Below are 69,668 nucleotides of genomic sequence, written 5' to 3' on the forward strand. Positions count from 1 at the left end.
CTCGGTCTTCCTCCCAGTCCCAAGTAAGGAAAGCTCAACTTCCCTCCCCCCCCGGAAGCCTCTGGAATCCTGCTCCTCCCCGACTGATTCCTTGCTGCCTGGAGGCCAAGCCTCTTGTGGGAATTGCCTGACAGATATCCATTCTGGGCTAGGATCAAAGTCCAGCAGGTCCTTTAAAGTTTTACAGTCAAGAATAAAGTCCTTGTTTGTGTTCAGAGTACCCTCCTCTAGAGCAGTTCTTCTAGGGCTGATTAAAAAGATACACACAAATGAGCACTGAGTGACTTGTACCATGTGCTGTCTTTGGATGCCAGCCCAAGTGCCTCCAGGGAAAAGGCTGCAAACTAATGGCTTAGATGAATTCAAGTCAGTCTATGAAGTTGAGTTTTTTGGTGCCAGCCCTGGAGTCCCCAGAGTCAGGCAGTAGAGCAAGTCTCTCCTCTACCCTGCCACACCCAGGTCTCTAGGGACTAACCCTGCATATGAGAAGTCCGTTCAATTTCCATGACATGTTGATCCTCTGAGACTACCACCCAATTGCTAATTAGCACCCACTGGGGGTGTCCATCTGTCTTCCCCCGTTTCCATTTGCATAGGCCCAGGCCTATTACACAGGTCCTCTCTTTCTCACAGCTCCCAAGTCAGGCATGGTGGGAGGACAGCGCTGGGTGCTTTCATTCCCCCACACCCAGGCCAGGGGAGGTAGATTGCCTGATATCGGAGCTCCCACATACACCCTTCTTGCTCTGGGGCTGGTGCAGGTGGAGCCCTGTAGGCACAGATCAGAGCTGCAGCCAGCCGCTAGTGCCCTCTCCTCCCCTCATAAATCAAGTACCTGGCAGAGGATGGGATGGCTGGGGCAGAAGTGCCCTTTTACTGTTCCCAGACTTTGAGTCAGGCCGTTCCCCTCCTCTCAGTGGGGCCAGTGACAGTGGCTGGCTGGGAGCCAGCCAGAGACTGTAGCTCTGTGGGGCTGCAGAGGCTCCCCAATGCCCCTAGTGTAGGCATTACGTGGCCAGCTCAGGGGGCACCGCTGGGGCTGGCTGTGAAACCCTGCCGTGAATGATTCCACAAGGTGCAAGACTAGAAAATCAGGGCCTGGGGCCAGATCTGGACAAGAAACTTGCAAATTCAAGGAACTTTCCATTTCCAAGACTAAGTGCAGGAATCAGAGTGAAAGTCTCTGGCTAGTGTGATACAGGAGGTCAGAAATGATCACAACGGACCCTTCTGGCCTTGGAATCTCTATAAGTAAAACACCACCATGGATCCCTTACCATCCCTCCCCACAACCTTGGGCAATGAGAGTCTGTAATCACTGGTTGTAATTAATACATACAACAGTCCTTTAATCAAAACTGCAACTTCAGTGAATAGGAGCTTGTGCATTTCTATAGCCCAAGGTTAGGTTAGTCTTTATGTGATTCTTTCCCCTAACCCACTGTGGTAGGTCAATTCAAAGCATCTGTGTGAAGCAATCTTTCTCACCATCCTAAACCTTTTAGGGTTGATATTAACAAGTGTGTTTCTGAAATCTGGCCCCAAATTTTACTTGAAAATAAGCTTTTACAAAACTGAAGCCAATTGGAAATGTTTCCATCTGTTTTCTCCCCTCCACATTCCAATGGAAATTGGCTTTTTTGTCTCTTAACCAGCAAAGATTCCCCCACAGAGTGTAGGCATGCCAAACATTGCGGCTTGTGTTAATGTACCAGAACCTGACAGCAGAATTGACTGTAAACCATAAGGAAACCAGTGTTGCCAACACATGTTTGTGGGAGGAGGGATAGCTCAGTGGTTTGAATATTGGCCTGCTAAACCCAGAGTCTCAAGATAGGGAGCAAGATTGGGGGTCTGGGTCCAGCTCCATATTCCCAATGGCAGGACAAAATGCCCAGCAGGTAGCAAGAGAGAAGCAGGGGCAGGCTGGAGCAGCTAAGCCCTTGCTGAGCCTTTCCACCTTTAAGACATGGAAATAGTTGTGTCCCATTTACCAAAGTACTTCCCTGTTCCTCAGGACTCAGTATCCGAACCCTGCACAGTCATGAATGGATTTGTCCTCACGCCAATGCTGAGAGGCAGGGCAGGGATCCCCGATTTACCAGTGGGGACCAGGGTTCTTCACTCCCATGGAAATCAATGGAAGTGAGGCACCTAAATAGCAAAGGGACTTGCTCAGCAGTTCAGCCATGAACTGAACCCAGGTTTCCTGAGTACAATTCCAGACCAATGAACCGTCCTTCCTCCCTCTACCCATTAGGTTTTGAAAAAGCCTCTCTCCCTTGCCCCCGTACATGGGGCCTAGCCTGAAACCAGCAGGAGAAAGAACCCTGCACAATAAGATCAACAGGGGTGGAACCAGACTGAAGATGGGGTGGAATCCAAATCTCTGGCGTCCGTCAGCTGTGATAAGGAGTCATGGGAAGGATATGTGAGAGCTCAGTAGAAACTAGGGAGGAGGCTGGGCTAGTTCAGTGGCTTGTAAGCCTTTTAGGCCCTGCTGTCTCCCATCCAACTGCATGTGATCTGATCTATAGTAACACTCTAGGTTACATTTTACAGCATATGAACATAGAATCATATTATTTAGTCTGCAGAAGAGAAGAGTGAGGGGGGATTTGATAGCTGCTTTCAACTACCTGAAAGGGAGTTCCAAAGAGGATGAATCTAGACTGTTCTCAGTGGTACCAGATGACAGAACAAGAAGTAACGGTCTCAAGTTGCAGTGGGGGAGGTTTAGGCTGGATATTAGGAAAAACTTTTTCACTAGGAGGGTGGTGAAGCACTGGAATGGGTTACCTAGGGAGGTGGTGGAATCTCCTTCCTTAGAGGTTTTTAAGGTCAGGCTTGACAAAGCCCTGGCTGGGATGATTTTGTTGGGGTTGGTCCTACTTTGAGCAGGGGGTTGGACTGGATAACCTCCCGAGGTCCCTTCCAACCCTGATATTCTACGCTTCTCTGACTGTAGTTTGGCTTCTTGGTAATTAGTGTGGTATTACAGAAGCTGTATTGTTACTTGGTTGGTGAATCTAATCATAGAATAAACGCCCCGTTTTGGGGACTGTCTTCCCTATTCTTTGCGGCCCTGAATGAGCTCTCTCAGTGTGGTCCTCCAGGCAGCACAGGCACACTGGCGACACCATCTCTGAGGGAACTGCAGTCATTACTTACCCAGAAGAGGAATGTAAGGAAGGTATTTTGTTGTTTTATGCACTTTCCTCCAGTCCCCGAGGGCAGCTCCTGTTTCCTTCACCTATTTAGCAGCTACTAGTGGAGGCAGCTAGTCTGGCCTTGCCTAGTTTTTATTTTTTACCAGGATTCAGGTTTGTCTTTGCAATGAAGTGCCTGGGCAACCCTAGGAGGGATAGCAAACAAGGAACCTGCCCCTTGTAACATGCCCATTCCTCACACATCACCAGCAAGTCAGGTACTGCCTCCAGCACTCCATAGGCTACAGGTTGAGAACTGCTGATCTGCCTAGTCCAGCTCCATCTGCCACTGCAGGATTGATTATTCTAGCCCATTTTCTAGTGCTTGGTCTGATCTCACATATTTCTGGCTTCCATCCCTTCCCCACTAGGAAACTCACACCCTCGTAACTCTGTCAGGAAGCTTTTGCTGATATTTAACCTCAATTTCCCCACTAGTTCTATGGGCCCATAGGCTAGAACCCAGCTTCCAAACCTGGCTTACGCATAGCTTGACCCAAACGGCATTTAAATCAAGCAACCAGAACAAAATCACATTTCAGACCAATTCAGTAAACCCAGCTCCAGCCCCTGGGAAGATAGACCCTAAGATCAGACCTTGCTGAAAATGTAAAGTGGAGATGTGACCAAGCATGAATTTTTTATGACTCCTACATGATTCTCAGTTTCCCTCTGTACTTTGCACTGTTACTCAGTGGAGTAAGAAGGGTTAAGCCTACACTTGAGGGCTGCGCAGGACCTGAGGTGGAAATGTCATCTTGTTGCCTGGACCAGTTAAGGAAGTGGCTGTGACCTACTGAAGGCAACTCTTATCACTGCAGAATCTAAAAGAGACAAGGGCAAACCTCAATCACCAGAACATTCACCTCTAGCAAACCACCCCCCACTGGAAGGCTTCCTCACCTCGCAGCAGGGAACTGAGCAGAGACACCAGCTCAAGGACAAAGGACAGAGACACGACCAGAAGGGGGGGAAAAGTGTGGTGGTGTGGTCTGGCTCTTCTCATTTGACTGTTCTCATCTGGGTTTGACTAGGGAGTCTGAGACAGAGCCTGAAACTGAGTTCACTGGAGCTTGGCTGATGAATTGTGTTGACCTGGCCAGAATGGATGTTTCACCTTCATTCCTCTGTGCTAACCTGAGGACTTCCTATGCTGTGGCCAGTGGATTTATAAAGCCAGCTCTGTTATGAAAATGTTGTTTGGTGTCTCTGCAAACACTAGCTGAGGTGCATTAGTTCCTGAAGAGTGTATAGGTCTCTCACCAGGAGTCTGGCTCAGTGAGACTTTCTGGGCAAAGCTTGTGCTGTGAAGCAGGACTAGATTCCAGAAGCTCTCTCAGAGGTGGTGAGGCCACATGGCCTGCCCTTGGGGGTCTGGCACACTGAAGGGGTTCCCTCCAAGACACTTTAAGAGTTGGGGTGTAGCACAGATCCCAGGGGACAATTTTGAGCTTTGCTCTTATTAGAGGCCTTCCAGAAGGCAGGAGCACCTCTCATTCATCTGAGCTCACAGGCTTATACTTGGATGGAGCCTGTCATCCCCTGTCCAGCCCTCCCCATCACCACGGTGATGAGGATCAACAAGCTCTCCCCTCAGAAGCATGCAAGCCTGTGAAGCACCGAACTACTCCACAAACACAGGTCAGAGATAACTGGTTACTAAATCTGTGAAGCTGCCACAGGTCAACAGGCAAATAAACAATCATTAGCTTAAGTAAATGGTGCATGTTTCTCTGCGATACAGGCTTTTGAAAAACAAATCGTTCAGACTTCATGGCCTGTCAACTGCACACTGGTTCTAAATCAGTCAGGAGACCACTTGTCCACCATAATCTGGACTGAATGTCCAATTCCACAAGAGCCAAAGAGACACCAGCCTGTAACTAATGTTATATACTTGAGCTGGGTTTTAACCAGTGACAGACAGGTGATCCCATTACCAAAGCTCTGAGCCATCCAAGTATTTCTGCTGACCACAGATTAGACACAACGTCCCTGGGAATGATATAAAACTAATGCACTAAACAAACTCCTTCGGTTGCCACCAAGATCTGAGGATAGCACTGGAAAGATTGAATTTCCTGCAGGGGAGATGTATCACCATCCGCTTTCTATGTCTCAGCTGCAAGTTAGAGACACATCCAGGGAGCCTGATGCCATGAGGACAAGTATGAGAGTCAGAGTCATACATATGAGAGACTAACATGGTTACCCCTCTGATACTTGAAGTATGAGTGTGAAGTCAGTTTGAGTGGTTTCTGATGCCAAAAGATAAATACAAACCCATAGATTCCAAGGCCAGAAGGGACCATTGTGATCCCCTCATCAGGCCTCCTGTATAACCCAGGCCATAAAACTTCCCCAGAACAATTCCTAGAGCAGATCTTTTAGAACAAAATCCAGTCAATTTAAAAATGACCAATGAAGGAGAATCCACCATGACACTTGGAACAAATTTACCAAGGGTCAATTACTCTGTTAAAAATGTACACCTTATTTCCAATCTGAATGTGTCTAGCTTAAACCTTCTGGCCATTGGATCACGCTATATCTTTTTCTCAACAGCCTTAGTTTTCTTGTTCTTCAATTGCAATGTAAAGGATAGCACAAGATAAGATTTTAACAAAAGTTGCATTTTTAAATCATATGCAATGTTTCAAATTATTTTTTTCCACTTTAAGAATGCACGTACCATGGTCTCTAGGAGAATGTACCAACAATGGTAGAACAGATCTTTCTAACACTGAGCCAATGATGACTGAGAATGGATGTTTATACAACGCCTAGAACAAGAGGTCTTTGTGCATGACTGGGCTTGTAGACATGACAATAATACAAATAATAAAAACTGCTCATTGCCCCAAATAAACCTGTTGGGCCACCTCATCTGTTTCCACAAGATCAGTCTCTGAAAAATAGTCCCTACAACATACTTCAAAGGTCAGCAAACTCTGGCTGTGCCCAACCAAGTTCCAGTATCATAGGCCTTCCACTACAAACACTGCTCCAGGCATAAACACTGGGGAGGTCAATCTCAGTGCTAGAGTACTTCTCAACAGCTGGGATGGAGAATGCAAGGAGAGGGGGTCACCAAGATGGAAGCCTTAAAAGGCTTTCTAGATCAAAGCCAACACTTTGAAGTGCACCTGGAAAAGAATCAGAAGTCCAGAGCACCCAGGTCTCTCACTCCTTGCATAAGAGTGAGGAGGCAGCCATGTTCTGCACTGCTTGGAGGTTTCCCATGGGTATTCAAGGATAGTCCCAGAGAGCACATGTTGAAATAATCCAACATGGCAGTTAGTGGAAGGTGTAGATCACTCATGGCAAGGTCTCCAGCCAATAGGTGCGGGTGCAATCTCCTTGCCAGGTGTACATGGAGTAAAGCACTCTTGGACACTTCTGTTTCCAGACTAGCCAAGGACCCTGCAAGACCCCTAGGCATGATCAGTATTCAGCACTTCAGTGGGATTTAGAGGTGGTCAGGCCATCAGATGGCAAATACCATTAAGGAAAGACAGTAGCTTCTTCATTCCTCTACCCAGATACTCCCAGCCTGCTGTTAGTCACAGCTTCACAGTGACATAATTCCCCCCCCCCACCACCACCACACACACACTGAAAATGGCTTTTATAGACATGATTCTCCAAATCTGTAATGAGTAAGGCTGTACGGGGCTGTAGATTAAAAACCCCAGAGCGAGCCAAATTCTTACAGCTGTTACAACACCAGTGTCAGTTGGTTGATTCTGGGGTAAACCCCACCCCCTGGCTATGCAAGTTGTTTTAGCACCCAAATCCAGGCCCATCGGACCTCACCTAATGCTCTCTTCCTGAGTATGCCCCCCCTGCAGCTCTGTGACCTAGGGTACTGCTCTCTGCTTTCCCCAAACACCGAAGATCTGAGATTCCTGTAACTGGTTACTGACCAGGCACCAAACTATGGTCTTTTTGTTTTGCCTTTTTAAAAAGGCAGTCAGCACCATATTCCTCCCAAATAGAAGAATGAGCTACCTCCATCCATAGTGAGCCCACCACCTTCCCCCTGGCTTTCAGCAGCCCTGAGCACAGGCCCCTCTCCTATGGCACAGGTCACATGGTCTAGTACATCCAGATCACTATCGTGCTGCTCTACTTTCTCAGCCACACATGGCCAGCTGAAGAGCATTGGCCACCAGTAACTGCTGGCTTCCATGGGCCTGGAGTGCTGCCAGCCACCTCTGTTGGGCTCTGGACATGCTTATTTTCTATAACAATATCATCTGCTCTTATCCACCCCTTTGTGGGCTGGGAGTATGGAGGATGTCCTAGGTTGTCCTTGACCCCTGATGTAATGGGCATGAAAAGACAAGTCTCTTTCCTCATGCTGCCACGTCTAAAAAATGAAGAGCTGTTTTGTTTCATATAAAAATAAGACTTACAGGACATGGCTAGTTTTGGTTTTTTAAGATGTCTGAGCAATAGATAGGGATGATTTTACAAAGCTCAGAATTTACTATCGAACAATGAAGATCTCAGACAACAACAACTGACTGAAGGATCTAATGACACAGACAGATATGCCCTCCTGGAAGTACACAGTGGGCTCAAATAAGCTCTATGCTGAAAAGACTGTAAGTGCTTGCATATAGCTGGCTCAGGAGACTTTTGGGCTATGTGCAGGAGTTGGGTAGGTCTCAATATACAGGACATCCACAACTAAGAAATGAAGAGTCACTACCAAGTTTCCCCACTGAGATTAGAATTTTATTAAAACAAGTCACATACTGTACAGGATGATCAGAAACAATCTCAGGGCCTCTATCAATACCAGCAGCAAGGTCCAGTTATTCCAAAGAAGGATAAAATCCAAAGACAATCACTGCAGGAGATTCTTACATGTACATTTCACAGAGAAGGAGCAGGGGGTTTATTATACTAAATAAAGGAGTTCTCGATTACAAAAAAGGCTAAGTGAAAAGGCTAACATTTTAGTCAGACAGGCGATATTCCCTGTGTCGTAACAAACCCGGATGCAAAATGAAGATGGATTTTAAAAGTCCAATCTGGACAAGATCTCACTTGAAATGCTGCCACTGCTGCTATAGGGAATTAAATGAAAATAGTCGTAATTAAGAACAGCAATCTAGCAAAGTGTCACAAGAGCTGTGAAATTACACGCAAGGTCACAACGTTTAAATGGCTTTGTCTGGGCAATATGCATTCTCTCCTGCCCTGTAACTGTCTGATTTTCGGACTAAGGGCCAAAACACAGTCAATAGCTCCGAAGTGGGGATTAGTCAGTATCGCAAGTTGATGTTTCAGCTTGTCACAGTGTCTCCAGAAGCTGCAGGATTCTAGTTGTTGGGTTCACACACATGGCAGAGCATCCAACAGTTGTAGGCACCCTGACTCCTACTTCTTCCTGCCTCCTCTTTCTTTGAGTGCCAAGTGAATCACAGAACCACTTATCACGTTGTAATAAGCCAGAGAATTGGAGTCCTTGATGAAAATGCCCTGCAAGAAACAACAGGAGGACTCAGTGCTCCCTCCAGAAAGATTCGACAATCTGGGCAATCAGGAAGTTTACTACCAAACTAGGAGAGACCCAGGGTGGTTTGGTGTACAGAGGAGAGATCTCCCAGAGAGAAAGATGATGTGGAGGAGCTGGGTAATAAGAGTTGGGTTTCAGTGCTGTCACAGGATTTCCACATTGCAGCCAGAGTGCAGAGACAAGTGTTTACTCTTTTTCAGGGGGGAAGTTTAACAGACTTAGGTTTTTCCCCAAAGTGAGTTCTTTGAAAGGTTAGAGCAGAAATATTACTGGAAGCTAGATATTGTGTGTGAGAGAGAATACATATCTGCCATTATAAAAGAAAGGAGTTTTTGTTTTATTTCCCCCTCTTTTTTAAATAGCTCTACAACCTTGGCAGGAAAGGCTGAAATTTGGCAGGGATATGTTCCTTTTGGTGTTCTAGTAAAAGTCTCTCTAGAGTTGGCTGGGTTACGATGGCTTTAAAATCCTACTGCATGCATGATTACACTTCGTAGTAGCAGTGTTGTTGTTGTTTTTTTTAAAGTGTCTGAATATTTTGATGTTCTGCACATACATGTGCAGGAGTTGTGGAATTTCATGGGCACACCCTGTAAATCAACATGTATATGGTCTTTGGAGTAAAGATTAGAAAGCAAAGGGACACAGTCTCATTCAGTGCACACAAGAATACACTCAAAGCAGCAGGGCTCTGAAGAAGCTACTTCAGTGGTACAGTGTTCAACCCCAACACACACGGAGGGCTCAAATCAGATGAGTTATACCAGTGTAAATTTACAGAAAGCCCATTGGCTTCAACAGATTTATACTGCAGTGGTGACAAGATAAGAGTGAATCCACAGAATCACTCTCATTCACTGTCTGCCATCCAGCCTGTGCACTGAATGGGGAAGGGCCTCTGCACAAAGTGGGTGTGATGTAATTAAAGACTGCCCTGCACTGCATGCACACAAGAGGCAGAGTGAGGCAGCTCTCAGGGCCTTGCAATTTTTTTAAACAATTTTTTTCTGTATGGAAGAGTGCAGGTAAGTGACAAGGCAGCATCTGAAGGGTTAACACTGTCACATACTCACCTCATACTGCAGCTTCTGTTTCCCTGCTGGCATCCCTGTGGCCTCGTGGATCTTAACCTTTATTACAGAGACCTAAAAACAAGCAGGAGAGAGCTCAGTCCCTCCAGCGTCCAGGGCAGGGCAGGGCAGGGCACGGCACAAGTAGCCAGCTCCACCCACTCCCATCCCCCGCAACTATACACAGTTGCAATGTGAGGAGAGTCCAGAGTTTACAGTCCCAGCCAGGCAGTTTAGATGCTGTCCTGCCAGCAATCACACAGCAATGGAATAGCAGGAGTTAAGGCCAGGTTAACAAGTCACATACCTGATCGGAGAGTGGAAGGGTGAACACCAGCACCTGGCCATTCAGTTTCCATTCAGTCTTGTCCTGCATGTTGGGAACCTGAACTTTAACTGTGACTGGACCCTAGGAAAAAAATTAAATGTAGTTACACACACAGATGGTCCTCAGTGCATACAGACAGATGTGGTGACAAGAGGCAACCACTTTGCTGTTCCTTTGGGTGCCGCCAACTTGCACCTTTCAATTCCCTGTTACTAGGGAGTCAACATGAATGTGTTTTATTTGCTTCATTACTCTTACTTGGCAAGTCATTTTGTCAAAAGTTAGTTAAGAGTTCTGGCTCCCACCCCTCTCCCAACTATTCCTTATTAACTTCTGGCTGTTCATTTGGTGGTTTGACTCTAGTGACATGGGGAACACTACCTTCTACAATCAGGATTAACTGTACTGTATGCATGCATACAGCATTTATCACAAAGGGCCCCTATTATGCTGTACAAGTACAGGACAATAATATTCACTACCCTGAAGAATTTACAACTCAGTTTCAGAGAAGATGCAGTGAGTGACAGACATGGGGAAGGAATTCTAACTCAGTTTAATATCCAAGTCACCCTTGATCTGGGGACACTTCCTTGTAGGGAAATGGACACACTTTAACAGGTCTTTACCGTGTGTGTTAACTGGAGAACTACTAAAAGCTACTCTGCATACTTAGCCTTTCCTTAAGACTGACTTCCCCATGCTGCCCTTCTCTCTGGGAGAGGAAGTCCTAAGTTTTTTTTATACAGTCATACAACTTTCCAGGTAAATTTAAATTAACTCAATTGCTCTAGGGAGAGTGACAGGAAGGAGCTACTTCAGAGATGCAGAGTCAATTTCTCATGGGGCACTTGTGCCTGGCCAGCTGCCCTCCTATATGTCCGTCCATTGATTCAGGTACCATTTCAGAGGAGATGGCCTCTTTTGGGGAGAGACTGAATACTTCAGTGTGGTCAGAGTTCCCAGCACTGCACAACACTGTTGGACTGTGATGCTACTCAAATTATATACCTTGTTTCTGCGCAGGAACTCCTCCTCTGGCATCAGGCTGTCCTCACTTTTTGGTTTCTTAGACACAGGTTCATCCTCCATGGGTGGTGGGGGGTGAGGAGGCATTGGTGCTGGGGCAGGGACTGGAGCCACAGGAGGGGCTGGGACAAATGCTGAAATAGGAGGGGCAAAACGGCTACATATACACCTACACATGACATTCAACAACAGTTCCCTTAATACATTTCTGCAGTAGGCTGGCTTGAAGCTACTAAAGGCCTTCCCATGTGGGGAAAGAGACAGGGGCAGCCAATAAACAGCACACAATTTTTGTGGCTCATGTGGTCACACACGTCAACAGGAGGACAGATCTCAATGTACAGTTGTTTGAAAGGTACTCTGGTATGTACTGCAGTAATTACAGTGTTGTAGCTGTGTCAGTCCAAGGATATGAGAGAGAGAGAAGGTGCGTAAGAGAATATCTTGTATTGGACCAACTTCAGTTGGTGAGAGAGACGAGTTTATACAGAGCTCTTTTTTCGGTCTGACCTAAAGAAGAGTCTGTGTAAGCTTGACAGCTCGTCTCTCTCACCAACAGAAGTTGGTCCAATATAAGATATGACCTCCCTCACCTTGCCTGCAGTAAGAGGCAGTTACAACAGCCATTATTCACTCAGCAATAGCTCACCCACAGGACTGGAAGTTAGAACTGATTTTAATGACAAGAAATGCAGGCCAGGACACTTGGGTCTATCTGACTCATTCAGAAAGTGCCAAAGAGCTTTAATTTTCACTGGGATGGCCCATTAGAGAGGGAGGGCAGGGATATTCATAAAGCATCTTCCAGGAGCAATTATGCTGAAAAATTATTCAACTCACTGACCTGTTGGTACTATCATGGGAGGCGGGCGAGGGGCCATCATGGGGGGACCAGATGGCGGCATCGGGACAACATTGATGCGTGGGGCATGTATTATTGGTGGCATGGGGGCTGCGATGACAGAGCCTGGGGGTATACGGACCACAGAAGTCATAGGGGGACGAGGCATGACAGGAACTGCAGAAACAACAGTGGTGCGAACAGGAGGCGGCATCTAGAAAGAAGACATTTATTACCAAGTGCAGCTGCAGCCACTCTGGGGCCATGGCTACACTTACAGTTCTGCAGCGCTGGTAGTTACAGCTGTGTTCGTACAGCTGTGTAGGGCCAGCGCTGCAGTGTGGCCACTGACAGATACCAGCGCTGCAGTGTGGCCACATTTGCAGCGCTGTTGGGAGTGGTGCATTGTGGGCAGCTATCCCAGCATTCAAGTGGCTGCAACGTGCTTTTCAAAAGAGGTGGGGTGGGGTGGAATGTGACAGGGAGCCTGGAGGAGACAGACAGACAATGGATTTTTGGAGTTGACACTGTTCTCAGCTCCCTGCCTTGCAAGTTCTAAGGACTTGAAGACACACAGTGCCTAGCTTCAATCATTTTAAAAGTTCTGACCCCCTTCCCCCACTCCTCTCTCATTCACTAAACGCAAATTATGTACTGCTAAATACCCATCAGACCAGATAAGCAACTGCTCAACACGGACTTCCCCCCCCCCCCCCCCTCCCCCCCCCCCCCATGTGAGAGTGCTGTTTCTCTCTTCAAGCAAACAGCTGTGAACATTCCAAAGTAATTCCCCTGCCGGCCTCCTCTAGTTCAGCAAACAGGAGCTGTGTTTGTTTTTTAAATAAGCAGTTTGGCTGAACTCCGAGCTCTCCCTTTCTTCCGGTTTGTTGTGGACAGGAATTCTGGGATACCTCCTTATACCCCGGAGGTCAATAAAAGCGCTGGTGGGGTCCACACTTGCTGACCAGCGCTGGATCACCAGCGCTGCAATCGCTACACCCGAGGCTCGACCGGGTGTACAGCCAGCGCGGCAACCAGGGAGTTGCAGCGCTGGCCGTGCTTTGCAAGTGTGGCCACATTCTAAGTTGCAGCGCTGTAACCCCCTCACCAGCGCTGCAACTCTCTAGTGTAGCCATGGCCTGGGATTCAGTCTCTTATATTGTTCAAAAGGGCTGATCAACAGCTGAAGAGGGTCACATTCTGAATCTTTTGGCTGGTCATATTTAGGAATATAAGCGTAGGTGGTTGGGGGTATGTGTACTTCTAGTTGCTACTGCCATTCTTCCAAATTCCCAGGAAGTCTGGGATTGGGTGTAAAAGCCTCAGTAGTAGCAAAAGCCAGTAGTTACTTCCCCCCATCCTCAGGAGCCACATTGCACAGCCATTAAAAACAAACAAACACAAAGTAGTCTCAGAGACAGAAGCTCTTTGAACAGAGCCACATGAGCAGAGTGCTGCCGACCTCAAAATTTAGGACAACTTCAGTGGGGCTGACTGAGTGAGCTGCACACTGTTATTACCATTTCTTGTGCCTACGCCTCTGCCTATGATTGCAACTTTCACTTCCCACCTTGGCTTTCAGCCTTTTATCTAGTTCACCTTCCTGTCCCTCTGAGCGCCTCCCCAGCCCACATTTCCTTCCTCTCTGATTTGTCACTGTCTGAATTTCTCTCCTCTCCAGTTAGACATCTCTTTACAATACCTCAGCTGCTGGAAAACTCCTTCATAAGGTATTTTCCATTTCTAATATATTTTAAACTTACTTCTAGGATCAATTTTATCATTTAGAGCTAATTTGGCAAAGTGAGCTCTTAATATGCTAATCCCGTTTCCAAGCAGCACTCTACCATGACCCATTTCAGCAGCAGTAAAACCTACTTCCAGTTCAGCATCAAAGCAGCTGTTTGTCTTTGTCAGTAAAAATGCTTACCGATGGAGGGCGTGGCACAGATGCGATTGGGGGAGCATTAGATGGGGGATTTGATGCTGCAGAGGGAGGTGGAGGCTGGGGCATCTCATTGGGCTTGCTGGGACCAATCTTCTCCTTGCTGTCATCTTCTGGCACCAGCCCCTTGGCCTTATGGATAGCCTCAATTTGCTCTTGCAGGGTGATATTGGCCTGAGCAGCCTGCTGTGTGCGGGCCATGCTGCCAGAGTGGCCATCCCAGGTCACCTGGAAAAAGACAATCAGAAGAACATATCAGACTGTCAAAACTCTGATCAGATTAGCAGATAAGTGAGGGCTGCTGTTTCACAGCAACAAGTCCCTGGAGACTCCCATTCCTACAGGTTAAGGACAGCGGGCGGCGAGGTTACAGCAGGGTTTACACCGCACCTTTTCCTCTGGTTTCTGGATCTCCTCTTCTCCAATCTTTTTACCGATAGCAGTCTCTTCCACACCAAAGATATCGGTACGACGCTCAGCCAGCTGTTTCAAGCTGCTCTCAATATCTAAACCTGAAGACAGGCAGAGATAGAGGAAAAAAAGACAGACATTTTCTCTCATATGACAAAATAGAACAAGATGACTCAGTCCTGCTTAATTCTCTAATCCAGTGGTTCTCAACAATTTACCACTGTGGATCTCATATGCAGCTGCATGTGTGCTATGTGGGCCGCATCCACACAATATATATACTACCTGTATGGCCCCGAGAATGTCACGTGGGCCGCATTTGTGTGCTGATGGGCTGCAAGAGGCCCACAGCCACAGGTTGAGAACCACTGCTCTAATCCCTTGTTTCACAGAATATTTTTGGTACCAATGGGTCCAATATCACTGTTACTGAAGAATGATCTCCAGTTAATATGGTGGGTGCAGAACATTGTTTACAGGAAAGCTTCAGTGTTCTTGATGGCTACCAGAATATGTATACTAAACGAGCACAGTACACAAATCAGCATTTCAAGATATGTCAAAGTTCCAATTGATACAGATCAGTTTGACATGATTAAATTAGATTTAAACTATACACTGGGTTTTTAAATGAGTATCTCTTGGAGTCTTGTGAGAGGCATCAGACTAACCTGGGGCATAGACCTCGTCATCACTCTGTTTCTCACGGATAGACCGATCCCGCTGCTCCAGCCAGCGGGGATCCAGAAGGCCAATTCGCATGTGTTCTTGCATTTTACTGGCAGGAATCTTCTCTCCAGTGATGGGAGACACAAGATATTCGTCTGGTGCTGGTGCTGGTGGTAATGGCTTGGAGGCTGAAAGAACAAACCACATTGTTAAAAATGCTTCTAAGATGTGCAGTCAAGTCAGGCAAGGTCTTGGGTGACTATTCAGTAAGAAATTAAATTGCTCATTGTCACCAAACTCCAGTTTACCTTTGGGATCATAGTCTTTCCGCACAATGACCTGATCTGGAGTTGGAGGAAGAGGTGGTGGCATTGGGGTCTCTGGAGGAGGTGGAACTTTCTGACTCTCATCCTCGTCATCTGAGCCCTTAAATTAAAACAATGCTTACAAGTTATTAACAGCAGATCAAATATCTTCGAACACAGAATATGCAGCAACCGCACTGAAAGTCATATAGGGCAAAAATCTATGCATCAAGTGAACAGGGCTTATGCAGTCACTCCACAACTGAAACAATCTTGGCTCTAGAGTACACATTACAGAAGTGAAACAGGCTCTCTCATTTTTCACTTGTTGACAGTTTCTCCATGGGAAATCTCAAGCCCCTTAAAATATCTTTATTAGCAGGTTGTGTCATGGGACCCCACCTCATTCAGAAAAAAGGAAGTGTCAGAGATAAATACACTGCAATCAAGCACTATGTATCTACAGAGATTTTTAAAATAGCAGCAAGGGTGCCAGCACTAGTGTTGCTATAATTTAAGGAAAGTGGACAGTCTAATTCAGGGGTAGGCAACCTATGGCATGGATGCCGAAGGCGGCATGCAAGCTGATTTTCAGTGGCACTCACACTGCCCAGGTCCTGGCCACCAGTCCAGGGGGCTCTGCATTTTAATTTAATTTTAAATGAAGCTTCTTAAACATTCTGAAACCTTATTTACTTTACATACAACAACAGTTTAATTATATATTATAGATGTATAGAAAGAGAGACCTTCTAAAAAAGGTTTAAAATGCATTATTGGCACATGAAACCTTAAATTAAAGTGAATAAATGAAGACTTGGCACACCACTTCTGAAAGGTTGCTGATCCCTGGTCTAATTATTGCTGAAAGAGGGAACCAGGTAGCCCATTTCTCTCTAAATAACTGCATCTCTAATTTTTAGTTCTAGAATCAAGGGGCTATGGTTTACCATAGCTAGGGCCCTACCAAATTCACAATCCATTTTAGTCAATTTCACAGTCATAAGATTTTTTTAAAAAATCATAAATTTCATGATTTCAGCTATTTAAATCTGAAATTTCACAGAGTTGTAATTGTATGAGTCCTGACACAAAAAGGAGTTGTGGGGTGGGTGGGTCACAAGGTTATTGTGGAGGGGGTTGCAGTACTGCTAACCTTACTTCTAAGCAGCTGCTGGTGGCAGCGCTGCCTTCAGAGCTGGGCAGCGGCGGCTGCTGGCCAGGATCCCAGCTGTGAAGGCAGAGTCACCACCAGCAGCGGCGCAGAAGTAAGATGGACTGGTACGGTATTGCCAACCTTACTTCTGCACTGCTGCTGGTGGGACACTGCCTTCAGAGCTGGGTGCCCAGCTCTGATGGCAGTGCAGAAGTAAGAGTGGCAATACTGAGACACCTCTAAAACAATCTTGTGATCCCCTCTGCAGCTCCCTTTTGAGACAGGACCTACAATTTGAGAAATGCTGGTCTCCCCCAAGAAGTCTATATAGTATAAGGTAAAAGCATACAAACAACCAGATTTCAAGGCGGGGAGGACGGGGGCAGCAATTTCACAGTCCCTGATGCATTTTTCATGACTGTGAATTTGGTAGGGCCCTAACCATAGCCCTTTCTCATCTCTTCTCCCATAAGGCAGCTAAGTTAGTAATTTGAGAACAACTAACATCTCGGGGGCTTCTGAATGCATCAACTGTGCAATGAAAAGTGATCTATTTAATAGGACAATCTTTTAGGTTTTCTCTACAGCAACTTTCCTTATGCAAAAGGATAACAGTCATTGAACACCAAGAAGCACAGGGATGCTATGAAGTGAGAGCTTGCAGCACCCCATAAGCCACATTAAAGTACTATCAATGAAAGTATCCTTTATCACACCAGCTACTTACCTCATCCATATCCTGCACTTGTGTGTCTTGGTCTAGTTGAGATGGGGTCTCCTCTGTCTTCTCTTGCTTTTCATCTTCTTCATCTGACTCCACCTCCATCTCCACTTCCTCACTTTCACCAAACTTCTCATAGCGCTCCTGGATCAGAATGCGAGCCCCCAGCTCCTCAGGAGTGGTGGGAGGAGGGAAGTTCCCTGCAACAAAGAAAAAAGCAAACATGAGGGCTTCTTTAGCACTAGTAATTGCTCAAGATGCAGACACAGGCACCAGTCCCCTTTCACGAAACTAACTTGGGAGGTGGGGGGAGGGGAAAATCAGACTGTTGTACTGATGGGCTCATGGGAGCAAAGGCATATAGAAGGGAAAGGCTAGGGATAAGACTGGTCTGAACGCCCACATGAAGATATGTGATAACACAAACTGAAGGCAGCAAAGGAAGGGAAGCAGCTACCACCACAATGGGGCGCTAATGCAGCAACAGAGTTCGGGGGTCTTGGTTTTCAGTGGAACAGTCGATAACACCGTAAGCTGCTAGTCACAAAGAAAGCAGTACCAATTAAGCATCACTGATATCACTAACTGCAGAAGAAACAGGACCTGAACTCAGCAGATATAAAGTTTATCAGTTCATATTTTAAAAGGGACATCATATGCTTCTACCTTGCACCCATCTAATATTTTTTATTTACAGCATTTTCCAGCAGCTCTCAAGGGGCACATATCATTCCCACTAAACACAGAACCTGAGTCACAGAGCGGTTATGTCACTTAGTTTTCCTACCTTGCTCATTGGGCTGGAAGTCCACTGTTTCCACAACTACAAAGTCATGCCAATCAATCTGGGCATAAGCAACACGTTCCTTCTCCTTCTCCTCCTCTTCCTTCTTCCTCTCTCGTTCCTGGAACTTGGCCCACTCCACCCTGTAGCACACCTGCACAAGGAGGCATAAAGCACTGAGTCACAGAAGTGGGAAGCATATCTCAGTATACAAAGGAGAACCCATTAGGAACCATAAAACAAGTCACAATCCCCACAGGTGTTCACCTCTAATCTCCAAAATATGTAAGACCCAATACAGTCAGTGCCTCCAGGGCAGCCACGTGGGCACCCCTTGAAAGTCAGTTAATTCAAAATTTAGAAATTGAGTTTGATCCTGCAGCAACCAGGCAAAACTCCCACTGCCTTCAAGGAGTGGTTTGCTTGAGTATGGGCTGCAGGTCTGGCACTGTGCGGCTGTCAAACTTTTTAGATTAATAATAGTGAGAATTCCAAAAGACAGATCTCAAATCCTGACAGAGTAACACCTGGAACTGCTTGATATACTTCTCATAAACATGCAGTCATGTTCCAAACTGCAAATATAGTCTGCTAGAGGAAAACCTTAATTCTCAAAGTTCTGAGGTACTGTATATTAAGAAACCGACTAACAGACTTGCCTATGGAGTAGCAACTGAGATCTTAGATTGTAAGCTCTTTGGGATGGGAAAATGCTTTTTGCAGTAAAGCTTCATGAAGATATTATTCCTGGGTGAATTCTGCACCACTGCACAATTTTGCAGATATTCATGTTGTGCGTGCAGAATTTTTCTCCCCCATCCCCACAGAAATGGGCTGCAGAGATGTTGGCCGCCAGTGGGGGTAGCTGGACCTGGCTGAGACCAGCTTGCAAATGAAAGACAAGGCTGGGGGAATGGGGAAGGAACTGGAGGATTCCCAGAAGTGGAAATTCCCAGCACACTCTGAAGGAAGGAGATGGCAGCATGCAGGAAACTCAATGAAAGTCCAGGACCCCGCACCAGGCTGTTTCTCCCTCTGGATCCCTAGGCTCTAGCAGGGTAGAGGGTGTGAGTATCTGGGCCAGCAGGTGGCCCACAGCTGGACTCTGGGGGGGGAATAGAGCTTGAGAATATCTGGGCCGGTGGGTGGGGGATAGAGGGCAAGTGTCTGGGCCAGGGCGCCCCTTGGCCGGACTTGGGGTGGGGGTGGGAGGAGAATTTCTGGCCCCTTGGCTGAGTTCTAGGAGGGTGGAGGCAGAGAAAGAGGAACTGGGGTTTGTTTAACTCTTTACTCCTGGGGAAATTTGTGTATGTGTCTGTATTGTTACAGACATACTTGCTGACAGGTATTTTGAAATAAAATTATCAAAATAATTGAAACTAATGTAATTATATATAGTGTTATTTTTACAAATGAAAATTTGTAGAATTTTTAAAGATTGTGCACAGAATTTTAATTTTTTTGGCGCAGAATTCCCCCAGGACCAAGATATAAAGCCTGCTACACAAGTGGTTGATCAGACTGGCTTATTTTCCCATGGTTGGAAAACAGTTTGAAATGCCCAGTTCCCACACTTTGTTCTCGTTGTGCTTACACGTGATGTCAATAATTAGAAAGATGCTGAGCTCAAAACCAGAAATAATTCAGAACAAGACAAGACTGAAATGCTTCCAGGGCTTTGGAGCTGTGCTCCAGGCAAAAACCTGCAGCTCCACTGCTCCAAAGCCCTGAATGCTTCTGTAGTTTTATGGAAATTAGTCACAAGTTACCTGATCCAGGACTTCTCTAGGGTTTTCAGCCTCCTTCTTGAGTTTGATAAGTAAGCCTTTAGGCGGGATCAAGATCTGAAACACATTTTCAGGAAATCACTGATGACTATCATACAAATTGGTTCATAATTAAGGAAGCTGTCCTAATTATCTTGTTTCTACACCAGACAAAAATGAATCTTATGACTGGATCCCCGGAAGCTAAGCTCCATTTCTCCTGTTACCCTATTTTTAGCTATCATCACTACTCAGATATAGTATTCTCTCACACTGCCATGTCACCTGCTTCTCTTGCTATAAAGGAACAACTTTTATCTGCATTACAGTAGCGCTCAGAACATCCAAATCAAGTTTGGGGTCTCGTAGTGTTAGGCACCATACACGTTTTCTGACAATGAGCAAAACGTTCTCTCCCAGTACACAAAAACAGGCATTTAAAAGAGGACAGCTAGAAGTTCTTCTCTCTTTCTAGACTGGCTATTCATAATGCTGAAATAATGCTTTCAGAAGAAGAGAGAGAAGCCCAGAGAGTACCTTGGTGTACTGCTCAACCAGTTTGGTGAAGTAGTTAAAAAGGCTATGCTGTGGGCGCAGGAAGTCAAACTGGTAATTCCTCTGTTCTTTCTGCATCAGCTGAGTCAGGAACTGCCGGCCATTCCGAGCTACAAACTGCGCAGTCAGCTTCACCACGTCCAAGTCGAAGGCTGAGATTGAGGGAGGATCTGCGATGAACTCAAACTCTGGAGGTGGCTCCTTTGGAACAACTGTCTCCTGGATCACCTGAGCCTGTACCTACAGAGGGGAATTTGGACACCTCACTAATTGCACCCATGAAAGCCATTACTCACTCCTCTTAAGTAACTGTTTGGGAAGGCCAGTGGCTTTCATTAACTGGAGAGAAAAAATGACAAACATTTCTGGTGCTATAACTGCAAGGAAGGGAACAGGTATTAACATAATATAGTTTACGAGTGAGTCATTTAAATAGGCCCACTGCAAAAAGATGACGACAAAAAGTTTACTTAGACACAAAACATAGCTGGAAGCAGCTATGGAATGTAGCTATAATCTCCTAACAGACATAACCACAAAACATCTGATCATTGACTGTACAGAGTACATGAAACAGGTAGGTTCAGCGAGTGGCCTCTTGCTAGCTAATACATACCTAACCTAGGTCCCGACTATGTGAGATTATCTCAAAGCATGGAGTACAAAATGTTGCTGAGATGCCAACATAACTGGAGAAAACAGGCTTGAAATACACTCCTTGGAATTAACAATGCATACAACAAGCCCAGCAAAATCTTGCACTGATTGCAGGGTGCTGTCAAGCAATTTACTTCTGGCAGGATATTCTAGATATATACAAGACTAGCGATCACATGAATATCTGTTCAGGAACATTCCTAGTCAAACTGGCATTCAATTGTGATCAGTAACTGCAGCAAAATTACCTCTCTTTGAGATACAAGCAGGTTTCTCAGCTTTGTCAAGTTTCAGGGCATACGAACCCTGGGCACCGAGGGGCATACCTATGTGCACCAAAAGGAAGAGGCCTGGGCACTTATAGAATTCAAAGTCTCTCAGTGTTGATTTCCATTGTGAAAACATGAACACACAGATCAAACCCAGAGCTTGTTTGAGCAAGGAGGTTGAAAGACCAAGATCAGAATTGACGCCCTATGAGCCAACTCCTGGCTAACAATAGACACTAACAATTTACCTTCTGGGGAAGCTGTTGCTGAGCACTTTGCTGCTGTTGCATAACCTTGGGGATGGCAGCCGAGGGCTCCTGTGCCTTGCCCTCTTTGAACTCACTGACTTTGTGCCGGTAGTATGCATGGTAGGGATCATTGGGATTCAAGAAATTGAATTTGGGGTTATTTATTTCATTCTGACGGATTCGAGCTTCAAACTCTGGGCCATTTCTGGGGAGGAAAAAAAGTGAGTTAAGAAGAGTCAGCATGAACACTGAAGTAAAAAAAATTAATTTTCTTCACAACTACTAAAAGTAATGTTGGTGCACCAACTTCCCTCCTCTCCTCTGAGGACAAACATGGTCTTCCTCCCCACACTACCAAATATCACTTCTCCAGAAATCTAAATAAATCATGCCCAATCCATCAGCCAATTGCTGACCTACACAATTCATTTTTACACAAAGGAACTTTGAGTTTTTTGTTTCAGCACTTCATGACCAATTTCTTAAGACAGTTAAAATCACTTACATCTTTAATTGCCTGTATGAGTCAATTTGGCTCTCTAACAGGCAGATATCCATTGGTTATTGGATTAGAAGAAAATTTATGGACTGCTGATTAGCCCAATAAGAGACTGCTACATTTAAAATGCATCAACTTTCCTCCTTAAAGTGCTCTGTGCACAGCATTCCTTTTCAACAAGGTTCTTAAAAGTTAAAAATTAATGATCATACAGCCAATCCAAGAACTGATTGTATTGTGATGTTGCTTTTAGTGCGCTAGCAGCTAAAGCTGAAGTCATATTTAAATCCTACCTTGTTCCAACAAAAATTCCATAGCAACAACTGACCCACAATTCTTTTTCCTAGCCTAACTAGGCACATATATCCCATCAGTCTGTTCAACAAGATCCACTAAATATTTAATTTTTAAGACACCATAGTTCAGTAACTGACTTTGGCCAACAGGGATAACGCTTCAGCCTTGTACCACTACAATGGAACATTATGTGCTTTCACATTTGGATGCCAGAAGGCTCAAGAATTTGCACTACAGCTGAAGTTTTCATCTATTCATTTACCTCCTCCTGGACTATTTGTTCACCATCATCAAGACCAAAACCTTGTCTCCCTAGGCTTCAGTCAGTGTCAACATACCATCAATCTGCACATGAACATTTATTTACACAACTGAAAAAGCTAGAAAGTCTGCTTAGCTAATACAGAGTTTGCTATGCCAGTGAGCTAACAATCAAAACTGGCAGCTCATGTCTAAGGTTTGGGAATGGAGAGTTTCTACTGAGATATATGAAGGGCTCCAGTACTATCTCTAATCATACACTAGTTATTCCCTCTGCATCTGTATCCACGCAATGTGCTTCTGTGTTGGAGCCCTGCACTATTTGCTTTCTACCGCACCACAATAATGGGAAGTGTAGTAGGGTGCTTATCTACCGGAGCACAGACTAGCATAATGGGTTCACCATATGCAAACTTCTTGAGTAGCAGGCGGAATGGAAAGAGGGGGCAGAAGAAAGTTACTTCCCTGTTACCATCACAACCTCAACAATTCTCACTAGTGACATTTATTCACCCTACCAAGCACACACGATCATGCTTAGCACAAGTTCTGTTTACACCAGAAGTACTGCACCAGGAGATTGTTCTAAATGCTGAATGATTCAAGTAGCCCTAGATCTCATTTCAATTTTTAAAAACTTGTTAAACTAAGACCCCATAAACTTTGCATGCCCCTCTTGTAGACTCATTTCATACCAACTGAGTCAGTTTACAGAGCCATATACTGCTATGTATAGGGAGTTACCCTCACACCCCAACAAGGAAGAGGCAGGTACTTCTGTCCTTGACATTCTATAAACCTATAATTTGGTTTGCAGATTGTAAAATATGTTCAAAGTAATATTGTCACTGAACCTCTAATTAATTTGGTCTCTTGAGAGGGCACTAATCTCTCATTTTTGTTAGAATCCTGGAATGTACCAAGTTCCCTTTCAGATCAGGGAGTGATCCACCGTAAAAACAATTATACAAACTGCAAAAGCACCCTTAGCAAATTTTACTCACCAGCTTACCTTGAGGGTGTAATTTGTGACAGAGAAGTAGAATATTGTTTTTGTCTACCATCTTCCTTGTGGCAAAGACAAGCAAGTAAATTTTGCAGCTCAACTGGTAAACTTTCATTATGATTTTGCAAGGCAGCACAAAAACATTCCCCAGCCCCACCAAACAGCACATTCTGATGCCAATTAATCTGGAGACCTGCTTGTTTCTGGATTAGTGCAGTGAGTGGCATTCCCCAGAGGGCTTGAAAATCCCATGAAATGAGAGCCAAGCTAGTGTTACTTACCTGGCTACAAAACTGGCAGTCTTGTCTACAATATTCCTGACTTCTGGAGGAGGGTAAATAATTCCCACAACAGGTTTGGCTGGTGTCACTTCCTCTTTTGGCTCATCTTCTGGCTGCAGTAAGAACAAATGAGAAATTTTCTACAGTCTTACCATATTCTCACCTCGTTTAACCAAAACAATAGTCCTGCCACCCAGCACATAGTGGTTACATGGAGATAAGATGATGAGGTATGGAAGCATCTCTCTTCACTGTAGAATTTGCAATCAGCATGTCAGGATATTAAATTATAGCAAACAAGATCAAAGATGGTGACAACAGAAAGGGAAATTTTCATCATCTGTTAATCAGGTTCTGAGACAAAGCACAACAACCTGGATCAACAGGTTTCCCTTTGCTGTTTGAGCTTGGGAGACAGAGACCAATCGGCAGTGTCAAGTAGTTGTCCAAGCCACTGGACTGTGATTTAGGAGATTGGGTTCTATTCCCACCTCTGATATTGACCTGCTGAGCGACCTTCGGCAAATCACCTCACGTCACCTCCTGATGCCGCAGTTTTTCCATTTATAAAATAGGATAATGATATTTACCTCCTTTGAAAGCACATTGATATCTGCCAGTGGAAAGCTCTATAGAACAGCAAGGTATTATTTGCCTGAAAGGGTCAAATGCTAGATTGTCAAATGCCTTGCTGAACAAATTCAGGTTACTGATAAAGTGATTTTTCCTTTTTTCTCCTACTCATTCAACAGTCTGAACCATTAGGCTCTAAACAGCAGCATCCAGCGCTTCCCCTGCTCTTGTAGCAATACTGAGCACCAACCTGCCTTGCGCATCTGCTGTAGAGGATAACACATCAAGGGAACAGTGACTCAAGACATATATGAAAGGCCACCAGGTGGCAGCCTTAAACAATCCTCACTGAAGCCCTTTCTTTCCCTTTCAGCCCACAGCCCAGTAGAGTGGGCTTTAAGTGCTGCTGGGGAGAAGTCCCAACATCACATACAGAACACATGACTCTGACCATCTAGCCAGGGAAGATCTGGAAGCTTTTAAACTTTTTTGGAGACACTTTCAGATCCCAAATAAGGAGCTAAAATCTGATGAATTCCATGTAAATGAGACTTAAGACTTTTGACCAAACTATGCCAAAAGTTCTTCTGTAAGAAAGTTTGTAAGTCAATTTCCTGACTGAGATGAAAGAAAGACCTTAACTTGAGCACCATCCCTGGAACTCTTCCTGAGAGCTGCTTTAACCTTGTGGAAGACCGAAAGCAGTTATTTACTGGAGTGAACAGACCTCTCTCCAACATGCCTGAACAAAGGAAAAATTGCCATAAAAAGCTTTTTTAGAAAAACTAAGTGTAGAGGGAGAGTGGTCAGACTCAAAAGGGAGGAACACGGAGACTTAAAAATATTAGTACTCTAGGCTACAGAGGGACTGCAGGGTGAAAATAGTTTCATATGGATAGAGCCTAAATAGAACACGATACAGGAATAAGATCCTGCTATAAACCCTTCTACTTTCCTTCCTGTTGCCCTGAGAACAAGAATTTGACCTTAGAAGGCTCAAGTCGACAACCCAAAATGCAACTCTGACTCAATCTTACAGGTCTTTCAAGCAAATGGACCCTGTGTTCAGAGAAATGTATTTGTCCAAACAGCACTGAGAGAGCTGCCCACAGCCTATAAAGGGCGTGAAGAAAACTGGATGTATGTCTACTAGACACTAGTCATCCCAGGGACAAAATCTGATAATCCTGCATCACAACAGATGTGCCACTTAGTCTCCAAAATGCTATGGAAAGGTGGGGGAGAGAAAGAATTCTGAGGCAGAAGGAATGGGGGCAACTAGACAGATGATTTTAAGCTCCTGGTTAGGAGCAGGAAGTTGGAACATCAAGTCTTGCAAAGTGACATTGGAATGGTGAGTTTAACAAGTATTCCGTCTTTTCTTTTTTAATCTTCTGAAGGATCCCTGAGATGAGGGAAAGGGCAGAAATCCGTATTTCAAGCTCCCTGCCCATCTCATACTGGCAGCATGCACTGCATGCGCCCGTGGCTTCTTGAACCTGCTAAACAATTTGGTAACTTCCTAATTTATTTGAGTGGCAAAAGAATCTACTTCTGGCATCCCCCAGTAGTTTCTATTTCTTAGCAACACTGGGACAGCTTCTATTCATCATAGTTAGTTCTGGTTGGCCTGGGATGTCGAACCAGGTGAACAGTTTTGCTGTTTATTTTAGGGTTATATAGCAGCACCCATCACATGAGTATCTGAGCATTTCACAGGTTAATTAGATTGGCATGACAAGATCATTAGTGGATTTCATGCAATCTTCATAGACTCAGACTTTAGGGTCAGAAGGGACCAATATGATCATCTAGTCTGACCTCCTGCACAAAGCAGGCCACAGAACCCTACCCATCCACTTCTATAGCAAACCCCTAACCTATGTCAGAGTTACTGAAGTCTTCAAATTGTGGTTTGAAGACCTCAAGCTGCAGAGAATCCACCAGCAAGTGACCCATGCCCCACGCTGCAGAGGAAGGCAAAAAACCTCCAGGGCCTCTGCCAATCTGCCCCGGAGGAAAATTCCTTCCCGACCCCAAATATGGCGATCAGCTAAACCCTGAGAATGTGGGCAAGACTCACCAGCCAGCACTCAGGAAATAATTCTCTGCAGTAACTCAGATCCCATCCCATCCCAGACCACTGGGCATACTTATCTGCTGATAATCAAAGATCAATTGTCAAAATTAAGCTATCCCATCATGCCATCCCTTCCATAAACTTATCAAGCTTAGTCTTAAAGCCAGATATGTCTTTTGCCCCCACTACTCCCCTTGGAAGGCTCTTCCAGAATTTCACTCCTCTAATGGTTAGAAACCTTTGTCTAATTTCAAGTCTAAACTTCCTAGTGTCCAGTTTATACCCATTTGTTCTTGTGTCTACATTGGTACTAAGCTTAAATAATTCCTCTCCCTCCCTAATATTAATTCCTCTGATATATTTATAAAGAGCAAGCATATCCCCCCTCAGCCTTTTTTTGGCTAGGCTAAACAAGCCAAGCTCTTTGAGTCTCCTTTCATAAGGCAGGTTTCCCATTCCTCAGATCATCCTAGTAGCCCATCTCTGAACCTGTTCCAGTTTGAATTCATCCTTCTTAAACATGGGAGACCAGAACTGCACACAGTATTCCAGATGAGATCTCACCAGTGCCTTATATAACGGTACTATCAGCTCCTTATCTTTGCTGGAAATACCTTCACCTGATGCATCCTAAAACCACATTAGCTTTTTTAACGGCCATATCACATTGGCGGCTCATAGTCATCCTGTGATCAACCAATACTCCAAGGTCCTTCTCCTCCTCTGCTTCCAACTGATGTGTCCCCAATGTATATCTAAAATTCTTATTATTAATCCCTAAATGCATGACCTTGCACTTTTCACTGTTAAATGTCATCCTATTACTATTAGTCCAGTTTACAAGGTCATCCAGATCTTCCTGTACGATATCCCGGTCATTCTTCGTGTTAGCAATACCCCCCAGCTTTGTGCCATCCGCAAACTTTATTAGCACGTTCCCACTTTTTGTGCCAAGGTCAGTAATAAAAACGTTAAATAAGATTGGTCCCAAAACTGATCCTTGAGGAACTCCACTAGTAACCTCCTTCCAGCTTGACAGTTCACCGTTCAGTATGACCCGTTGGAGTCTCCCTTTTAACCAGTTCCTTATCCACCTTTCAGTTTTCATATTGATCCCCATCTTTTCCAATTTAACTAATAGTTCCCCATGTGGAACCATGTCAAATGCCTTACTGAAAGCCTTCAGCTGTCTTCTGGTTATGGGAAGCACTGGTTGGGGTAAAGAAAAAAGATACTGCTTTACCCACATGGCAAGAGAAGATCATGGATCATCCAGGGGAATACCAGGCTGTTTGAGTCCTCTCACCACCAAAATGACTCCTTGGGCTGGATAGGATGTGTCAGAGGATGGAAACACACTGAGCCCAATGGAGGATGAATGAATGAGAAAAAATGGTCTGGACCGTATCTTGCTCATGAGACCATTCTAAGCAACAGTATCTTCAAGATGTTCTCTCATCCCACTGTGTAGGACAGGCTGAAGACCTGTGGCCTTGAAAGTCATCTTTGTGTGTTCTTGACTGGGCAACCTTCCTTTTTGCTATACTAATGGCAGCTTCCAGGTGGGAAATTCGAGGAGTCGAGAAGAAGTTTGAGAACTTTCTTCCATGTTTGTGACAAATTCCAGGTTAGAAAAAGAACAAAATGACCTGGTCTACTGCATCTCAACTGGATGCACTGTAGGGAATCACTTGGATTTTGCTTTTGCTGCTACTTTTAGAGTCTTTGTGAGTAATCTCAGTGCTAGGGTATTGAGCCTTGCTGTAACAGGATGTAACAGACCCTTCTGCCTTCAAGGAGAGAGGATTCCAAGACTCTGACTTCTTCATTTGGATTCAAAGAAAAGCAAGAGAGAGAGAGACCATCGCAACTGCATCATCATGAGCCTTTCACTGAAATAATTCTGGCTCATACACAAATGCAGCATTTTTTGCTTGTCTAGCTGGTTGACTGCCTCATAAGTAGTTGCAGGTATCTGTTGGGTGCTTAGGCACAAGATGAATTTAAGACTGTGGAGACCAGCTGCCTGTAAAGGGAGTGCAAATGAGCAGGCAGGGGGGAAAAATTCTTAAGAGCAACCAATCACTGTCTTCCAAAATTGACCAAAGTGAAACTCCTTAGTCCACACTGTCAACTGTGCAGGAGCAGAAAGCACCAAACAGAATTTTACCAGTCTAGAAAAATAAAACCTTTAACAATGAGAATTAAGCTTAAGTAATTTGAGCCAGAGATTTTTTTTTTCAGAACTGTAAGCGCCAGAATGAATTTCTCTCTCCCTTCAGTCAACCATAAGGCTCTGCAATATTTGATATTCGGAAGAGATGATCTGCAAACCACTCTATACTATGTGCGGCCACATCTAGTTGCCACAAGCTAAGCAAAGAGAGAACAGATCAGTACTCGGATAAGAGATTCTGTAGGTGACATTCTCCCTCTTCCTCCACTACAGAGTCAACATCCCAAGCAATTATCAGCTTTTCATAAATCCTGATTTCCTGTCAAATTCCAATTTGGATACTAACATTCTGTTCCCTGTTCCTCCTTCAGTTTCCAGTGGATAAATGACTCTTCTTCACATTCTGTCCTGAACTAGAGTCAAGTAGGGTTGCAGCCACCTTCAGAGGTTGCATTTTAGTGGTGGGTGAAGCAATTCCCTATTTAGTTTGCCAAGCACTGAGAGAAACCTTGAGATAACTCACTTCACACAATGCTGAAATGCAGCCAGTTCAAAGGTAGTAATAATAGCTACCTCATATAGTGGTTTTCATGAGTGGATCTCAAAGTACTTTACAAAGGAGGTTGGTACCATTACCTCCCTTTTACAAATAGAGATATTAAGGCATAGGGCGGGTAAGTGACTTGCTCAAGGTCACCCAGCAAGCCAGGAATGGAATCTAAGGCCTGGTCTACATTAGTCTGTTATTTCGGAATTAGCCGAGTTAATTCAGGGAAAAAAAAAAATTCCGTCCACACAACCAAACCTTTTTTTCTATTTAAAGGACTCTTTAATCCGATTTCTTTACTCCATCTTGGCAAGTGGAGTAGCACTTAAATCGAGATCGCAAAGCCAGGTTAAAGGTATTGTGGACGCAATTTCATGTTACTGGCCTCCGGGAGCTATCCCAGAATGCTCCTTTGTGACCGCTCTGGACAACACTCTCAACTCCAATGCACTAGCCAGGTGGGCAGGAAAAGCCACAGGAACTTTTGAATTTCATTTCTTGGTTGTTCACCATCAGCACAGTCCACCATCATAGGAGATCACGCAGTCCCGGATTCACAGACGACCTCCAGCATGGTCTGAATGGGAGCTACTGGATCTTATCACATGTCAGGGAGACAGGTCTGTTATGGTAGAACTAACGTTCCAAAAAAAAAAAAAAGGGAAAGCAAATACATACGCTCAAGTCTCCATGGCCATGACGGAAAGAGGCTACTCCAGGGACACAGAGCAGTGTCGTACAAAAATCAAGGAGCTCATGGAAGCGTACCAAAAAGCCAGGGAAACGAATGGGCGCTCTGCATCACAGCCCCATATATTCCGCTTCTACCGTGAACTGCATGCAATTATGGGGGATGATGCTACCACTATTCCACCACTATTTGTGGACATCTGCAAGGGGGGAGTTGCACAGAGCGAGGAGGAAGAGTCATTGGAGGATGAAGAGGAGGAGGAGGAGGAGGACAACAGTGCACGGGCGGCAAGTGGGGAATCAGCTTTCCCCCCTAGCCAGGAACTAGTCTTAAAGCTGAAGCTAATAGCCTCTCCCAACTCCCAAGGCGGGCTCCCAGACCATGACCCTGGAGAAGGTAATTCTGGTGAGTGAGAGCCTGATCAGAGCCACGCGGTAGGGGGCAGGGGGGAAACCCAGCTGTGCTGGGCTGTTCGTGTTTAGTTTAAAGGGCTCATCCCTGTTCAGAGCCTCATCGGAGCCACGTGGTGGGTGTGGGGGAGGGAGGGGGTGTTGTGTGAAGCGATCATCCCAGAGAGCCCACAGGCCCTCCTTTTATTTGGCAAACCCACCAGACATTGCTTACTATGGGAAAGGGGGTTCAGCAGTTTGAAAGCATTGAAATGAATGTAGAAGAAGCGGAACCCCGCATGCCCCTAGGCTGCCTGCAAGCTGAATTCTGTTGCTCGGCTGTGTGTTATGGCTTACTCATACCAAAGCATCCCCTTTGGTCTCTGAAATGTATCTTTTAAAATACTACCCTCCCTTTTTATCCTCCCGCAGGTGCAAATATTTCAACATGGCCCCTGTCTACTCCGTCCCAGAGGATGGTCCACATTAGAACTCAGGACAACATGCAGTCCTCCTGCACTGATAGGGCCCTGCTGAATGTGTGGAGGCAAACAACTGCAGAGTCCCGTAAAGCATTACGGGAACATGAAGAGAGGAGGGGCGCGCGCGATGAGAGCAGGCAGGATACTATGGTCAAGCTCATGGAGGAGCAAACTGACATGATCCGCAGTATGGTGGATCTAATGCAGGAAAGGCAGCAAGACCACAGACTGCCACTGCATCCCCTGTATAACCGCCCTCCCTCCTCCCCAAGGTCCACAGCCTCCTCACCGAGACGCCTAAGAACACGAGGCGGGAGGCTATGGGGACCCACACACACAACCCCAGAGGATCGCCCAAGCACCAGAAAGCTGGCATATGCGAACTTTTGATTTGGTTTCTGGACTTGTCCTTCCCTCCTCTTTCACCCCCCCCACCTCAATACCCCTGCCCCCGGTCTACCTTCGGATTCCTCTCAGTGTGTTGTGCAACAAATAATAAAGAACAGTTTTTAAACAATTGTATTTTATATATTAGGGGCAGGTAACTTCAAGAGAAAAACACAACTGTCACATGGTACCCTGGCCAGTCATGAAACTGGCTTTCAAAGCTTCTCTGATGCACAGCGTGCCCTGCTGAGCTCTTCTAATCGCGCTGTTGTCTGGCTATAAGAAATTTGCTGCCAGGCGAGTTGCATCAACCTCCCACCCCGCCAGAAATGTCTCTCCCTTACTCTCACAGATATTGTGGAGCACACAACAAGCAGCAATTACAATTGGAATATTGGTTGTGCTGAGATCTAACCGAGTCAGTAAACTACACCAGCGTGCTTTTAAACATCCAAAAACACATTCTACCACCATTCTGCACTTGCTCAGCCTATAGTTGAACTGCTCCTTACTACTGTCCAGGGTGCCTGTGTACGACTTCACGAGCCATGGCATTAAGGGGTAGGCTGGGTCCCCGAGGATAACTATAGGTGTTTCAACATCCCCAACAGTAATTTTCTGGTCTGGGAAGTAAGTCCCTTCCTGCAGCTGTTCAAACAGACCAGAGTTCCTGAAGATGCAAGCATCATGCACCTTTCCCGGCCATCCCGCATTGATGTTGGTGAAACGTTCCTTGTGATCCACCAGTGCTTGCAGCACCATGGAGAAGTACCCCTTGCGGTTTATGTACTGGACGCTCTGGTGTGCCGGGGCCAAGATAGGGATATGTGTTCCGTCTATTGCCCCGCTACAGTTAGGGAACCCCAGCGCATTAAAGCCATCCACAATGATCTGCACATTTCCCAAAGTCACAACTCTTGATAGCAGCTGGTCAATGATTGCGCTAGGTACTGGCAGCATTGCAGCCCCTACAGTAGATTTGCCCACTCCAACCTGTTTCCCAACTGACTGGTAGCTGTCGGACCTTGCAAGCTTCCACAGTCCTATGGCCACTCGCTTCTCAACTGTGAGGGCTGCTCTCATTTTGGTGTCTTTGTGCTTCAGGGCAGAGGACAGCAAGTCACAAAGTTTCATGAAAGTTTCACAGCCACTGGGAATCATCCCAGACCTGCAACACTATGCAGTCCCACCAGTCTGTGCTTGTTTCTTGGGCCCAGAATCAGCATTCTACAGCATGAACCTGGCCCAATGCCACCAAGATCTCCCAATTGCCACATGCTGTGCTTCTAGGAACGTCTGTGTCCATGTCCTCATCAGTATAGCAAATCGCACTGTTGTCACTTCCTCGCCCAGTTTTGCAGGTACTGAACAAACTGTTGGATAATGTGTGAGGTATTTACAATGGTCAAAACTGCAGCGGAGATCTGAGCGGTCTCCATGATTGCCGCACTATGGCGCCTGCATGGGTAATCCTGAAAAAAGGGGCGAAACGTAGGAAGCCTGTTTGGTTCAAGATGGCCGATAAAAGATGGTAAATGATTGTCTTCTGTAGCTTTCACAGAAGCTTTCTGTAGGGAAGCCTGCTAGAGCTGCAAGAGTGGGAGAGCAGAGTTTGCGGTGGGAGCATGAGCAAAGTTTGCAGCGGAAGCTGTGTGGCTCAGGTCACGATGGCTGAAAAATGGCAGGGAATTGTTGCCATCTGTAGCTTCCCCAGGAGCCCAGGACCGACAACATGGAAAAAGCGGCGGAAGCTGGGCAGCTCAGTTCACAATGGCTAAAAAACGGTGAGGAATTGTTGCCTTCTGTAGCTTACACACGAGCCCAGGACAGATAACATGGAAAAATTAGCTAGCAATGCAAGAGCGGGAGAGCCGAGTTTGCGGCGGAAGCTGTGCTGCTTGGTTCATGGTAGCCAAAAAAAGGTGGGAAATGGTTAGATAAAATAGTAGATAGAAAGATGAGAGGACACGCGAGGTGGATTCATAGTACCAGGAGACAGGCAGTGCACCGTACTGCACCGTCTGCTGACAGTATGACGTCTGCTGTAGCTTTCACGGAGGGGGGAGCGAGTGACGGCACACATCCAGAAACACTGGCAAGAATGTTTCTGCCCCATCATGCACTGGGAGCTTAATCCACAATTCCAATGGGCAGCGGGGACTGCGGGAACTGTGGAATAGCTTCCCACAGTGCACTGTTCCAACATTTGATGCTAGCCTTGGTGCTGTGGACGCACTCCACCGAATTCATGTGCTTTAGTGGAGACACACAACATCGAATGTATAAAATCGCTTCCAAAAATTCGAATCGAATAAATTCTAATTAATTTCGTACTGTAGATGTACCCCAAGTCTCATGCATCCCAGTGCTGTAGACTCTAGGCCACACCGCCTCTCTAGAAGAAGACAGTAGCTTTGTAACAGAGCACAGCAAAGCTAGACAAAAGTTTAAGATAAGAAATAAGGAAGATGTTGTGCACTAAAACTCCACAAAGAATTCGGGGAGCTGAGATATCGAGACAGAAATGGCAGTGATCCAGGACACAGGGCTCAAGCAAAGAAAGCCTGGGAGCTTTTAATACCCACAAGTGAGGCAGGGCTTGAGTTTTATTCATGCCCTGCCCCAGGAGCACAGCACCCCCAGGTCTCCTTGTTGACAGAGAAATTAGCATCCCCCCTCCCCCCAAACACACAGGCTTGCAGCACTCCCTGCAACACACCTCAGCACAGTGCCCTCAGCAGAGCACTGGAACAAAATACTTAATTGCTTCAAGTCTGATCTAATAAATTTACCGACTTGATGGTATGATGAGACTGCCTACAATGGCATATAGCCAATCGGCAACTGCTGACAGTAAATTAGCTGCAAATGAGATACTAGACGGGGAGGGCTCTGACTACTAAAGAGAATTATTTTCCAGGTGTCTGGCTGGTGGGTCTTGCACACATGCTCAGGGTCTCTAAGAGGTCCAAAACGAGTGGTGTGCTGCCCTGAGGGGGGGGGGGGGGGCACAAGGGAACATTTGAGGGGTGTGTGGCAGGGCCAGCCGAGCTCCCATGGGGGGAAGGAAGGGACTGCCACCCAGCCCCTTCGCGCCCCCAGCTAGGGTTGAGGATGAGAGCAGAGTTGCACCCGGCCTCCACCGCATTCCAGCTGTGGCACTGCTCCTGCCTTGGTCTTTGGCTATGGCTTCGGCCCAAGATCCACCCCCAGCTGCAGCCCCCTTATGCCATCCCTGCGGGAGGATGGGGACAACCATCAAAAGCTCAGGGACCACTGGTCTGATTGCCATATTTGGGGTTGTGAAGAATTTCCCCCCAGGTCAGATTGACAGTGATCCTGAGGGTTTTCTCACCTCCCTCTGCAGCATGGGCCACAGATCTCTTGCAGGTTTAAACTAGTGTAAATGATGAATTCTCTGTAACTCGAAGTCTTTAAACCATAATTTGAGGCCTTCAGTAACTCAGCCAGAGGTGAAGGGTCTATTACGGAGCGAGTGGGCAAGGTGCTGCAGCCTGCGAGCAGATCATCAGACTCCTTCTGATCTCAAAGTCTGTGAGCTGGCGCTGACCGCAGCCCCGCGTGGGGGTTTCCCTGGCGGAGGGAGAGGGGCCAGGTCCCCCACCCCAGTCCTGACGGGCCAGGCCCGCCTCAGCTTGACAGCCTACTCGGATCACAGACCCCCTGGCGCCAAGGCAACTACCTCTCCCAGCATGCACCGCGCCGCTTTGCATGTTGGGAGCGGCCTGCTCTGGCCCCGGGGGAGCCCGGCTCCGCGCTGGTGACCCGGGCGGGCTGCGGTGCGCAGGGCTTCCCTCCTCGCCAGGCCGCGGCCCGCCATGCCCGCCTCCGGACAGCGCAGTACCTGTTTGCCTTCCTGGGGCGCTGGCTGCGCGGGCGGCAGCGCCTGGACCGGCCCGGCCGGCATGGTGCCTCCTCAGCGGCCCGCTGGAGCCTCTGCTTGTCCTGGGGCGGCAAGGACCGAGCAGCACAGAGTGACCGCCGCCGCCGCGCACAAAATGGCGGCGAGTCTCCCTCCCCCCCCCGGGCTGCGCGCGCAGCACGTCGGGCTCGCCTACGTCGAAAATCCAGGCCCGGCGAGGAAGCGGCTCGCGGAGGCTGCGCGCGTAGCCCAGCTGGAATGTTCTATTCTGGGGAGGGACAGGGGGTGCCCGCAGTCCAGCGATACCAGCCGGGGTTGGTACAGCCGTAAAGGATGCGCGCACAACTCATCGGCTCGTGTCACTGGGAGGCAGGGGAGTAGGAGCACGTCAGTGTTAGTGTATTTCAGACGGAGCGAGGGCGGCAAACTCGGAATGTTCCACTGAGGGAACGGGGGTGGAGGTTACTCGCGTGACGTTTTACTGTGGGGGAAGGAGCAAGAAGCGCTCCTAACATTCTATTGGGTGGCTGGGTCACTTGGCGAGGAGGCGGGCCCGGGCCTGTGCGGTTGCCATGGTAACGGGTAGCGCAGGGCAGGCGCTAACAGAGGCACCGCGGCTGCGGATCCGCTCCGAGCCGGGGGGCGGCGGCCGCTCGGCAGGTGGGTGCCCCCTGCCCGGGCCGTCCCGGGGCCCCGTATCCATGGGGTCCCCATCCAAGCCCTCTGCCAGGCTCGGGGCATCGGGTGTAGCCAAGGCTCGTGGCGCGTCTTGCGAGCGTTGCCCGGCTGCACAGCACCTTGGGAGCGGGGCTGTCCGAGCTACCCCTCCGGGTTCCGGCTCGGTGTCCAGTCGGCTCCCCGTGTGCAGATGGGCGTAGTACCGTCCTCCGGTATCTCCCGGGGCGCTGGGGGTACGCCCCTCATGTCAGAGCAGCTTGAGATCCCTGGCTGGAAATGGCTAGAGGCAGGCAACGTGGAAAAGGTGGACCAGGCACTGTCAGTGCTAGCTGTTGGATGGAGAACACCCCCCCTTGCCTGTATACACGTGGGGAGTGTAATCCTGGTCTCTGACGTGTGTGCATGCCACTGCTGTCTACTGGCTGGAATCGGAACTGCTCACCTGTGTGTGATGCCTGGCACCTTGACCTCTGCGCTTCTCTGCCTCTGGTAGCTTAGGCTCCTGACATGCTCCTTCCACCTAGAGTCTTTGGGCTCAATAGAGGGGTAACTGGGTGAACTTTAATAGTTCTGAGTTTCTAGAGGTATTCTAGAGGTCAGACTAGGTTTAATGGTCCCTTCTGTCCTTGAACTCTATGGGACTAGTATCACAGGCTCTATACAACTAACAACTAAAGGGGATTCTGTGATTTGGAACAAGAGGAGATGAGTTTTAGTCCCATTGTTCTGAAGTTCCAGTGGCATAACATGCAGTATAATAACAGCTGTGAAGTCTTAGGATTTGTTACAATGCTGTACACTGGGCTATAACTTTTAAGCCCTAGCAGAAGTGACAGCACTTTATCCCACAGTCATCAAGAGCTGAGATGTACAGTAATGAGTCTGACCTGCCTTGATTTTCTTTCCCTAGGGGATCTGCTAGTTAGTTTGATGTTCAGTGTTGTTGTCTGCTGCAGATCTATCCATCCATCCTGCCAATGAGGGGCCTTTTCCTATTGGTGGCCTAAAGTCAGCTGACAGAATGGCATACCTGCTGGGCAATCCAAACTGCATGGAGAGCTTGAGGAAGGACATCACCGATCTACAAGGAGCCATCATTGATGTCTTCTCCCGGGCTGGGGCAGTGCGTTATCCCTCCTGGAAGTTTCCCAATAAAATGTCCTGTGATCTGGATCTGGTGGCTTTGCTGGAGCATTATGACTATGTGGAGAATGACCCTGAATTTACCCAGCATTCCCATGTAATGCTTCTTGAACTGGTGATTGACAGGTGAGAGGATGAATACATCTCAGATCTGTTACAAGGTTGATCAGTGGACATCCCCAACTCCTTTCAGAAATGCCTGTTGGGAAAACAATACATTCATACAGACCATATATCTGCGTTCAGGTCTTTAGAATCACATGCATCTGGAAAGCACGGAAGATGTTTCTGTATGCAGCCACTTATCCATGGCTAAGCAGCTGTATTTCTTCTTTGAGAAATATCTCTGCAGATCCCTACTGATAGGATACCTGCCCCTGGCACCATGAGCATAGATCTGCATGTGCAGTATATTCAAAGATCTTGAACGGCTTTTGGCTATCTAGCAGTATTTCCCTGAAATTCTCTTATGTGGCGGGCTTGGTAGCAACATATTTTAAGGTTGCATGACATTTCCTATTATAAGAGCCAGTTTTTAGTTACTTATAAATTTATCAAAAGTTAATGGTTTGTGCTGAAATTTCCTGTGCTGGATGTCTGCCACAGGCTAAATCTTTTGGGAAGGTTTCAGCCAAAATGGTTCAGCCGTTTCCAAGAATAGGGGAAAATGTGTTGTTTTGGCAAAAACAATTGTTGACCTTTGAGAAATTCTAACATCCCCATACTTTGGAGTAGGGACTTGAAATGTGGCCTGTGTCAGAGAGGTGTCTTTTGCTCTTTATATGAAAATCTGCCCAAATTTGGCTGTTATGAGTCCTTGAAAAATCTCAGGTTGCACATGCTCAGTAGAGACTTTTTAGAGTTTAACTAAAATCTCTGAAGATTCCATTCTCACTGAGTATGCTCCAGCTCATCACTGGTTTTGGTGCTGACCAGACTGTGCACGGGTCATATCTACAGAGTGACTGAGCATGCTCCATCCCCTCACTGCTCCCAAGTGTAACTGCACTGTGCATGCCTTGTTCGGTGGACAGAATGGACTTGCTCTGGGGATGAATCAGGACCATATAATGAAGGAGCCTGTTGTCTCATTTGTGGAAGAAGTTGGAAGGTGTTTAGTGAGTGAGGCAGAGGATTGTGGGAAGAGAAAGGAGGGCCTCATGGTTCAGCGAGTTGAATGCTACCCTGGAGAATTGGATTCTATCCCTGCCTCTCCCACAGAGTTCCTATGAGTGTTGGGCAAGTCACTTAAACCAAAGTTTTCACAGGTGGTCCGTAAGCATGCTCCTCATTTCCAGGGTGCTCAACATGAGAGCCTGGGGCTTAATTTGCATTAGTGCTGAGCACTCCCAGTTGCAACTGATGTCAATGGGAGCTGTGCTTTGAACATCTAAAGTGCTATATAATGGTAAGTATGTTGAAAAATCAGGTCCTAGGAGTTGAAAGTTGGGCACTTAAAACTAGTGGATACTTTTGCCCTGTGTCTCAGCTCTGCAGGAGTCTTGTGAAGAAAAGTGAATGTTTGCTCAGCAGCTACTGTCGTGCTGAGCATCATAGAAAAGTCTATGAGAAAATTAATAATTCAGTCATCAGAGCAGGGTTTGAATCATGTGCAGTGAACAAGGCCTGGGGCGACACATTGAACAGCAAGGATAAAACAAAATATTGAGTAACAGCTGATTCAGTGAGCACTGTCCATCACGTGCACTGAATGAGGCAGAGGTTCTATGGAAAAAATGGCAGGAGATCATGTAATTAAGGACTGTGCATTGGCACAAGGGGGGCAAATTAAGAATATTCAGACAAACTTCATTTTGGCATTTCCTAACTTTTGGGTGCTTGACTTTGCAACCTTGACAGTGTTCTTTTAACACAGATTTTGTGTGCAATGTACAGAGGGTTTGTGAGTAGAGATTTGACAGTTACATTAATACTTGGTATTTGTAGAACACTTAATTTGTTCAAAATGTTTTACAGCCATGAACTAATTAATCCTCACAGCCTCTCATCTACACTAAGTAGATGAGTCTTGTTAGCCCTGCTTTGCCAGTTGGGAAACTGAGGTACAAGTGAACTCAGTTGCTCAAGGCCACCTAGCTGGTGAATGGCAGAGCGGGGGCTAGAACTGCATTTCTTGAGTACCTCATCCAGTACCCCGCGTTGACTTCTGGCATGTATGGTTATCAATACAGATGTGAGTTCTATATTTTTAATCATGGCTCAATCACTAGGCATTTGGGAAGTGAATGTGCTTTTACCATCGGCTTGAAGTAAAATGGTGCTTAATTTTAAAAAAGTAACTCTCAGCGCAGCTTCTCAAGGCTGGGCCCGAGGGGTTGGCCTATGTGGGAGCTTTGGGGCTTTATCTTTGTGAAGGCTTTTACTTTTCTTTACTATAAAGAAAAGTAAAAGAAGCACGTCTGTAAAATCAGGATGGAAGGTAATTTACAGGGTAATCAGATTCAAAACACAGAGGATTTCCCCTCTAGGCAAAACTTTAAAGTTACAAAAACAGGGATAAACCTCCCTCTTAGCACAGGGAAAATTCACAGGCTAAAACAAAAGATAATCTAATGCATTTCCTTACTATTACTTATTATTTCTATAATATTAGATGCTTAGTTCAGATATGGCTTAGGGAGATGTATTTTCCCTGCCCTGGTTCCTCGCTGACCGTAAAGAACACAAAGGAACACAAAACAAAAACCTTCCCCTACAGATTTGAAAGTATCTTCTGCCCCATTGGTCCTTTTGGTCAGGTGCCAACCAGGTTATTTGAGCTTAACCCCTGACAGGTAAAGAAGGGATTTACCCTTTACAGGGTAAGGAGGGATTTTATGCTACCCTTAGCTGTATGTTTATGACAAGGCTCATTTAGGATCTCCTTGAATTCACCCACCAGCTGGAAGGCCTAATCACTGGGTCACATACCCCATCTACAAGCAGAGGGCATGGCTTTGAACCTGTGCCACTGGGAGAGGACAGTCAGGCCCTGAACTTGGAGGAATGTGGCTCCATAGAGTGATCCAGAACTGAAGAGTTGCACAAGTGGTGACCCACTTGTGCACCACTATCCAGCCCTTTGGGGTAAAGAGGGTCCCCCTGCCTTGTTTCCACCTCTAAACAGCCTAGGAAGCTGGGGTTCCCCTCTGGGGTATTTTGTGTGCCAAATGCTAACCCTGGGTCCCCTCCTTCCTCAACTTGCAGGGTAGTAGTGACCTACAGCAAAAAGCCCGCTTCCAGAGAGAAATTTCATGCAGCTCTAAGCCGCGGTTTGTTTCTGTCAAAAAAGGCTGCTGTTGCTGCTTCAGAGCTTCACAGGCTACATGGAGAATCTCATCAGCGAACAAGCTGTGCCTCCCTCCCAGGCAGTGGGACCCTGCATGTCCATTGGGCTGGCTGTGAGGAAGTACTGGAACAGCACACTGAAACTGGGAGCGCTCCAGCAGCAGCTCATGACTGAGGTAGGATGTGCCCTAGCGATGCTGGGATCTATGTCATATAGGATTTGCTATACTAAATCAGTTCGTGGTTGAACCTTCAGTGATCATATTACACTTTGAAGCATGAGCTTTGATTAACCTCATCTAATTCTCAGAACTAGCTAAAATGATATTAATGGCTGTAAATATTAGCCAGCCCCTTTTAAAATCCAACTACTGTATTTAGCTCTCTGGCCTGCTGCAGCAGGGAGGTCTGCTGGCTGCCTACATGCAGTATGATCAAGTAATGCCTTTTGTTTGAAATTTATTTTACTTTTTTCAAGTGACCCTTAATTCTCCTATTATCATTGTCCCCTTTGCAACCTTAACACTGTTTCTCAGTCATGTTCCCTGGAATAATTCTCTTTCCCAGGATAAATAGTCTCAGTATTTGCCAGACCACCTCCCAAGGGAATCCCCCTCTTTGATCCTATTCAATCTCAGAAAAATGTAGAAAAGGTAAAGCCACCAAACTTGATCACTGACATTCCCTCCAGTGAGGATGTGCCAGGATTCAGTCAGGCTTTATCGGTGTTGTACTTTTGGTTCTGTCGCAGGGAAGCAAAGGAGTCTCTATTGAGTTAGAGGAATTATTTGTTTCCCGTTTCCTGTGTTCCATTTTTTAAAATGAGCACCATTTTACAGGCTTTCCAGACCAATTTTGGAGCATCTGTTCTGTGAAGATAGTTGAGAATAATTTGTTCAAACGTGATAGCAAATGTCTTCATTCTCCTACGTTTTCTCTCTAATAGAAGAAATCTAACAGGAGGGATAGCTCTGCACTGAAATCTACCCTGCAAGATGTGAAAGCTGAGAATGAGCATTTGAAAAGCTTCTCACACGTGATTTCAGAATCGGGCGCATCATTAGCCAGTGCCCAGTCAGCCATCTCATGTCTACCACAAACCATCCATGGGCCAGACTGTGATTTCTCAGACACCTCACAGCCACGTTCTGCATATGGTGTAACCAAGAATGTTTGTAGTGTCCATTCTCAGACAATTGAGTCATCTCTGGTGCCCTGTGATGCATGTGCAAGTGGCCAGGCCAGCCTCCGGGAGGTCGGTAAAGCCATCATCAGCATCTGCCACAGCCAGAACATCCCTTCATCCCTGGGCAGATTCCAAGAGATGGTTGAGGAGACCCTAGGCAACAAGCCACTCACCGCTATGGACATGAGTTTCTGGGCATCAGAACAGAGCAAAGACCTCTCCCGTATCAACAAACATCTTGGGGTGCTGATGCAGCTGATAAACCCTTTGAAGGCAGAGCTGGAAGAATCTGAGAAACAGAAGGATGAACTGAGGAAGCAGGTTCAGGACTTTGACAAGCTTCTTCAGAAGGAGAATGAGACCCAGGAACGGCAGAGGAAGGAGGCTGAGCAGTACCTGGAGGAAAAGATCAAAGAGAATTTGCAGATCACAGCCAAACTGGAGAAGGACAAGGAAGATCTCCGGACAGGTGCAGTGTCAGTCCCAGCTTGTCCCTAGTCAATAGGTGTTTTCATTAGACACAGAGTCCTTGGTGAAATCCTAGTCCCATGGAAGTCAGTGGGAGTTTTGCCATTGACTTCAATGGGATTAGGATTTCACTCCTTGACAGTTGATTGTTCCTTTTAAATTAACTCTTCTGTTCACAAATCTCTTCTTTCTCTGTATTTTTGGTGGCCAAGAGGCCAGGTATTGCAGACTCCCTACTTCACTTCTGCGTCTGGAGGGGTGGCTGTTTCCTACTCACTCTCACCTGCTGGGCTCCTTTTATTCCCTGCTGCTCTCCATCCTCTTGTCATCAGTGCTTGCTTGCTGCGTCTAGCAGACCACAAACGCTCTACATATGAGCTGATGAGGCAGGCGGGGGCTTTTCAGAACAGTACAACAGGCCTTGTTGTAATGTATCTAACTCACTAGCCCATAAAGTGGCCATTCAAAGGGTGGGAGACATCCTCCCTAGGGGTCAATATGATATCTTCACAATATGCTTGATCATCTACCTGATCCTCACCAACCTAAACAGTGAGAACACCGGTGACCTGAGTTTGTTGATGCAGCTGTGCCAGTGGGTGACATCTCTCTCTTGCTCTCTTTCCCCCCCGCACACACTTGGTGTGATGATATGAAGTGTTTATTGGGATTCTGGCATTGGTGATGAGTGGTGCATTATGTAGCATGTCCCTAATGAGTGTCAATAAAACCTTCGCCCCGTCCCATCCTGTGTTCAGTATGTGTCAAATCTGTTTCCAGAAAAACTGTTTCACAGCTTTTTTCAAGAGTTTTTTAAAGACATCAAGGTGCTATTTTCCGTATCCCTCTGGCTGAAAGGCCAGGTGTCTTAAGACCAGAAGTTCAGTAAATAATAAAGATGATCAGCGATGTCATTTTTCCTGGCTCCTCTCTTTTGTGAAGCATAGAATGATGCACTCCTTTGATGAGAAATGCCATTGTGTAATTGTGATTTGTGGATAAGTGCTGTGAAGGACCTGGGAGGTCCTTGCTAAGTCATTTGTTCTGGTTGCTTTAGGAGCTGTTGTGCTGGAGGAGAGAATTTCCACCTTGAAAGAAGAGCTGCTGTCACAGCAAGCTGCCATGCGAGAGCTGGGTAAGAATTCTCATGGGCTCATCCCTCCAACTGATCTCATCCATAGACTTTATTCTCCTCTCACGCTGTTTTTACACCTGTTGACTTTAGTGGAGTCACTCCCGATTAGCACGGGTGTAAGTGAGAGGAGAATCAGCACCAATGGATTTAAATGACCTCCATCGTTGTAGTATCTGAGTGCCTTCTAACCTCCACTGCCCAGGTAACACACTAGGGAGAATCCTGGGGGCTGGGGCAAGATCCCATGAGCCTCTCAGAATCTCAGCCACTTCAGCACAGGGAAGAGAAGCCTTGGGGCTAGGTTATTCCTTACAGGGGTGGGGAGAAGCTGTGCTGCAGCGGAAGCCACAGATGGACTCCTGGCTGACTCCCAAAATTCCTCCCAGGGCTCTTGGTTGACTGTTCTCTGCCACCCATCAGATGGGTATAACAGTGCTCCCCCTGCTCCAAGCCAGCTCTTGGTACAAAGGTAGGCCCATGACTTTAGGAAGACTCTGCTTCCTGCTTACACAAGGGGAAGACTCCATGTGCCACCTTCCCCCATCTCATGCACCCATACAGAGCCAGCCACAGTATGGCCCTTAAAGACTAACAGTGCAGCCTGTCTACCAGGCTGATACATGTATGTGTTTGCCCTGGGGTTAGCACCATGTGTTGGGACTCACAGGGTGGCAGGCCCAGGTGAGGACGATGGCTAGCCTTCTGGAAGGGGATCTATTACAGAATTTAGGTCATGCCAGAAAGCGTCCTCTCGCCTCTCTCATCCACTTCCCACAGGATCATGGAACCTGGGGAAGGAAGAGCCCATCTTTCCTATTATGAGCTCCCCCCCGTCCACAGCTTTGGTTACAGGATGTTGTGTATTCACAGAGCTGACCAAAAGCACCCTGCTGGAGGAGATGAGGACTAAGATGGACCACAAGAGCCAGATGACGAAGCTGGAAGACCAAGTGCAGCTGCTAACCAGCCAGTTGGAGAACACAAGCCACGCGCTCAGCGGGGCCACCACCCAGCTGGACAAGGAGAAGGCCAAAGTGGAAAGCATGCTCAGGCATGAGGAGGTGCGGCCATGGCAGGAAGCAGACCCGTTGCTTCCTACCTTACCCGAATCTAACTCCCTTCTACTCTCCACTAGGCCGTCTCTGGCTGGTCCTGGTCCATGCTGCTCTAGCCATACCTCTCCCGTCATCCCGTCCCTTCTGTTCTGTTCCTTCTGCTGCTGCCCAGGCTTGTTTTCATTTAAGACTTAGGCCAGGATTGTAAACAGGCTCTCTGTGGGAAGCTGAGGGCTCAGCTCAGTGTTCCTGCTCCCCTCCTCGCCCTGCGTTGCTTTGCTTGTACTTTCCTGACAATACCTTGTGCTATCCCTTCGATCAAGAGGTGAGTATCGGACAGGAGGAGCTGTGCACCTGAGCAGTGTTGCCATCTTACTTGTGCACGGTCACCCTTACCAGCAGGGGAGCTGCCTTCTGAGAGCAGCCTGTCTGCTGGATGGTTGCAACTTACCTTCGTCAGTATCCCCTCTGTGCCTATTTCATACCCTCAGCGCAGGGGCACTTTGCTATCAGTAACACGCTCGCTTTGGAAAATGGCCACTCATCAGTTCCAGCATTCCAGGGAGCGCTCCATGCTTTTGATGAAGGCTGGAGAAGCCTGATCTCCCCTAGAACCAGGCCCACTGGCAGACATGCCAAACCCGCAAAATAACTGCAGAACTTGGGCTTGGTTTTGGCTTAATTGGCTTGTTGGCTAGTTTTGGGCTTGTAGCTTGTTGTTTCTTTTTTTTTAATTGGTTCTCGGCAAGCAGGGGCAAGGGGGGGAGAGAGTCAGGGGTGCACAGCTGGCCCACCACAGTCCCAGACTGCACACTGGGGCGGGGGGGGGGGGGGAATCTGGTCACAGAGTGTTGGGGTTCTCAGGGACTGGCTTCTCTTGAAATGAGATTAGCTTGATTTCTGACTCATTGTACAATCCGGGTGCTTATTTACCGTGTGACAGTTGGCAGCTGTGCCCACTGGTGCCCATTTGGTGCTGCAGGCAGAGGAAACTCTGTGGTGCCCTCTGCTGCTACCTAAATATATCATAGGCCATAGGCACCAACATCTCTGCCTGGTGGATGCTCCACTCCCCCGTCCCCACCCCTACACCACCCTCGCCCACCCCCATTCCACCCCTTCCACAAAGTCCCCACCCACCCTGCTTTTTCCCACCCCACCTCCTTTCCACCCCCATTCCATTCCCTTCCCCCAAGTCCCCATCCCTCTTTGCCTCCTCCCCTGAGCACGCCATGTCCCTGCTCCTCCCAGAAAGTCGTAACTCCTAAACACTGCCAAACAACTGTTAGGCGGTGGGGGGGGGGGGAGCAAGAGGGAGAGAGAAGGATACTAGGGCTAGGAGTGGGTAGCTTGGCTGCCGGTGGGTGCAGAGCACCCACTAGTATTTCCCTGTGGGTGCTCCAACCCCGGAGCACCCATGGAGTTGGCACTTATGTTACAGGCTGCGGCATACTAGTGGGACACACACTTCCTTGGTGATGTAGGCCAAGCTGAACACAGTTAGGCTCCTGTCGCCTCCCCCCATCACACCCACTGGCCCGCCCCTCCCAGTTTGGTCTCCTGCCCCCCCCCTTATTATTATGCTTCCTGCTTTAAAGCTACTTGGGTGACATCTGTACATATCATCTGCCTTCCTCTTTCTATGAAGTCGCTCCAGGCCAAGCAGAGGGCCCTGTTGCAACAGCTGGACTGCCTGGATCAGGAGTGCGAGGAGCTGAGGGCCAGCCTAGGCGAAGCTGAGGATGACAAGGCCAAGCTGGAGCACCAGCTGAAGGAGACACAGGCCGAGAAGCAGCAGGTTCAGGGCCAGCTCGAAGCCCAGCAGGTCAGTGTTAATGTCCCCAGGCTAGCAAGGAGTTCCTTCAGCAGCAGGGGCTCCCCTGAGAGGCAGTGAAAGGAGGGCTAGAGCTGCACTGCTGAGCACCAGTGGGGGAAGGGGCCAGTAAGGGGCTCAGAATGAATGCCCCCCACTTGGGTACACCATGGAGTGCCAGTGTGCTTGGAGCAGGGGTGGGTGAACAGGCTACACTGCACAATGATGGAGGGTTGAGAGACCAGTGAAGAGCATTGAGAGGGCTTCCTCTTGCACTGGCTCCAGCCAGGCCATCTGTTCATGGGTCACTCCTGAGAACGCTACTCCATTTTACTCAGTCCTTCTCCCTCTGACTGATGGGAATTTGTTCCAAGCAAGGAGCAGGGGCCTCAGGGACTGGCCTTCTCAGCAGAGGCCTGTTAGGCACTGAAGGTTGTGGGCATTCCAGGACAAGTGCCACGTTTCTGTCTAGTGCTGGTGCTTCCACATCACACTGAGACCCGATGGCTCATCACATTGGTGTGCTGCTCACTGCACAGAGATCAGATTCAGCCCTGAAGGCAATGTTACAGCTGCATGATGAACTCTTCTCCTCTCCTAGCCACTTTGCAGCACCCCCCACCCCCTCCCTTGGGCAGAATCACTCTGAGCTGGGACCACAGCAGGGAAGGAGCTTGATGAAACCTAACCATACTCTTCCTGTCCAGTGCAGCAGCTACTGGAGAACCTGCAGCAGGAGAAGCTGAGCTTCGAGCAGTCCACGTCTGAACTACTCAGGAACATCTCCGAGCTGGATGAGCTGCTCCAGGAGCTGAAGGAGAGGGAGAGGCTGCTGGTGTCCTTTCCAGACCTCCACATCCCTGCGGAGACGCAGTTTGAATGTAAGAGAGGGCGTGGGGGGGGTGGGGCAGAGGGCAGCAGACATTAAGCACCTGTGCAAGAGGTAGCACACACCAGAGTGGACGGTAACGGAGTTCTGCCCCCTGCTCCCACCTCAGTAGTGCTCATCCACTGAGTGCCCTAGAGGGCACGAATCCCCCAGCTCACATACATGGAGTGTGCGATTTCCAGCAGCTGTTTTAGAATTACACAAATATACAAATCAGACTTTCAATTAAACATAGAAAACTATCCCACTGAAAAAAATCAGAGTTGCAGTCCAGAGGGCTCGCCCACGAGACAAGTGATTATGAGATGTGACCATGTGACTCTATGCTGTGTTACAGACTGCAGCTGTGTATTCTGTCTACATCTCCCTAAACCCACCTTTGGCTAACAGTCAGATACAGCTGATCTTGGCCATGTGTCCATAGGAGAGATGTCTGGTGGGATCTGGACTAGAGGTTCCTCCGGTCACACAACATCCCTGCAGATCAGGATGGCATGTTGTTAGTACAGCAAGACAAGATAATTCCACCTGGAAAGGTTCTGCTAGCAGCCTACCTGCCCCAGTGTTCTGCAGTTGACGGGTTGCATGGTGCTTAGTGAAGTGTAACTAGGCACAGCCCTCTATAGTTACTCTTGCTACCCCATGTCCTTTTATAACAAAGAGCTCAGTTCTCCACTGTATCCAAGCTCGGTCTGCTGCAGGGAAGCAGGAGGGAGCGTCCTCAGGAAGTGATCATCAGCTCCACCATCCTGCATGCCTAGTCCCAGTGTAAGGTAGAGCTGCTGAGGAGTAAGGTAGTCAGTGACTTTATGCCAGTGGAGTGCCATTCTACCATGCCCCCTTCTTCCTCCCAGCCCACCTCCATCACCCAATAGGACCCATTGGCTTCACATGCCCCTAGTGCTGGAGGGTGGGTGGGGGATGCAGCTGGTGCAGGTACTAAGTGGCCATATCAGCCAAAGAGTCTGCCCTAAAGCCTCCAGCTAAAGGAAGAGATTGGTCTGAGAACATGTGGAAGCTGCTTGAATGTAATGGGGTGGGGGAAGATGCATCTCGGTTCACTTGTTCAGCATTTTCCACTTCGTGGTGGGATGTTGCTCACTGAAAGGGGAAGCCAGCAGCATGCTTCCAGGGGAAACTTTTGCTGGGCACCCGGACCCTGGAGGGGTAAGATGGTTGCCCTTTGGAGCGGAGACTGGTCTCTGGTTCAAGAACACAGCCTGGTCTCCAGTGCTGGCACTAATGCCCAGAAGGTCGGGTGAAGCAGAGAAGCCACTGACAGACTGAGTATTGGGCATGGGTGAGGGCTGTGGGTTAGAGCAGTGGTTCTCAGCCAGGGGTCTGGGGCCCCCTGGGGGCCCTTGAACAGGTTTTAGGGAGTCTGCCAAGCAGGGCCAATGTTAGATTCACCGGGGCCCAGGGCAGAAAGCTGAAGCCCTGCTGCATAAGGTTGAAGCCCAGGGCCCTGAGCAATTTAGCTTGGCAGGGACCCCTATTGTGTGGGGCCCTAGACAGTTGCCCTGCTTGCTACCTCCTAACTCTGGTCCTGGCTTTTATAAGCAGAAAACCAGTTGTTGTGGCACAGGTGGGCCATGGAGTTTTTATAGCATGTTTGGAGGGGGGCGGGGGAAAGCTCAGAAAGAAAAAAGTTGAGAACCCCTGGATTAGAGGGTGGCTGGTGGGTGCAATGGGAGATTAATGAGGACAACGCAATCCTGGCAAAGTGGCAGAGACAAACTTCAGCTAAGAATGAGTACCCTTGCAATTCTTGCTGTCCTTCAGAGTAAGCATGGCAGGGTCAGAGGTGTAATGGGATGTGCTACTCACCGCTCTGCAGTGTCTCCTCATGGTTCAGCTGGGGAATTAGCTCACTATAGTCCGTTCAATTGCCTTGGTCACTTGCTCTACAGCTTCTCTCTCACTCATCAGGAGCTGTAGCCTCTCTCTAGCCAAGTCACCATCATCCTCCCCTTTGGGGCCTCATCAGTCTCTTCCCATAAGGTCTCAGGCAGTCTCCATCTCCACTGCACCACTCCCACAGCGGCTGGTAGGGGAACCAGGCCCACCCTCTGCACCAGGTTCCAGTCCAGGGACCCTCAAACCCACAGTCCAGGTCTGTGCTCTCTTGGACTTTACTGCTCCTTCCCTGGACAGCTTCCTGTGCCGCCTTTTCAGGCGCCTGCTCTCTCCCTTGTGTCAGGGATGCATCTGCAGGCTCCTCTCCCTGCCACGTCTGCTAGCCTCAGCTCCTCAGCTTTGTAAATTCTCCCACTTGTTCCTGCCCAGGTCAGCTTCTTTCTCAATTAGAATCATTGTCAGTTAGCTCCCTCGCGGGTGCAGCCTATGGCTAATTGGCCTCCCTCGCCACCATAACCCCTTCAGTACCAATGTGGGGTGAACACGGCAGCACGGGAGGGTTGTGCACATGTAGCTTGTGACCAGCTGCCCCGGGGGAATGATTTCTCTTACTAGCTTTGTACCCATGGGAAAGTCACTGGTTGGAGGCTGGTCTCCTACTCCTCTGTTTCCCCACTGCCTTACACACAGCACAGACCCTGCACTCACAAGCGGTCCCTTTAGTTACCAGAGGGATCCCATGCTGGTTGAGAATACAGCTTTCTCGCTCCCATTGCTGCATCCTTTCTGCTTTGGCCCTGCAATGGCTGTGCCTTTTGTTTTTAACTGGCCTGCTGCTTTTGTGGCAGAATTATCATCCCTAGACTACATGAGAGGACTGGACCAGCCAGTCTGCTAGTGCTTTACAGCGGGGGTCTCAAACTGGGGTTGGGTCCCCTCAGGGGGTTGCGAGGTTATTACATGGGGGGACAGGAGCTGTCAGCCTCCATCCCCAAACCCCGCTTTATAATGGTGTTAAATATATAAAACAGTGTTTTTAATTTATTACGGGAGTTGCGCTCAGAGGCTTGCTGTGTGAAAGGGGTGACCAGTACAAAAGTTTGAGAACCCCTGCTTTACAGCATTACCTGCACATGCTCCAGGGCTGTCAGTGCCAGGAGGCGAAGGGGGATGTCCTTCTCAGGAGGAGGTAGGGACGGACATGCACACATGCATGCGCCAGCCCTGCTGTATCCAGAGGATTTGTGCACACCCACTCCCCTTGCCCCATTGTGAAGGGGAATCCTGTTTCATTGCAGGCACTGGAAACATCACTGATGACATGGAAAAGCAGCTGCAGGCGAACAACATCCGCATCAGCGTCCTGGAGGAAGAGAACTCGCGGCTCAGGACCGCACTAGCCAAAATGAAAGAGGCGGCCCAGCAAGGAGTGTTAAGAGTGAGTCTGACCCCAGCCATAGGTGGAGAGGGCACCTCTCAGTGCAAGGGGGGCCAGCTGTTGAATAGCAATAGGCAGTCGGCAATGCAGGCAGAATCAGGGGTCAGTGCAACAGTGGGATCCCTACTGGACATGGAGGGTCCATGACCCATCCCATGGCCTCTGGGACTCTGGAGCAGAGGGGTTGGAGGCCAATCCCATAGTCTCTCTAGACTTTGGGGATGAGGGATTGAGGCTTATGCTGTGCTCCCTCGAGACTGTACAACTGGGGGACTTAGGACACATCCCACTCTCCGTAGACTTTAGGGATGGGGAATAGAAGACCCGTGCTGTGGCTCCTGGAGGTGGTGGGGCTGGGGAATAGTCGACCTATCCAGTTTGGGGCTGGGGAATAGGAGATGTGTCCTGTGGCTCCTGAAGGCTGAGGAATAGGTGATCCGTCCCATGATCCCTATGGGGGCAGAGGGACTACTGTTCTTGGGGGCTAGAAGCTCAGGACCATTTTCACACAGCCTGTGCTCCAGGACTAATCCCACTACCTCTGTTCTCTACAGCTGAAGGTTTGATTCTGCCTCCCTGTACTTCTCAGTGACGCTTATACGCCCCATTCCGTTCCCCCCTGCGGCAGTGCAGTCTAGTAACGAGCACAGTTGTAGAACAGAACCAGTACGAGTCTGGGCTCTAAAATAGAAATGAGTGCAGAGTGTTGGAATGTGCCAGAACTGCTGTGAGGCCTTGGGTGGAAGTCACATGACTTCCTTGCTCTATAGCTGGCTCAGCTGGAAAACTGGATCTAAAGAGCCACTGCGTTTGGACTGGGGTCTCCTGAGTAACCCAAGTCTGGAAAGCTCTATTGTCACTTCCCCAGCATGGGCCTAGGTGGGGGGCGTGAGCAAGGCTCTTCGCTGAGCATGGCGCCTGTTCCAGAGAGCAATTACTGTATTAATATTCTTCATGTGGGCCTGAAGCCAATCCTGGGCTCTGCGATCAGAGGGCTCTGGGGTTCTTCCTGGGGCCAATCCTGGGCTCTGGGATCACAGGGAGGCTCTGGGGTCCTTCCTCGGGCCGATCCTGGGCTCTGGGATCACAGGGTGCTCTGGGGTCCTTCCTGGGGCCAATCCTGAGCTCTGGGATCACAAGGTGCTCTGGGGCTGATCCTGGGCTCTGGGATCCTTCCCTGGGGCCGATCCTGGGCTCTGGGATCACAGGGGGGCTCTGGGGTCCTTCCCTGGGGCTGAAGCAGTTTAGCATCAGTTTTGTATTTCACAAACAAAACCCTGTGCTGGCAAACGAGCAGAGGGTGCAAGGACTGACCCCTCTTCCCAGGCCCTGGCAGAGCAAATGAAAGAGCACACAGCTGAGCTGAAATGGGTCAGCACCACATCAGCATGTGACACATAAGCCCTTGTGCTCTGCTCAGCACATGCTGCCAGACTAGGCCCTAGCATGCTCACTGCGCTGAGCGGCCTTCCCTGCCATGGCTGAGCGCCAGCAGGCCCAGCAGAATTAGGAGTTACAATAGAGTCATTCACTCAGTGGAAGCAAAAGCCTAAGGGCAGCCCTGGGGTTCCCATGACCAGGGAGCTGTTTGTAGGCTGTGGTGAGAGAAGCCTTTCTCTTCCCAGAGCAGGCTCCTAGAGGCTGCATAGAAAAGCAGACAATGAGTGCTGCTGAACCCATGCCTTGCTCTGCCTGGGAACGGGACATGGGCTGCAATACACTGCAATAGCTCAGGCCATGTCTGACTGACAGTACAGTCTGTTCTTTGCTAGGCTTAGTCCAGTTCCTCATTTTTCCCTCTGATTTTGGAAAGGGAAGACCCTTCCAGCTAAACGTCTGGCCAGATGCACAGGGTAGTGGTTCTCTGGTAGCTGTGGACACTATGGCTATTTTCAGTGACAAACAGCAAACAAAACCCCTATCTGGAGTGCAGTGAAGACACATACAGCTCCTGACCCAAAACCCATAGGGATGGGGGGGATCTGTCCAGTGGCATAGCCAGGTTCTAACAGCAGGGAGAGCGAACACATTAAAAAAAGGCTCCACCTGCCATGAAGCAGCGAAGAAAAAAAACAAAAAAACCCACAAGTCTTGCTGCCGAAGACTGAAGAACCCGCTGCTGAATTACCCTCCACCGAAGACCAAGAGCCACTGAAGGACCCACCGCCGAAGACCCAGACATGCTGCCCCTGCTGCGAAGTGCCCCCGTGTGAGTGTAAAAATTAAAAAGGTGCCACTTCGGGGGAGTGTGCTCAGTGGGAGCGGCCGCTCCCCCTGCTCCCTCCCCAGCTACGCTACTGGATCTGTCCAGGCCTTTAGAGAAGCACTGATAGGGGGCTTGTCCATCTGTCTGAGCTTTAATTGTGATCTCATTTGGAACTCACAAAAGTGAGGACTTAATCTCACCCCTCGGAGCAGGGAGCAGTAAGACAGGAGCTGTTACCAGAACTGTAGAGAAAGCTAATGGTCTTCTCTGGCTCGTCGCATCCTGGCCTCTCCGCCCAGCTTTACTAGTGTCCCCCAGGCACACCCAACAGCAGCCCTTCTTGCTGTACACTTGGTCCTCTCCACTCATGGTTACTTAGCTTGTAAATCTTGGGGCAGAGATCCCCTCCCCTTGTTGGGACGGCGCAGACCAGGACAGTGCTACACCAATACAAATACATACGAATGCCAGATTTGGACAGACTGAGGCCCCCCAGTAACTGCACATAGGACAGTCACCTCTCTCACTTAAGCCCTCCCACTTTTCAACTCAACCCTGAGCCCTACTCTTGGGAAAGGCTGCTGCAAACAGATGATGGAGTTGCATGTTAGTCAAGCCTAGTGATTAAGGGTTCCTTAGCTCTATTACCAGGGCAGACAAATATTAAGATATTTTCTATCAAGTGCTTCTGCTTCTATGCCGCTCTCCGAGCCTGTGCCATCCCTTGGGCCACAGTTGCATCATGTGCTGTGTAGACTGCAAGGAAGGGTTGGTTTAACATTCTCCTTGTTAAAAGAGCAAGCAATAGGCTGAAGGCATGAGACTCGGCGGGCCTGACTCACCATTGTTTTGCACCTTACGCTGTCACTTTCACCAGTGCCAAGTGCTACCAGATGGAGAGCATTTCACACCCATGTGCACTGGATAAGGACCAAGGCAATGGGGAGGTAGGTGCAGCATGTTTGAAGAGGTGAAGCTCTGCAATGGTAGCCTCCATGTCAGCACCCTGCTCCTAGCGCACTGCTGCTGGGAGACGCCCACAGCTGCTAAGAATGAAGTCCTAGCTGAAAGAAAAGCTTGGGCCTTTTGGAGCCTCTTCCTGGAGGTGAGCCCAGCACTAGAGCAGTGGGGAGGCTGTGGGGTCCGGTCATGGGCCACAGCAGTCAGGCTCAGGGCTTGTTGAAAGGAACATGAAGGTCATGCCTATGCTTTAGCAGCTACAGCTACACCATGGCAGCTGTGCCACTGTAGCGTAGAAGCTTCCTACGTTGACAGCTTTTCTGTCGATGTAGTTAAGCCACCTCTCCGAGAGGTGGGAGCTAGGTCAACGGAAGGATTTTTCCATTGACCCAGCTGTATCGGCCTAATTTTGTGTGGAGTCTAAAATTTTTCACAGCCCTGAGTGCTTTAGCTAGGTCTATCTAATTTTTAGGTTTAGATCAGGCCCAAGTTCACAGAAAGTCAGGGTGTGAATCTACCTCACCTAGCCTGCTGCGCACAAACTCCATAGCTCATTTTGATCTCCCTTGCATGGAAACAGGATGAATCAGAGCTCTCTGTGGAACTGTTAGTCCACAGCAGCAGGGTCCACAGGGGTGCTCGGTGCATAGTGGACTAATGCAGGGGAGAGACACACTGGGTTTGTTGCAAACTTGGTTTGTATAGACAAGAATAACAGTAAAGATCCGTTCTTGAGACCAGTTTCCATCTTGTGTCCAGACAGCATCTCTTGTGCTGGTCCCACCCTGCTGGGGTGACCCAGCAGAATTAGTCCTACGTCTCTGGACCAGTGGAGCATGGGCCTTGGACTCGCCCTCTGCACAAGGCCAAGTTTCAGTCATCTTGTCAGTGCAAGGCCCTTTCCACGATGGTCCAGCCCATTCTGGTCATCAGACAGGAGCATCCAAAGCCATGGCCTCCAGCTGGGAGAAGGCTAAGCCCACAATGGAGTGGTTTCTTGCCAGAGAGATGGTAGGAGAGACTTTCCCCACACCCTGGGGCTCCTTGGGACCAGAGCAAGGAAAGCACTTGACACTAGATAACGCAGGCTCCCACAAGCACTGGAGGCCGTTGGGGCCTAGATATTACCCGTCCAGTTCTGAGTCAGTCCCTGACAGACACCAGCCATGATAGCGCCATGAACGAGCTGCACAGTGCAGAGGAATGTTCTTTCTGATGCATCCCAGCCATGGCTTCCTGCAGATGCAGGGGGAGCTCCCAGCATCAAGCAGTGACCAGGGAGGTTCTAACCCTGAATTCTCCTCTCCCCAGCTCATCCCGCAGACCCAGCTCTGGGCTCACTTCTCCTCCAGGACTGGCTCCAAGGACAGCATGATGGACCCCCACAAGGCTTCCACAGGGTGAGCAGGCCTGCTCTAAACACCCCCCGCCCCTCCCCAGCGAAGAGCTGCAGGGCTTGGTTTGCATGGAGACTTTGCATGGCAGGAATGGTGTCCGTAGCCTCTGTATGCCAGAAGCTGGGAATGGGTGACAGGGGATGGATCACTTGATGCTTACCTGCCCTGTTCATTCCCTCTGGGGCACCTGGCACTGGCCACTGTTGGCAAACAGGATACTGGGCTAGATGGACCTTTGGTCTGACCCAGTAGAGCCATTCTTATATGACTTTCCCTGCCTCAGAGGCTGCATCTCTAATGCCTTGTCCTGCTTCTCCTACAGCAAACCTGCCCTCACACACAGACCTCCAAGCAGCACAGCACCCCGCCAGCTTGCAAGTGACCAAGCCAGCAGCCAGAGCACGGTACTCCAGAGACCGGCAAGCAGCCAGCCAAAGCCATCCTCTGCAGAGGCCATGTGGAAGGCAATGTCCTGTGTCTCCCTTCCGGTTGAGACCTCAGCCATCAGCACTTACGCCAGACTGAAAGGGAAAGGCAGCGCAGCCAGAGTCCAGGCCCGCTCAGCTCACAGCCCCAGGAATCACCAGAAATAGAATCCCAGGAGAGCAACCCCTGCTGGAGGTGTTCAGCTAGGGACACGAATAAAGCTGTTTACTGTTCATCCCCAAGGCTCCCTCTGAGTGCAGGGCTACTGTCTGTGACAGTGAAAAAAGCCGCAAAAGGGCTGTGCCACGTGGGAACCCAGGGCTTCTCTGCCACTCACCTGCTCCCTAACTGGGATGGGCCACCTGCTGGAGTCAGGGTGGTCAGCTTGTGGGGGACGCAAGTTTGCAGATGACACTACACTGGGAGGAGTGGTAGATACGCTGGAGGATAGGGAAAGCATACAGAGGGACCTAGACAAATTAGAGGATTGGGCCAAAAGAAATCTGATGAGGTTCAACAAGGACTTAGGACAGAAGAATCCCATGCACTGCTACAGACTTTGGGCTGTATAAGTAGGGGCATTGCCAGCAGATTGAGGGACCTGATCATTCCCCTCTATTCGACATTGGTGAGGCCTCATCTGGAGTACTGTGTCCAGTTTTGGGCCCCGCACTATAAGAAGGATGTGGAAAAATTGGAAAGAGTCCAGTGGAGGGCAGCAAAAATGATTAGGGGGCTGGAGCACATGATTTATGAGGAGAGGCTGAGGGAACTGGGATTGTGTAGTCTGCAGAAGAGAAGAATGAGGGGGGATTTGATAGCTGCTTTCAACTACCTGAAAGGGGGTTCCAAAGAGGATGGATCTAGACTATTCTCAGTGGTAGCAGATGACAGAACAAGGAGTAATGGTCTCAAGTTGCAATGGGAGAGGTTTGGGTTGGATATTAGGAATACCTTTTTCACTAGGAGGGTGGTGATGCACTGGAATGGGTTACCTAGGGAGGTGGTGGAATCTCCTTCCTTAAAGGTTTTTAAGGCCTGGCTTGACAAAGCCCTGGCTGGGATGATTTAGTTGGGGACTGGTCCTGCTTTGAGCAGGGGGCTGTACTAGATGACCTCCTGAGGTCCCTTCCAACCCTGATGTTCTATGATGCCACGCCTTGCAAACAGCATCTCCTCGGGTGGAGGAAGGAGCATTGGCATCTCCACAAGGAGAATCAGCCGGACCTCCTGGAGCAGCGAGATGGCTGCTGTGAGGGAGACTGCCCAGGAGGAGATGGGAAGGACAAAAGGGCCGAGGGATCCTCTCAGGGATCCAGAGGATCTCATGAAGACAGAACCCATATAAAAGGCTGTATGCTTTCCTACCTTCCAGCAGGAGAGAGTGCTCCATTCCCACATAGGAGCTGCCCCATTTTGTACAGACACAAGAGGGACTTTACTTCCTTCTTAGGGGGCTAGGAATCAAGAGCTCCATCACAGCCTGGATCATACCCCCCTCCTGTGGTTTAACATCCAGTGCTTACTGCACACCCCTGCCACATCCTGGTTGGGTTTTGACAGCACATTGTGCTGCAAGGCAGGAGGAAACAGAGCAGGGAGTTGAGTTTCAATAAAAGATTCAAGAGTTAAGACTTTTTACCAATTTAAGATTGCAGTTGGCAAATGAGTGCGAGAAAAGGTGTGGGGAGAAAAGGAAGGGCTGTATTGAGTGACTGCTATATAACAGCATCCACTGTTCTATTCCTTTTCAATGGCTCTGAGACGTTAGAGATGAAAGACTACCTTAGATCAGACCGTCCTTGCCCCTGGGAAAGGACTTGGTTCCCAGAGAGAGGACAGCGCTGTTAGTAAACTAGTATTTTACATTTAACCTTAGCCATTCCTTAAAGAGCCTCTGACAATTACTCTATTACAATTCATGAGGCTTCCCACCACCTATTTCATGCTGGTCAACACCCATGCAATTTCTCCTCCCACCTTTATCCCACATTACGCAATACCGTTTGTCCGAGGGCTTTTAACAAAGCACAGCCAACATGCCTCCTCAATCTGGCAGGGGGAACGTGCCCATTTCTTATCTCATGCTATTGCACCAGTTTACTGGACTGAGGGAGACTAAGTGTCATTGGAATCCACGATAAGATTCAGCAGCAGCAGCAGAGATGCCTAAAAACTGAACCAAAGCAAAGCTCAGCAGATGTTCCTTAGCCTCACTGTAGAGGACTAAGCCCATGCCACTGCATTCTACGCCACGTTCCACACTGCCCAGTTTGAGTCATGGCATGCAGCCCGTGGAAACCAGTGTCCAGCATGCAGTGGGCTTCTGATGGAATCCTCTGCACTATACTAGGCAGAAGGCAGGCTAGATGATCGTAATGGTCCTTCTGGCCTTGAAATCCATGATCCTTCATCGGACTAGCCAGGCTGCATTGCATGCAGGTTCCTGTAGTCCTCACCGAAGTGGCCTGTGGGTAGGTATATTTGCACATCCAGCTGAAGCCAGGGGAGGCAAAGGGAGCTGCTACATGCCCAAAGGAGAGATGCATAGGCTATAGCAGGCTAAGCATAGGACTGGGAGTCAGGGCCTCTTGAGCTCTGATACCAACTTGGCCACATCCACCCTCTGGCAAGTTACTGGACTGCTGTGTCCAACCTGGAGATCACACTATCCCTGCGCTGTGAGCAAAGACTACTGTCTGGCATGTATCATGTCCTGATATTTTTATGGATGCTGAACCTGCAACCAATGCAATAACCAGGTCACCACCTTGAACTCACAGCAAGAATCAAGCCAGGCTCTCTTCCATGGCACACCGCTCTTTCAGCTTCTCTGCTCTCTTGGGAGGGACCCTTTCTAAACGGCAGCTGGAGACTAGGAGAGAAAGGGGCTTGCTAGCCAGGCAGAGGGAAACTGCAGGAAGTAGGGGGGGAAATCAGTGCTGGATTGTTCTGTAAAAGAAACAGCAACAAGAGCAGTGCAGATTTCTTCTTGCTCTAGATTTAATAGCGCAGGCGGCTTTACAGACATGTACAGTGAATCAAATCCAGCAATCTCTGCTGCTGAGTGGGGCTGGGACCCAGCAGGGCAGGGCTCCCAGCAAAGGCCTGGACACTGCAACACATCCACGGATATTGTTCCACCCCTGCAGCTACCTCATGCCATTCTCTCTAATAAGTTAGTATAAATAAAGCAAGCATTCAACCCCTCCCCACTTCCTGCCCCTGCCCTCCAGCAAGGTGATCTCCCAAGGGCCAGTGAGAAGGGAAGCATGTCGAAAGATGGCAGATCAGTGCAGCTTCCAGGCCCCCTCCCCTGCTCCAGGTGTGGGCCACCACCCTGTGAGAGATGAGAGGGGCTCAGCGCTGCCTTCGGTTACACCCAGGCCACCCTGCTGAGATAGCCAAGGAGTAACTGAGAGCTGAGCCAGTCCAGGGGCTCCCAGCAGCAGTCATGGGAGTATAGAAAATAGAGATTTATAAAAGGAGAGAGTAATCGTCCCTTAGGAGCACTGGGCAGGAGAAGACTAGCCTGCCCCTGGGAGCACAGAGAAATCGGCTTACAGCAAAGTGCTTGCGCCAGCCACACGGACTGGCCTCCCCCATCATAGCTGGAGCTTCCCCACTAACCGTTTAAGACTTTGCCTGAGAAGTCTGGCATCCCCTCATTCCCCTGAGGGGGTCTCAAATGCCTCCTTAGCTTATTTTACCTGCCCCCCACAACCCCCACTCCTCCAAAGACACTACACTAATCTCGACAGATCAGCTGCCCAGATGCACCCCCACCCCCTACACACACACTCAGAGGCCAAGTTCTGCCCTCCCTGATCTCCGGGGGCTCGCATGGATTTAAGACAGGGCAGAATTTGGCCACATCCATTGCCACACTGACCCTGCCTTCTACCCCTGCCAAACAGGGCTGTCTGAGTGCACGCTAAAGGGAGCAGAACCTTTCTTCACCCCAGTGCTCAGGTTCTCGCTCTCTGCTGCCTGGGGATAACTGCTGACTGAGCATACAGCCCTGAGGGTCTGCCCAGCCCTGGGGCACATGCACAGTGCTGCTGCTTCCCCCTGCTCAGCCACCTGCTGTGCTGATGGAGCCACTTCCCTGGTGCCCCTGGAGTGCAGGTGGCTCTGTCCCCGCAGCATGTCCATAGGCCAGCTAGCTCTCACCGCAGCAGTTACCTGGAAGGGAGATCAAGAGAGTCAGTAACCCCTTCGCTGCCAGCGAGCTCTCCCTAGGGAAAACAGGGCAAGAAGCTGCCACAAGATCCTAAACCCAAGCACGCAGTTACTGTGTACTTATCACACCTCCCCAGAACCCCCCAACACCACACCCTTCCCCCAGAGCCCGCAGCCCCCAAACCTCCCAGACCCCCTACTGCAAGCATGCTGAGATCACCAGGGTGGGGGCTGGGAGACCTGGCCTCATATTTATGCCACAATGTGTGGACAGCCTGTTATCCCAGCTATGAGGCTCTTTTACTGGGTCTGTCCCGTTTCTGCATGTCATCGGGGGGAGGGGGTGTGTGTGTCAAAGGAATCCACAGCCAGGTCAGCCCCAGTCTGATGGTGCTGTGCTGGGATAAGCCCAACTGTCACTGCCCTCTGGCAGCCTCCCCTAGGAACTTGCAGGGCTTTGCCCACATCGCAGTGAGAGGCCTGAAGCCTCAGGGCAAACACAGGCAGCTGTACAGGGGGCCACCCTCCGCTCTCACCCAGGATGTTGTGCTTGCACAAAGGGCAGGTCTGTTGCAGGAGCAGCCACGGATCCACGCAATCCCGGTGAAACTCATGTGAACACGGCAGCACCCGCAAACACTGTGGGCAGGAGGCAAAGCAATGAATGTCCGGGACAACAGCAGCCATCTTAGCACCCTGCCTTGGAGATGTCTCAGGCCAGAGCAGCGGGCCAGACAGCCCAGAATCTGCCACCCTGCTGCAATGGAATGCACTAATAGGCCAGATGGGGAGACATCTAACCACCATACAAGTATTTGAAAGGGGCAGGCACAGCGGAGCTGCTGGCAGCCTGATAGCTGAGGGCAGAGGCTGGGGATTGCTCTAGGCAAGGAGCACTGGGATAGAGCTGAATGTCAGGAAGGGATAGCTCAGTGGTTTGAGCATCAGCCTGCTAAGCCCAGGGTTGTGAGCTCAATCCTTGAGGGTTCCATTTAGGGAACTGGGGTAAAAATCTGTCTGGGGATTGGTCCTACTGTGAGCAGAGGGTTGGACTAGATATCTCCTGAGGTCCCTTCCAACCCTGATATTCTATAGGCGGGACCTCTTGTGCCCAGAGGAGAATCCATACTCAGGTTCTGCCATGGGTTAGGGGCGATAGCTTTAACTGGCTTATGACTTTTCAGCCCAGCTTCTACCACTGGCTAGCAGGCTTCTTGCAGACCTCCTGTGTCTGTCCCTAGCAGCAGTCTGGCAAGGGCTGGTGCAAAAGGCACTTGTCTCAAGACCCCAGCATGTCTCACCCCGGCCGGGCTCTACCTGGTTCTTGTGGAACTGGTCCAAGCAGACAACACAGCTATCAATGTCACGGGCCTGGTTCCAGGAGTGTTTGCCAGGGTGGTAGCGGCGGGTCTTCAGTGCCGACAGCCTCCGCAGGATGTGCTGCTTGAGGTCCAGCTGGGAAGGCAGAGCACAGAGTCAATTCCCAGCTGCACATCCCCAATGGGAGCGAAGAGGAGAGGAGCAGAGGAGTGAGCCCACCTCGGTGTCCTGGTCTGGCTGGCCCTGCCGGGACTGCCGCTGGGCCTGCACAATCACACCCGTGCACAGGATCAGGGCGATGAACAGGATGGTGTTCCACAGCTGCTGAAGGTACTTCTGCAGGGCCAGCACACAGGAGCCATTAGGACACACTGGGGACTCTATTCTTCCCCAGCTCAGCTGAAACACCCCCCAGCAAGCCCTGCCTGCATCTCAGCCAAGGACAGGATGGGATCCCCTTTGGTACTTGCCTCTACTGCTCTTTCATTCACCCCTAGGGGTGCTATTGAGGAACATCTCTCCCTCCCTTTACTACCTGAGGCTGGGACTCTACCCCCTGACAGGAGTCAGAGCTGGTCCCCTGGATGACAGAGCACCACACTAACCAATGGGCTGCTCCAGATACCAGATTGAATGGCGCTCTTTATCTTGCTGGAGCCCACGGTCACACATGTAACTACCTGCAGGCACTGCGTGCCTGGAACCCCGGGGACACCCTTCAACCAGCAGCAACACAAACCTGGACCCGCGAGCTGTTCTCGCCCGTGCAGATAACTCCTTGCCACTCTCCATACAGCCCACCCCGGGACAGGCCGCAGGTCGACCACAGGGTGAGAGTCACTCCCTGCAGAGAAAACACAGCACCACGCATCAGCCAGCGACAGAGCAGGCCAACACCAACACATGGAGGCAACAGTGAGACCATGCAGGGGCAACAGGAGATAGCAGCACAAGATGGCACTGGGAACAGGCCATACACGGACAGCATCATGTCACAGAGCAAGGAGGGCAGGATCCTGCTCTAAGTGGCTTGCCTGGCATCTGGTCACCTCAGCAGGCACTGCTTTACCAGACAGATCCTGACAAAGTGAAGGGAGCCTGGAGCAGTGAAAGTGGCCAAGTTAGGAGGGAACCTCTGTCTGTCTATCATGTGGCTAAGTGACAACAGGACATGAGTCTGCAGTCAGTTGTGGCCCCCTAGGGAACGGAAAGCAGGGTAACGGGGTGAAGTTAAGGGAAAGTTGGGGCTGAGATGGAAGGAAGGATGGCCTAGTCTGTATGGCACTGACCAAGGACTCAGGAGATATAGGTTCAATTTCCAGTTGAGCCCCAGGCTCTGTGACCTGGGGTAAGTCATTCAGGTGACTCTGTGCCTCAGTGTCCCCCATATGTAAAATGAAGATAGTGTTTCCCCATCTCTCGGCTGAAGGATAAATACATTCAGGATCATGTGCCCAGATAAATTGGGTATCGAGGTAGACAGTTGCTCCTTGGCAGCGAGGTGTGTCTGGCTATGGAATCAGCTCCCAAGGGAAGTGGTAGAAGCCCAGCAGGGCCAGGCCATTTCACACTGGGTTGGAGAAAGCACGAGGCCATGATGCTACGATCACACACACACTTCCCAGTCTGAGCACCGACATGCACCCAGTCCAGCCCTAAGCATGCATGCACACACGCTGTCCCCTCCCTGCCGAGACTATGTACCAAGTTCTCCAGCAGCATCGCTTGGTATGTGATCTTGGCTGTCACCCGGAGCCCCCTGTTGGCAAAAGTTGAAAACAGCGTTAGTCCCACAGGTTTCCTGGGCACAGGCACCTCAGTCATACAGCTGAAAGGGGCACCGACGAGGAGAGTTCAATGTTCTGTGGGGTAACCTCATCCTGCCACCCAGGCTGCAGCTCAGATGCCCCAGGAATATCCCCTAGCCTGCCTCTCATGTAGAGGATGGCCTGTGAGCCATGGGACAGCACAAAAGCCCCCAGGAAGCCATGGAACCCACATAAGAAATAATGGAGCCCAAGACGCATACACAGAGGGCAAAAGGGAGACAGTAAGAGAATGGAGCACTGGGACTGACCCCTTGAGTGATCTGGAGCAAGTCTCTCTATGCCTCAGTTTCCCCACCTGTAAAATGATGGCAACGACATTGACACCCCCCCTTGTGGGGGGGAGGGGGCTGAGAGGTGACACAGATGTCTGCAGAGTGCTGTAAGTGCTCAGTGTTCTACCCCATGGGGCCCCAACCCAAGGCAGTCAGGAGGCCCCACTACCAAGGGAGCTGCTCTCCCAGGCCCCACCAACACTTGGAGGCAGCTGTTAAGCAAAGCCAGGCTCCATGAAGAACATGGAGGACAACTTTTGTCATCTTAGCCCCATCAGCTGAGCATCAGGGCCCAGGGCTGGATCCTCTCAGCACTAGTGCTCTGGACCTCATTTTCTTGCCACTTCAGAAGATGCCTGCTACAAAAGCACTGGCAGGAAGCAGAGCGAGCCACTCCTTGTGCCTTTCAGCATTTGTTGTATAAAGCCCAGTTCTCAAAGGTGGCCTTTGAGGGCACTGTACCAGGTTTGAACGGCTTGGAGAATGAACAGGGCTGTCCCTAGGAGGGTGCAGAACAGCCTGTACAGGCCCCCCTTAACACTTTTTATACAGGTGAAATCTGGTGTGAGGAGGGGACACCAGTACTGGGGGGCAAGGGACGATGGAGTCTCACAGGGTGGCACCTATGCGTGGGGGCCGCCTGTGTTGGGGGGTCCCAGAAAAGGGAGGGGTTCTGGGTGCAAGGGCAATGGATGGGGTCAGTCTGGCGCGGATGTGTTCCGGTGGTGCTAGGACGCTGGTGGACAGTGCAGCGACAGGTGAGCAAGAAGAAGGAATACAACACGTGCTTCCCGCTGGCGAGTGTGGGCCCGAGCCCTGCTGCTCTCGCCAGGCCCCCTACTAACTCCCTGAGCCAGCCTGGCCCCCCAACCCCACCGCCCCCGGCCTGGCCTAGTGCCCCCCGCATGACACACACACACTGAAGCACAGGTCCCCCCAAAGCACGGGATCCGGTGCAGTCACCCCGATTCGCCATACCCAAGGGACACATGTGAATGGGATGACAAAGCAGCCCAGACAGCACCACACACAGGCTGGCAGGGCCCTCAAGGGGGCAGAGGAGAAAACACATAGCTCTGGCTGGGTCCCAGGGTAGTGTGTGTATACCAGCACAGGCACTGTGGTGCTAAGGCTCACCCCTCACACACACAGTTTTCTGGAGCTCGGGGTAATGAGTGTGCACGTGCACACACACACACACTACAAGGCCTAAAGATCACACACACAGTCCTTGCTGAAGCCCTTGACAGTGTTTGTGCATGCACACACAGCCCTGCAAGGTCTCGACACTCTCCAGCTGCCCCCCAGTTCCCACCTGCGGGCTCTTACCGTAGCAGAGCCCCGAGAAGCCGGGTGACATTGTCTGAGGTCTGGATCACAATCACGGGCTTGGAGAGCACCTGGGACACATCCAACTGCAGCAGGGAGGAAAGCAACAGACATGTCAGCAAGGCCATGAACCCTCCCCACGGCAGGGTCATGGGGAGCTGGCACAACGCTCCTACCTCTCGGATCGTGTTCTGATTCAGCGCGAGAATGAGCAGGGCTGATGCTCCCAGAACTAGGGCTCGCTTCATCTGTGGGGGGAGAGTGCACAGGGCCAGGGAGAGACAGAGTTGCACATGCTATGGACCACACACAAACATGGAGGCCAAGGGAAGGAGATAGGAGGCTGGGCCCAGCAGCCTCAGGACAGGGTAGGTGGGCAATTGAGCCATTCCCCCGCAAACCCAGGAGATTTTCCTGAGGGTCACCCTCTGACTCAGGCTCAATGAGCCAACCTGATTAGAGGGGTCCTGGTCTCCAGCCCACGGCTGGCATTCCAGGAAGTCACTCCAAGGCAGGAGTTTGCCCATGCTGAGCGGCTGCAAGGATCCCCTGCTGCCAGGCAGAGTCCTAGGGAGCACGGGGCTGACTGGATAAAAGGATTGCCACTGCCAAAATCCCTGAGGCACACTGCAGGTCCCGAGGGGGCGCTGCCATAGGGAGCCTCGGCCCAGTGCCCTGGCACACACAAAGGGGCACATGGGGAGGAAATCCCCACTGCCAGACTCCACAGTGGATACCCAGGGGGCAATGCCATGGGGACGCTCCTGCTGCCGCTGTCCCCAGGGGGGCACTGCTGTAGCCCAAGGACGACCCACTGAGGCAGCGGTGAGTCACCTTGTTGACCACGGCTACAGTGAAGGACTCCTCCTTGCTGCCCCTCGGGATCTCCGCCTGTTCCTCCCCCACCGGCACCACCGCAATCCAGCTGTCCTCTCCCTCCAGCTCAGGCTCCGCATCTCCCATCTGCAGGAGGAGAAGCAGCTGTCAGGGAGCCGCCTAGCCCATCCCAGGGCCCTGGGCCCAGCCACTCGCCCGCAGGTCCCCAGCAGCCAGCTCCCCAAATGCAGCCCGAGGAGAAAGGCGCCACGCTCCCTTTGCCGAGGCTCCAGGTACCATCTACAAAGCCACGCGGCGTCCTCTGCCTCGCTGCCTGCCAGACAGCTGGCAAGGGCTGGCTGTGGGGCTGATCCTGGCCCGGCAGTTTGTTCCTTGCGTCCCTGGGTCAGGCTGGCTCCGCCTGTTGTCTCTTGTCCGGTGCTTGCTGCCGGGCAGGGCCCCTCTCTGCGCTGGGTTGTACAGCGCCTGGCCCCGCAGGGTCCGGGCCAGCCCAGGGCTCCCCGGCCAGCCAAGGGGAAAGAAGCAAAAGGCCAAACTCAGCCTGGACCTGCCCGGGAGCCACTGCCCGCCCCAGCCTGCCCGGGCTCGGCTGGAGCCGGTACAGTGACAGGCCCGTGGGCCGGTCCCCAGCCAGCCCCTTCCCTGGGGGCAGCGCCCCGGGCCGCTCCTCTCCCCAGCCAGCCAGCGAGCTCCCCCCAGCCCCGCACCAGGATCAGGCTCCCCTCTATCGCCTCCTCCCGCGGCGGCGGGCCCGGGCCCGGGCCCGGGTCCGGGTCCGGGCGGCCCCCCAGCAGCGCCCCCTGCAGCGTGTAGGCCCCGGCGGGCGGGGAGCGCGGCTCGGCCTCCTCCGGCTCCCGCAGCGCCAGCACCTCGACCCGGGCGGCCGCCGGCCCCGCCAGCGCCGGGCCCAGCGCCGCCACGTGCCCCAGCAGGACGGGCAGCAGCAGGCGGGCCATGGCCGCGCTCAGTGGGGCGACGAGCCGGAGCCGCCGCCGCCGCCGCCGCGCGCGTGCCCTCGCGCCCGCCCGCTCCCTCTGCTGGGCCTGGAGGACTCGCCGGGCCTCGGGAAGACCCCCCACGCGGGGTGGGGCATAGCCCCGGGGACCCCCAGGCAGAGAGCCCCCTTAGCCAGGGGGAGTGGGAGAGCCCCCCAGGCAGAGAGCCCCCTTAGCCAGGGGGAGTGGGAGAGCCCCCCAGGCAGAGAGCCCCCTTAGCCAGGGGGAGTGGGAGAGCCCCCCAGGCAGAGAGCCCCCTTAGCCACGGCGAGTGGGAGAGCCCCCCAGGCAGAGAGCCCCCGTAGCCACGGGGAGTGGGAGAGCCCCCTTAGCCACGGGGAGTGGGAGAGCCCCCCAGGCAGAGAGCTTAGCCACGGGGCGTGGGAGAGCCCCCCAGGCAGAGAGCCCCCTTAGCCACGGGGAGTGGGAGAGCCCCCCAGGCAGAGAGCCCCCTTAGCCACGGGGCGTGGGAGAGCCCCCCAGGCAGAGAGCCCCCTTAGCCACGGGGCGTGGGAGAGCCCCCCAGGCAGAGAGCCCCCTTAGCCATGGGGAGTGGGAGAGCCCCCCAGGCAGAGAGCCCCCTTAGCCACGGCGAGTGGGAGAGCCCCCAGGCAGAGAGCCCCCTTAGCCACGGCGAGTGGGAGAGCCCCCAGGCAGAGAGCCCCCTTAGCCAGGGGGAGTGGGAGAGCCCCCAGGCAGAGAGCCCCCTTAGCCACGGGGAGTGGGAGAGCCCCCCAGGCAGAGAGCCCCCTTAGCCACGGGGAGTGGGAGAGCCCCCCAGGCAGAGAGCCCCCTTAGCCACGGGGAGTGGGAGAGCCCCCAGGCAGAGAGCCCCCTTAGCCACGGGGAGTGGGAGAGCCCCCCAGGCAGAGAGCCCCCTTAGCCAGGGGGAGTGGGAGAGCCCCCAGGCAGAGAGCCCCCTTAGCCAGGGGGAGTGGGAGAGCCCCCCAGGCAGAGAGCCCCCTTAGCCAGGGGGAGTGGGAGAGGCCCCCAGGCAGAGAGCCCCCTTAGCCAGGGGGAGTGGGAGAGCCCCCCAGGCAGAGAGCCCCCTTAGCCACGGCGAGTGGGAGAGCCCCCCAGGCAGAGAGCCCCCTTAGCCACGGGGAGTGGGAGAGCCCCCCAGGCAGAGAAGGGAGGGAGACCCCATAACCATAGTGGGGTAGAGACCCGCCCCCGTAACAGGGAGAGCCAGACCCCTAAAACCAGAACTCACATGGGGTATCACCCCACCCCCACACTCCCAGGGGAGAGAGACCCCAGTAACCAACCCCCCGCCCCCGAGCCCTGTTACACATGGGAGACACGTCAGTTGGAGCAGGAAAATGATGCCTCCCCCCCCCATCCCGTCATGGCGCAGAGAGCCCCCCCAGTCACAAGGCAGATAGCCCCAATCAGCTGTCCCACAACCACTGGTGGGGAGCCATGCTGTGTCCCCAGGGGGAGAGGGAGCACCCTGCTCCCTGCAGTTCTCATGGGTGGGGGGGGTCCACCATGCAATCATGGCAGGTGCCCCACAGCCACAGTTGAGAGAGGGACTCCATGGTTACAGAGAGGGAAGGAGGGGCGGGATCACTGGGGGTAGGTGTGGAGAGGGACACCCCAGCATCGCGGAGCGGGGGTGAAGATACAACCACAGCCGTGAGGCAACAAAGAGGGTTGCCTAGCAAGGTGGGGATGGCTGAGGAGGGTATGCCCCCATTTTGGCCTGAAAGGACACGACGTCTCACAGAGCCATCTCTGCTCAAGGGGTTGCACTTGGGCCCCCCAGGTGTTGGGGGCTTGAGACAGGGAAACCTTGGATGCCACCAGGCTGAGCACCCCGCTTTGGGCTAGGGTCAGAGGGGATGATTAGAGGGAACATTCTTTGGTGGAGCACAGGCAGTGGGGGATGATACCCCCAGTCCCCGGGAGCCATTCTGACTCTCCCAGGAGGCCATTCCCACCTTTCCATCCCACTGAGCCCTGGCTGTGCCACGTGTGCCCTCTACATGTGACCCATTCAGCCCTGACAGCCCAGTCACACAGTTCTAAGATGTCATGCTGGCTGCAGGGATTTGCAGCGGATGGAGAGGGATTAGCCCCAAGATTGGCCTTGAAGGGCAGGGCAGGAGCCAGGATCAGGGGGAAACAGCCTGGCAAGGGGGGCAGCAGGAGGAAGGACTGAGATAAATGCTGGGGCGAGGGGGGGTTGAGACAGGCATGACCTGCTTTTGGCCTTGGTAGGAAAGGGAGGGTCCAGCTTGCTGCAGGTCTTATTGACAATGGCTGAGCCTTGGCAGGGCCGAGCTGTGGGGTGGGGAGTGGGAACTCCAGCGCATGCAGATGAGCTGGAAAGGGTGGAGAGGACACAATCAGCTCCTGCTATGGCTATTTAGGCTGAGCAGAGCAATCTCCCCACTCTCCCATTTGGGATCCCCCCACTCCACTGGTAACTTCCCCCATCCAACTTGGGGATAGGATCTGGCAGGAGAGTTTTTCTGATGCACCAGAGAACCCCGCACCCAGCCCACCCCTCAGCTATCAAAGCCCTCCCCTGCCCCAACTGGCCAGCACCCTGTGGCAATTCACTGCTTCTTTACAGACAGCTGGTCACTTTCAAAACTAACAGGGATTGTTTTCATTTTATTTATTTCACCTTTGGCCCCACTTCCAATTCCATCCAAGTCAGGGGAGCTGGGTCCAGCACAGGCCTGGTTTGTAGTGAGATGACATTCGGATGCATTCTGTAACCAGGCTACGACCTTAGCTGTGAGCCAGGAATTCAGGTTACAAAATGCCCTTGCACCATGGGACCCTGGCACCTACAAATCAGCCAGAAACCGCTTCTGGGTGCAGTAGGGTGATCAGATGTCCCTATTTTATAGGGATAGTCCTGATATTTGGGACATTTTCTTCTATAGGCGTCTATTATCCCCCACCCCCATCCCAATTTTTCACACTTGCTGTCTGGTCACCCTAGGGTGCAGTCACCAGTGCCTTTTATTTACAGTGTCAGCTCCCACCACCTTCTATTTACAGACCTCTCCAAACTAGCAATCTGGGGGACAGCTGGCTTCTCCAGCAAGCAGGGATGCACAGCCCTGTCCTGTCCTGTCCTGTCCTGTCCTGTCTTTTCTTTTCTTTTCTTCTCTTCTCTTCTCTTCTCTTCACTTCCTTCCTTCCTGCCTGCCTGCCTGCCAGCCCTATAAAGCCCCCTGGCTAATGAGGCCCGCAAGCGCTTCCCTTCTACCAATTAGGCATGACATACTCAGCCAGCTCCAATTAATGCTTCTTACTTGGAGCTGGGCTAACAGGGCTGGCTCAGGCCCTCTTGGCCAGCACCCTGTTACAATAAGACATACAGTTTTTTCTCAAGGAGTTAAGTTACTAATTTAATTAAGCGTCAAAGAGTTCTGTGGCACCTTATAGACTAACAAACATACTGGAGCATGGGCTTTTGTGGGCGAATACCCACTTCATCAGATGCATGTAGTGGAAATTTCCAGAGGCAGTATAAATATGCAGGCAAGAATCAGGCTGGAGATAACGAGGTTAGTTCAATCAGGAAGGATGAGGCCCTGTTCTAGCAGTTGAGGTGCGAACACCAAGGGAGGAGAAACTGCTTTTGTAGTTGGCTAGCCATTCACAGTCTTTGTTTAATCCTGAAAGGATGGTGTCAAATTTGCAGATGAACTGAAGCTCAGCAGTTTCTCTTTGAAGTCTGGTTCTGAAGTTTTTTTGCTGCAGGATAGATACCTTTAAATCTGCTATTGTGTGTCCAGGGAGATTGAAGTGTTCTTCTACAGGTTTTTGTATATTGCCATTCCTAATATCTGATTTGTATCCATTTATCCTTTTACATAGGGACTGTCCAGTTTGGCCGATGTACATAGAAGAGGGGCATAGCTGGCATATGATGGCGTATATTACATTGGTGGACG

At 50.0% G+C, this 69,668-nt stretch overlaps 3 protein-coding genes across 9 annotated transcripts; 1 reads left to right on the forward strand and 2 right to left on the reverse strand.

Moving 5' to 3' along the window:
• Positions 1 to 7,928: 7,928 nt before the first annotated feature.
• SF3A1 (splicing factor 3a subunit 1) lies at positions 7,929 to 35,116 on the reverse strand. The gene is made up of 16 exons (XM_030582471.1): positions 35,028 to 35,116; positions 23,838 to 23,950; positions 21,494 to 21,698; positions 20,302 to 20,559; positions 19,768 to 19,842; positions 18,002 to 18,152; positions 17,221 to 17,414; positions 15,341 to 15,458; positions 15,035 to 15,220; positions 14,343 to 14,464; positions 13,938 to 14,180; positions 12,011 to 12,221; positions 11,149 to 11,300; positions 10,117 to 10,218; positions 9,813 to 9,884; positions 7,929 to 8,702 (listed from the first exon to the last, which is right to left on the reverse strand). Exons 1-16 carry the CDS (start codon positions 35,088 to 35,090, stop codon positions 8,601 to 8,603), a joined length of 2,367 nt encoding a protein of 788 aa, XP_030438331.1. The 5' UTR covers positions 35,091 to 35,116; the 3' UTR covers positions 7,929 to 8,600.
• Positions 35,076 to 55,231, forward strand: CCDC157 (coiled-coil domain containing 157). 7 transcript variants are annotated; one of them, XM_030582464.1, is made up of 11 exons: positions 35,076 to 35,359; positions 36,680 to 36,992; positions 40,159 to 40,330; positions 41,101 to 41,809; positions 42,866 to 42,943; positions 43,814 to 44,004; positions 45,647 to 45,823; positions 46,524 to 46,692; positions 49,856 to 49,995; positions 54,473 to 54,561; positions 54,881 to 55,231. In XM_030582464.1, the coding sequence occupies exons 1-11, from the start codon at positions 35,089 to 35,091 to the stop codon at positions 55,149 to 55,151; spliced, it is 2,580 nt and encodes an 859-aa protein (XP_030438324.1). In that variant the 5' UTR covers positions 35,076 to 35,088; the 3' UTR covers positions 55,152 to 55,231. The 7 variants fall into 7 exon arrangements, with proteins under 7 accessions (XP_030438324.1, XP_030438328.1, XP_030438329.1 ...); XM_030582467.1 differs by having other exon boundaries at positions 35,268 to 35,438; XM_030582465.1 differs by lacking the exon at positions 35,076 to 35,359 and adding an exon at positions 35,497 to 35,705.
• A 2,732-nt stretch (positions 55,232 to 57,963) lies between these two features.
• RNF215 (ring finger protein 215) lies at positions 57,964 to 65,709 on the reverse strand. Its single transcript, XM_030583223.1, has 10 exons — positions 65,461 to 65,709; positions 64,751 to 64,879; positions 64,093 to 64,164; positions 63,917 to 64,002; positions 62,191 to 62,245; positions 61,226 to 61,330; positions 60,706 to 60,822; positions 60,484 to 60,621; positions 59,703 to 59,805; positions 57,964 to 59,169 (listed from the first exon to the last, which is right to left on the reverse strand). Exons 1-10 carry the CDS (start codon positions 65,707 to 65,709, stop codon positions 59,147 to 59,149), a joined length of 1,077 nt encoding a protein of 358 aa, XP_030439083.1. The 3' UTR covers positions 57,964 to 59,146.
• Positions 65,710 to 69,668: the final 3,959 nt, after the last annotated feature.

Source organism: Gopherus evgoodei, chromosome 13 (genome assembly GCF_007399415.2).
Source record: "Gopherus evgoodei ecotype Sinaloan lineage chromosome 13, rGopEvg1_v1.p, whole genome shotgun sequence".
Taxonomy (NCBI): domain Eukaryota; kingdom Metazoa; phylum Chordata; order Testudines; family Testudinidae; genus Gopherus; species Gopherus evgoodei.

Coding starts and splice junctions, on each gene's coding strand:
- CCDC157 (XM_030582464.1), top strand. CDS start 35,089: ATGGTGCCTCCTCAGCGGCCCGCTGGAGCCTCTGCTTGTCCTGGGGCG. Junction 35,360..36,679: donor GTCCAGCGATACCAGCCGGG/GTTGGTACAGCC, acceptor TGTCTGCTGCAG/ATCTATCCATCCATCCTGCC. Junction 45,824..46,523: donor GCCAGCTCGAAGCCCAGCAG/GTCAGTGTTAAT, acceptor TGTCCAGTGCAG/CAGCTACTGGAGAACCTGCA.
- SF3A1 (XM_030582471.1), bottom strand. CDS start 35,090: ATGCCGGCCGGGCCGGTCCAGGCGCTGCCGCCCGCGCAGCCAGCGCCC. Junction 18,153..19,767: donor CTAGAGAAGTCCTGGATCAG/GTAACTTGTGAC, acceptor CTCCTTGTGCAG/GTGTGCTACAGGGTGGAGTG. Junction 14,181..14,342: donor TCCAGAAACCAGAGGAAAAG/GTGCGGTGTAAA, acceptor GTCTTTTTCCAG/GTGACCTGGGATGGCCACTC.
- RNF215 (XM_030583223.1), bottom strand. CDS start 65,709: ATGGCCCGCCTGCTGCTGCCCGTCCTGCTGGGGCACGTGGCGGCGCTG. Junction 61,331..62,190: donor CGATGCTGCTGGAGAACTTG/GTACATAGTCTC, acceptor TTTTCTCTGCAG/GGAGTGACTCTCACCCTGTG. Junction 60,622..60,705: donor AGCCAGACCAGGACACCGAG/GTGGGCTCACTC, acceptor CTGCCTTCCCAG/CTGGACCTCAAGCAGCACAT.